We start from the raw sequence: 67,994 nt of genomic DNA, 5'->3' as shown, positions 1-67,994 counted from the left end.
CTGGCCCTCCTGGGATGCCTTTTTGAGGTTGCCAAGCTTGAGTGCCCATCTAAGCAGGGAAGACCAGCAGGAGAAGCAGCCAGAGGAACACGGGAATTCACACTGGTGAGGCTTCTTGGGCAGCAGAGTGGACAGCAGGATGGACAGGGTGGACTGGCCACTCTGGAGAGGGTGGGCACGCCCTGCCTTGCCCCATCTCAACAGGACCATCTCCCAAGCTTACTCACACACACACACACACACCCCAGGCCTGTCTGCTCTGCAGAAGTCTGTTTCCCTGGGGCTCTAGGCCCTCTTTCTTCATTGCCCACCAAGCCTTTCCCATCTGCTTTCCCAGGGGAACCCTCAGTGATGGGTCCCCCCGCAGAGATCTCCAAATTTTCTAGTCTCTTTCAGCCTTCCGGAGGAGATAAGGCATATCAAATCTGCGATCACTGCAGCTGCCCCATTACAATCCAGCCCCTACACTTCCCACCTCGGTGCCTCCCTCCTGCCTAATGAAGCCTTCAAGGCTGGGAGGGAGGTCAGAATGGAGCCCATCCTGGCAAAATGAGAAAAGATTAGAGCAATACATTTACTGTCAATGGCAATAAGGCTGCCTGAACAGGGGAGGAGGAATATTGAATTTCAGGCACTCCGGGGTCTCGATGGAGGAGCCCTGGCAGCCTGCAGCCCCAGGCCTGATGGAATGGGGAGGGCTGGTCCCAGCCCCAGCCAAATGGGGACCCTGGTGCCCCAGCCCTCCTGTCTCTGTATCGACCCCATCCTCCACAGTCACCTGCTGGGTTCCAGTTCCCTCCTCTCCCCTCCCATCATTTCTCCCTTTCCACTGCCAAACTTGTTTCCCCGCAGCAGTTCTTCTACTGGCGCAGGGTGATGGAGCAGAAAGAACACTGCTCTAGGGGCTGGAAAGGAGGCCTGGGCTCTAACCCCCCTACTGCATCCAAGCCGAGAGACTTCCTGCAAGTCACTGAGCATCTCTGAGTCTGGGAACAGAGTGGGCTGGGGGACAACATGGCATTTGACATCCTGAGGTCACTCAGCCATCCATTGCTTCAGTGGTCTTGGGCAACATCACTTAACGTCTCTGAGCTCCCATTCATCTATAAAGTGGGGGTGAAGCAAATAACAAGACCTAACTATTTCCTAGGGCAGCAGTGATATGAAAGCTGTAAACAGTTTTGAGGGTTGCAATGTCTTGTTTACGTGGAATTCGTGGTATGTTCCCTGGCTGAAGAATGGGACTGAGCTTCGACCAGATGCTCCAGATGGCTCCTTCTGGCCCTAGGATCCTGGCTCTGGGCCCTGCCCTCCCCAGTGAGTGGAGGGTGTAACCTCTCTGGGAAGGCACATCAGGCAATTTCTTGGTCAAACAGGTCTGAGCTGAGGGGTCAACTGTCCTGGACCAGTCCTGAAAGACATTCTGGAGGGGAAGATTTTAGAAGCAGCTGGTCAATAGTATCTCTTTCCTAGCTCATCCTAGCCTTGTGTCTACATGTGAATGGCACCCCCTGGAGTTGGGCAGTGTGGCATGTCTGCCTAGATGGGAGTGAGACAACTGCGGCCCAGCCTCCAGGTGATGGACAATGTGCGAGGCAGGGAGGCTAGGGGATGGACTTAACATTTATTTCTAGGCTGCCTGGAAACACATGCAGTGTTTTTCATTTGATATGTGGTCTACACAGTAGCCTGAGAGGCAGGTATAATTGACACGGAGGTTGAATAACTTGCCCATTGTTATCTGCTGGAAGGAACTCTGACTCAGGTCTGCTGGGTCCCATCACTCCACACTGCCTCCCGCTGGAGCAGAAGGCTCGAGGCTTCAGCCTCAGTCCTGGCTAGCCATGACCGAGCTGGGAAACTGGGCAGATTTTTAAGAGAATGGCACTTCTTAACCAACTTAGCACAAAGACTGCCTTGGAAAGTGTAGAGCCCTGCTCAAATGCCTTAGACCTCCATGTGCTTCTTTTCTGGTTCCAACCTCATTTCTCACCCCACCTCCTCTGCGTGGTCCTCCCCTCTGGGCCAGATCTCCTCACTTCATTTTCCACCTGACACATCATGCTGATTCCTCTCTCCCCGTCCCCCTCTACCCATCCAGATCTCACCAATCCTTTGAAGCCTAGATTAGGGGCCTCCTCCTCCTTGAAGCCTTGCCTACCACCAAAAGTGGCAATAAGCATAGACTTCCTCAACTTACTAGTCACTTTTTATGAATGTGTCCTGATTCCCCAAGAGAGTCCCCAACGGATTCTCCGAGGACACAGACTATGTGTCCTACCTCTTTTTAACCTTGGGCTTGCCTAGACTCTGGTACATATTGGGTGTTAAAAAGACTTTTGTAGCTGAAGGTGATGATCGTGGTGATGGTGCTTATGACAGAATTCACATTTGAGTTTAAAGTAGAGGTGGGGGGACTTCCCTGGTAGCGCAGTGGTTAAGAATGCATCTGCCAATGCAGGGGACACAAGTTCAAGCCCTGGTCCGGGAAGATCCCGCATGCTGCAGGGCAACTAAGCCCGTGCACCACAACTACTGATTCTGCACTCCAGAGCCCTCGAGCCACAACTACTGAAGCCCATGCACCTAGAGCCTGTGTTCCACAACAAGAGAAGCCCACACCACAATGAAGAGTAGCCCCCGTTCGCCACAACTAGAGGAGGTCCGCGTGCAGAAACGAAGACCCAATGCAGCCCAAAATTAATTAATTAATTAATTAATTTTAAAAAATACTAATAAAGTAGAGGTGGGGATAATTGTGACAGTGGTGATGACTGTGACGGCAGTCATGGTGGTGAGTTTGAGAGCATGTTGGTGTTGGTAAGTGACGGTGGTGATATTGATGATTTGAAGATGGTGGTAGTGATGATGACAGTGGCTGTACTAATTATCTATCGTTGCATAGCAAATTACTTGCAAAACTTAACAGTTCAAACAACACATTTATTATCTCATAGTTTCTGTGGATCAGGAATCTGGGCATGGCTTAGCCGGGTACCTCTGGCTCCAAGTCTCTCACAAGACTGCAACCAAGTTGTTAGCATGGGTTGCAATCTCATCTATAATCTCCACCGGCGGAGAATCTGCTTCCAAGTTCACTCATGAGTTTTGGCAGGATTCAGTTCCTCTTGGGCTCTTGGATCTTGCCGGGTGTTGGCCTGAGGCCTCCCTCAGTTCCTTGCCATGTGGGCCTCTCCACAGGGCAGCTGGCTTTCCTCAGTGCAAGAGGGAAGCCACATCTTTTTGTAGCCTCATCTTGAAATAACCTTCCGTCACCCCTGCTGAGTCCTATTCACTAGAAGTGAGTCATTAAATACAGCCCACACTTGAGGGGTTAGGATTACACAAGGGCATGAACACTAGGAGGCAGGGGTCACTGGGAGTCACCTTAGAGGCTGCCTACCATGATGGCTATGGTGGTGATGATGACAGTGGAGGAGGAGAGTTGGAGAGTGGTGGTACTGAGGATGGAGAACGCGATTGGATCAGGATGGCAAGGTATCTGAGAGTGAAAGTATTGGTGTCCAGTCCATATCAGAGTTGGAAAGTAGTTCCTCCAAACTAGATCTGAGCAGAGGGGTCCAGCTGACTAGAGCCAGTTATACAAGACCCCTCTCCTCCACCACACTGCAGTCCATTCCAGGTCCAGGTCCAGGTCCATTCCCCTAGAGCCCTCCTTCGCCATTAGTTTCTTTGCCAATCACCCCACCCTAGGCTGATGTCCTTCTTTAGGCAATTAATGAGCTAAGTAATTGCCAAATGGAGAGCAATAACCACTAGCAATCGAAGGGAGGAGGGAAACGAGAGTGGTCAGAGGCCCAAGGGAGACAGAGAGGTGCTGCCAGTTTGGGGACTGGGCTGTGGTTCTTTCAAGTCGGATAAAGCATCCATTCCATCCCATACTGAATCCTCATGTCCTTGGTCTCCAGCTCCACATCCCCATAGGTCACAACCCACCACCACCACCACTCTATCTTCTCTCTCTCAATCCTTCACATAGGCTTTAGGCCACAGCTTCCCTGAGCCCACGGCAGCCCATCCCCCTGCCTCCATCTCCTGCCTCTAATCTCTCCCTACTTCTGACGACCTGCTGTTTCTTAAAATCCCCCCAACATCACTCCTGTTCTTTAATAAGCACAGAAGGAGCTCACCTTTTTTTTTTTTTTTTTTTCTTCTTGACCTTGCCACGTGGTGAGGCTTGAGGGATCTTAGTTCCCCGACCAGGGATCAAACCTGGGGCCCTGGCAGTGAGAGCGCAGAGTCCTAACCATCGGACCACCAGGGAATTCCCAGAGCTCACCTTTCCTGATGCTTCATACCTTCAACGACCACCACCAAGCCCCCTAATCCAATGCCAATGCCAGGGTTTTCAGGTCTGGCAATGCAAAATAAAGCTTACTTCTCTGGAAAAGTCTCTTTAGGCAGCCATGTGATACTGGGTGTCATGGGACCAAGTCCTCCTCCAGTAGGATCGCCAGGTTGAGTGACAGGGATAAAATATATTAGCTTGGGAGTCAGGAGACCGGGACTCTAATCCCAGCTTTGTCACTCACTAATCATTTATGCCACTTGGGCTTTCTGGTCTCAGTGTCCTCATCTGTTTCATGGTGGTAGTTGAAGGTGAGGGGTGGATTAGGTGACCTCTAAAGACCCTGTCGGTTCTAAACTTTAATTCTGCTTCCCATGAGAAGGGCGGAGGGTGAGTGGATGGTGACAGCTATGCTGGAAAGCCTAGGGCCACACGGCTGAAAAGTAATTTCAGTTTACAGAGGCTCATCAAACCTGGTCACAGTGAAGAACCTTCATCCTGTGCATTGTAGGAACCCAAGGCAACCCCAACCTTCCTTTTCTGCCTCTTCCCAGACTCCCCACCCCCAAGTGCACACCCTCTGCATCGCCAGCTTCCCCTCTGGTCCCTCTTCAGTACAACCAGGTAGTAGCCATCTGCCAACCCTTTCTCTAACTCACCTCTTTTGTTTCCTCTCCCGCTCCAGACACACCTGTACTCTCCCCTCCCACCCCCTTGGTCTATGTGACATCTCTCTCTCCTGGTTCTTCCCTTTGACCAATCTTTCTCAGTTCCCTTTGTCTTTCAGCCTCCTTTCCTGCCTCCGGTCCTCCTGTTCACCCCTTAAACTTGTGTGAATTCCCTAAGGCTTTGTCCTTAGCCATCTCATAAAGGTACCACAATAACAAAAGCAAAAACAACTAGGATTTAATGGTGCTTATACTGTTCAAAAGGGCTTTCACATGTATTTTCATTAGATTCTCCGAGGTAAGCCATTCTCTCCCATTTAATAGAAGTCAGTTTTGCCTTCACAGAGTGTCTGAAAACTGTGCTTTCTTTTTTATTCTCTTTGCCACTGCCCTAATTCAAGCCCTTAATGCCTCTTCTTAGACCCTCGCTTCAGCACCTAGCTGACAATAGTGTAGGTCTTAGCAGCCGATGAGAAGGAAAGAATGTAGTTCCAGTTAAACAACTGACCAAGGGCTTTAGACTTAACTGAACCAGACCAGGCCCCACTCAGGACACAGTGGGCTGTACTGTAAAGATAAGGCAGTCAGAACCAGAGTCATTTTGGGGAAGAGATTAGGGTCACACATGAAAATTCAAAATCTATGGTCGGCCCAAGTGTAAAGAGGAAAGTTCCTGATGAAACAAGCAAAGGGCTGCATAATGAAGTCTAGGAGAATCTCCCCGGAAGCCCCACCTCGCCAGGACCTTTGTGCCCGGTCCCAAATCATCTCTAATCAACCCAATCTGTGGCCTCAGCCTGCTGGAGCAGGTAAACCTTGACTCTCTAGTTTAAGTCAGGAAAATCCTACCCCAGGAAGGAAAAAGAATAAGAATAAAGAAAATAATCTCAGAAATATTGAACAAAGAAATTTAAATGCATGATATTGTTTTTATAATGGCTTTTTGGGGCAATTGTTGTAATACTCTTCTTTTTGTCTGCTTTTAAAGATGTTTAAAGCTTTTAGGAAAACCTGATTTATGAAGAGTTTGATTTCATTTGCAATCAAGGTTTAAATATTTGGGGAAAGATAATTTGCCAAATTTATAAGTTTTTGGTATATTGGTTGTATAAGTAGTAGGAGAATATTTAGGGGAATGTTAATAATTGAATAAAGATTAACAAATTGGACATCAAAGTAGAAAAAATAACGAGTATTTCTCTCCACGCCCCAAAGTGCCTAAGATATTAAAGAATTTATCATCTTAAACTTCCCATCTGTGATTTCTGCTGTCTTCAATCAATTCCCATTCTATAGCAAACACCTCTGTGACCCCATTTCCTCATCTATAAAATGGGATGGTATTATTACCTACTAAGACAGTGGTTGTGAGGATTTAATGAGAGAATTCCTTCCATAGACTTAGAACAACACCCAGTACACAAACGCAGTAATGTTGGCTGTCTTTATCTTTCCCCAATACCACTTTGATCTTGCCACCTCCTGCTGAAAACACTTTAGTTGCTCCCCAGTCACCCCAGACAAATGTAACCTCCTCCACATGATGTCAGGAACCTCTATGTCCTTGCCTCTCCCTGCTTTGCTATTCCCCCTCACCTAACAGACAGACAAAGTTATCATCTCTCTGCTTCACCCTGGTCCCTGTCATCATTTCTTCCATACTGTTCCTATTCCTGAAATGCCATGCCTCCCTCCCATGCCATTACAGCCAATTCAGACTCCTACCCATCCTTCAAAACCCATCTCAAATGCTACATCTCTCAAGACACTTTCCTGGTCATCATCAACTCTCTCCCTGCTTGGAGCACTTTATTTATTGTTTCCTGGCAAACATCACATTCAGTGTCATGCATCAGAGTCAATTACCTATGTGTCTGGTCATCCCAGTTGGGCCAGAAGCTCCTGGAAGGCAAAATCCACTTCTAGGTGATCTTGGGGAACACACGGCTGCCCTGCCCAGGTCCTGGCGTGTAATAGGTGCTCAACTAACAGGTGGTGGATTCCTCTAGTTCTGGGTAGTTGTGTCAGCTAAGCAGAAGCGGCAGGGACCTTGGGGGACAGGAAACGGAGACAGCCAGCAGTCTTTGTGGGCCAGGGCCCATGGGGCAGATGGAAAGATGGCAGAGCCAGATTCCAGGAGCATGTGGAGCTGTGTCTGCTTAGTTCATCCACATTTCCCCAGACATTCAGCCCCTCAGTCAGTCAACATTTTTTTTAGACTCCTCTGTGCCAGGCCCTGTGTGAGGTGTGGCACAGCCAAGACTGTTGCCACTTCCTGAAGCGGTACGCCCATGTGCCCGAGCTCCTGTGTGTACACATACATGTGCCCATGTGTGCACCGCACGCGGCCTGAGTCCTTCCTTGCTCCTGACCAACCCAGCGTCTGTGAGCCCAGGCTGAGGGCCGCTTTCCCCCTGTTTCCAAACAACCCCCCTTTCAGCACCAGCGCCTACCTCCTCCCCCTGTTGGGGCTGCCGCTGATGATGAAATCTGGCTTGCAGCACCCTCTTCCCCCCCTTCCTGCAGGCCTGGGAGAGGATTAAGCCGCTGGAGTCTGAAATCGGAAAGATCCCAGCTTCTGCTCCCCAGCACCTCACACGCCCCCTCCCCTCCCTGCCCATGCAAAACCAGAAAATTAATCTCCCCCTCTGCCTGTGATATGGCGGGCTGCATTACAAGCTGGGCGTCGAGATAAAGCGAGGAGCTGCGGGACGGCGGACCAGTGCTGGGGCCCCAGGTGGGGCCGGCCTGGGAGATAAGGGCCTCCCAGCTCCATGAATTATTCACCGGCACTGCCTCCTCCGGCTCGCAGGCTGCCCTGGGCGCTGAGATTGCGCCTTCCAGAGAAGGCTGGTTAAGGTGGGAGGAGGGTGGGGGGCAAGAGGGGAGAGAGGAAGACTGTTGTCAGCTGGGGACAGCTCAGAGACACAAGCGCCCTGCAGGACCAAGTGATTCAGAGAGAGGAAGGTGTCTCCAGCCTAGGGAACCCCCAGACCCAGCCATGACCCCCAGGAGTGCTCCTCATTCATGCAACTCACTAAACACCATTGAACAGCTGCAACGGCCAGGCTCGGGCCAGGTCCTGACATCCCAGAGCTCGAGATGCAGTCGCTGCCCTCAAGGTGCCCAGGATCCAAAGCACCTACTGAGTGTGGGCAGAGCACAGTCCACGGCCGATTGCCTGGTCCACAATCCTTCCCCTTCCCTTCTTCTGGAGGTCAAAATAGCCGCTGCCCACTATGAGGGAGCACCCTGCCTTGGGAAGATGGTGTCAGGGGAGGACAGAGGACAGACCTGCTCCCAGAGTAACTAGAGCCCACAAAACAGAGAGAAGGCAGCTGGTGCAGGAGGGAACTGGAGATCAGGGGTGGGTAAAGAACTAACCCGGGAAGTTTCCTGGAAGAAGAAAACCCCAGGTCCTCTGTGGGTCTTTTGTTTCTCCTTTGTTCACTCTTCTCAAAGGCCCAGAATTTTAAAGCAGTGAGGGATCTTAGCAGTCTCTTCCTTATTTCCAATTCTCTATTTCTCCGTCTCATTACCTTTACTCTCTGTCTTAATCTTTCTCATCCTCCCTCCCCACATCTGCCCTTTTAATCTCTGCCTTGCCTCCAGTTTCTCTCCCTCTTTCTTGCTCTCTGCCTTTCTCTGTCTCCTAATCTATGTGTTCTCTTTAATCATCCCTTCCTTCTGAAGCCATGACTCCCCAAATCACATGATGACACACAATTTGGGACGTGTGATGGGAGAAAGGTGGCCATCTGCCGGACCCCCCAGGGAGGAAAAAGAAGTGTCCATCATAGTCCTGGATGTGCAGATGAACTGCCAAGACCCTGAGAGAGAGGCAACAGTAGCAGTATGGGGAGAGAGCCCCCCAAGGTGTACTTGTACAGGAAAGAGACTAGGCTACCCAGAGAACTGGGAGTGAGAGGTGCTGGGAGTGGGTGAGGATCAGAGGAGACCCCTTCCGGACAGCAGTAGTGGGGCCCAGCATAACAGGCAACCTTGAACCCACTGATTCCTGTAGCAGATATGGTGCCCAGTGAACAAAGCACTACGTTCTGAGACCCACATTATGTTGGAGAGAGAGGGGTGATGTGGGGAGACGGGGAAGGTGTGGAGAGTGAAGAGGGGCCAGAATGAGACGAGAACATGGAGAGGAGAAAAGGGTGAGCCCCCAAAAGATGAAGAAAGCAGTGATTTTGGGGGGGAAGGGAGGAAAAGCTAAGTGGGGCACGGGAGAGATTAGCGAGAGGAATGGGGAAGAAGAGATGACAGGATAGGATAGGCCGGGGGTGGGGAGTAGGGTAAAGGCAAGGGTAGCAGAGAAATGAGGGAGGAGGTGACATGACCACGTGGACCAGGGTGAGAAGATGAGGGTCAAGGGGCAAAGTGGAGTCCGGAGGGGTGGGGGAGAGGTGTGTTGATGGGTCTCATCAGCCTCAGGTCCACAGTCCCTTCCCACTGTCTGCTAATTAACTCCTTAACCGTCTCTGCATTTGCTGAGCTCACAGATGAAGTGGTTGCAGACAGATGGGGGTACGTGTGATTTCAAGCACGGGGAGCAGAGAAGAGCTGACTAGGAGTCCCAGGGGGCCTTGCCCCCCCCTTTGCCCTCCCCCTTATCCCCCTGTCTCTGAGAGGCTGGAGGGTGCTTCTGCACCTAGAGCAGATGGGGCCATCTGCCAGGGAAGTGTCCATGGGGAATTTGCCCCATCAGCCTCTCAGGGATGAAAATAATACTTGCCACTACTGATGAAACACCTACTGTTTACCGGGCAGACATTTTTCATCACTGTGGGCATTAAGCAGATTTTATGGTTTGTGGAGAAAGGGAGGCTCAGACAGGTTAAGGAACTTGCCCAGGATCACACAGTGCTGGTGTGAGAGAGGTGGGATTTGAATCCAGGTCAGCATGATGCCAAAGCCCTGGGTGGGTCCTAGCCAGATGCCTCATGCAGTGGAGGGCGGGATATCTCCAGGCCTATTTCTCTCTCAACCCCAGGAGAGAAAGTGTACTGAGGTCTAGGGACTGCAGTGACCAGAGAGGAGGGAAGTGTGGACAAGAAGCTGGGAGGAGGCTGAAGGAGCTAGATCTGTCAAGGCCTGAATAAGAGGTAGGTGGGCCCAGAGAAGCAGAAAGGAGCAGTGTGACACTAATCACAGCCCTTGGATCCCTCAAGTGTCATCTTACCAAAGCCAACTTCCCCTTTTCCTCATCCCTGTGCTGCAAACCCCTGTCAGTATGACTTGCCCCTCTGCCACTCGATGCTGTCCCATCCCTCAATTTCCCTCGGTTTTTGCTAGACTAGATTCAGGTGGGTGTCAGCATATTCATCTCTCCTCTGAAACTGAGAGACTTTGGCCCATGTCTCCGGGGCCAATCCTGGGGCTGGACACAGGAAAAGCCTCAGTGGAGGTTTGCAGAAATGTACAGGGCAGGGATGGGGGGGATGTGTGCAGGGATCCATCTCACCTCCAATGAAGAGGAAACAATAGCAAAAGGGACTCAGGTTGTACATAAGAAAGAACTTCTAAAGCTGGGGCCTGACACACAAGGAATCATAACCGAAGCCTTGATTGAGACCCGTGGATTCTGAAGGTCAAGGTTTCTCAAGACTGACTGCTATATATTACAGGTCTTGAAAAGTTGGGAAATCTGGGCCCCACCTCCGGAGATTCTGATTTAATTGGTCTAAAGCAGGGCTACAGCAGCAGCAGTTGAAAAAGCTCCACAGGTGATTCAAATGTGCAGCCTGGGCTGAGAACCGCTGTCAGATTCTGCCCTGATTCGGCGGCACTGGTGGCTTTACCACTAGATTCGAACACTAATGCTAATAATGATGGTTATTACTTATTGAGGATTTACTGAGTACAGGTCAATGTACTGAGCAGTTTCTATGCATTAGCTCATGTAATTCTCAGAAACTCCTGTGAAATAAATATTATCCCCATCTTACAGATGAGGAAACTGAGCTCAGAGAGGTCAAGGGACCTGCCCATGCTAATGAATGGCGGGACCAGGTCTGGAATCGGAGATTGCCTGATTCTCTCTTGTCTTCCCCCAGACTCCTCCTGAGACTGCTCCTTGGCCTCAATCAGTCCTTGCCTGCCTCCACCTCATCTCATCGCCTTCCTTCCTCCCCCGCTGCTCCCTCAGTAACATCCCAGGTGACTGAAGCAATTTGCAGCCATTTGAAGAAGCTCCATGTGTCATTCAACCTGCAAGGGTGGGGAGTTAGGGGAATTACAGATGCTCCAAAATGGTCCACCCCTCCTCCCGAGGACAGTTGGAATTCAGGAATCAGACTCTGCCCAGTGCTTCCTCAGGTCCCCCTGCTTGGGGCCCTCCCAGGCTGAAATCCCACTCCCAAATGCCCCTTTGGGTTGATTCGAAGTACCTGGGAGGGTGCTGCCACCCAGTGGCTACCCAGGGACATGGCAGCCCTCCGGAAAGGCCTGGTGCTGCTGGACAGCTCCCCAATTCAAGAGGAGAACCTAAGATCCTCCCTTCCTTTTTTGGTAGCGCCTTGCCCAGGTACCTAGTTAATGGATCCTACTCTCCCTCCTCTGCAGCCCTAAGCCAACCCTCCCTCGAGGGATCTCCAGCTCCCTTCCCTGGCTTCCCATGTGCCCCGTGGCCCCAAGCCCTCACAACTTCTCTTCCAACTTCTTTCTACTGTGCCAGCCCCTTCTCATCACAGGTTCTCATTCTAACTTAAATCCCTGGGAACACACCTCTCACCTTCCTCTCCCTGAGCTACACCAGCCCGCCAGTGGAGTGAAGGAGTGGTTAGAGATAGAATTCTGGTCCCGCCCCCCCCATCATCCGACACCATCAGACCTCAACGGTCTTCGTGCCAAGAGCCCCTAATGAGCATCAGCAAATTAACAACTTCCCTTTGATTGTTCCTTCTCTGTTAATTGGATAGGGAGGGCCCCCCAAGACCTCTTAGAGAGGGAGGAGGAGGAGAGAGGTGCGAGCTAGAGGAGAAGCACCCCTACCCCCAGGCCTGGTCTCAGTGCCTCAGAATTCAGCTCCATCCCTGAGTACAGCTCCCCTTTCCATCCCTTCCTCATCCTGTCCACCTCCCCCCAACCCTACGCCCTCTCCCCGCCCCGCGTTCCCTTCCCTTTCCCTGTTTCTCGACTTCAGTCCAATTTCCCTTCACCTCTGGCTGTTTCTCCCTCCTTCTCTCTGCTCCTTCTTTAGAGGTTTGGCAGTGAGGAGCTGCCAACCCGCCCTCCCCAAGGCAAGGCCAAGGCTACAAGGATGGGGTTTGGGTGGCGGAGGCTGCGTGTTTGTTTATATATGTACATGTGTGTACAGTGTAACATGTAGGTGGGGAGCAGGGATAAGCGCAGGTGAATACTTGTAAGCTCTCGAGCTCCTGCCCTGTGGGCCAGGCTTCTGGGCTGTGTGGGTGTCTGTGGGAGGTGCGTGGGGCTGTGAGTGACGTGGTGTGACTCTGGTCTGTATATGTGTGTGTGTGTCCCCACACGGGCAAGTGCTTGAATCAGTCAAGTGTGACTCGGAGCTTGCCTCTGTGTGTGTGTGTATGTGTGTGTGTGTGTGCGCGCGCGCGCGCGCGCGTGCCACCAGAGGAAGCAGCAGCAAGAGGCAGGAGCATCGATCCGAAGGAGACAGCGCAGGGAGGGGGACGCTGGGGGCAGACACCTTCCCCCCCGCGCGCGCGCGCGCGCGCGCACACACAGACAAACCACACACAGTCACACACAAGCCATAGGGCCTCGCAGGCAGGGGGACGGCTCCGGGACCGAGGGAGGCAGCGCCGCCAAGAGCGGCCGGGAGGAGGGGGCGAGACAGCGGGGGGAGCCCTCGATCCCGTTCCCCGGTCCGGGGGCCCCGCGCGCACACCGGCCCAGAGACAGCCTCGCAGACACTCGTAGGCGCGCACGCGCACCCTCTCCCCTCCCCCTCTGCCTCCCCTCCCGCCGCCTCCCGGCCGGACGATGGATCCCTGCAGATCCCGGGGCTGAGAGCACCGCACACCGCGCACCACGCCAAGCCCGGGCGGACCAAGCCGAGGCGAGCGAGGGAGCGCGCGCGGCGGGCGTACGGAGCCGAGCCGAGCCGGGCCGGGCGGGCCGCTCCCTGCAGGGCTCTGCGCGGCGTGCCGCGGCGGCCGCCGGCTCCCGCTCCGGGCCATGAGCCCCTCCGAGACTAGCCGCTGAGCCCGCGTCCGGCCCTGCGCCCCAGGACCCGCCGCCGGTTGCCGGGTTCCCGAATCCCCCTCAGGTGGGTCTCCGATTCCCCCTCCTCTGGCTGCGGGACTCCCCAGCGCCCCGAAGCCGGGACTTTCCTCCCCTCTAGCTTTCCCCAGCTTCTGGGGTGGCTCAGTGGCTGGGGAGGGGGGCGGGGGCCGAGCAGGGGATCTGGCTGCGTCGAGAAGCTAGAATGGGGTGGGGGGGCGTCCGGGGCGGGGACAGCTCGCTGTCAGAGGGAACCGCGCCCCCATCTCTGTGCAGCCACCTCGGGTTGCCCTCTGCCCCCACCCCACCCCCACCCCAAACATGCACACATACAGCCTGCGCCGTTCAGAGAACCGGAGACACCCGCAGGTGAGGACTCGGGTGGGCTCCTCCCCACCTCCCTGGGCCCCTCCCCACCTGCCTGGGGGGCTTCTGGCCCAGGTCTAGCTCATGGGGGCGAAAGCCCAGTCCTGGGGACACCCTTGACCGGGAACTCTTGACCCCGGGTTCAGCCCATTTGGGGGAGTTTTCCTGTCCAGGATGGGTGGACATTCCCGTCCCAGAGTGACCCCACATCTGGAGGAAACTCCTGTGCCTGCCTGGGGGAGCACTGGGACTTCCCTCTCACCCTCGGGTGACTGCATCTGGGGTCTCCCCTGGCCTGGGAGTCTTCCCTGGGAGAGCATTCTCCTGGCCTAGGCTGACTCCCAAACCCCTGCATTTGGAGGAACCCTCTTCTGAGAGTGTGTCCCCCAGCCAGCCATCTCTGGGCTTGCACACCAGAGACAGTGACCTCTGGAGATGGGGATGGACACATCTGGAGGGATGCTGTGTGTACTCTCATCCCAGGACCATGACAGACTCCCCCACCCCCTTCCCCCAGGATCCCCTCGGCCAGGATGGAACTGAAGGCTGAGGAGGAGGAGGTGGGTGGCGTCCAGCCGGTGAGCATCCAGGCCTTCGCCAGCAGCTCCACGTTGCACGGCCTGGCCCACATCTTCTCCTACGAGCGGCTGTCTCTGAAGCGGGCGCTCTGGGCCCTCTGCTTCCTGGGCTCACTGGCTGTGCTGCTGTGTGTGTGCACCGAGCGTGTGCAGTACTACTTCCACTACCACCACGTCACCAAGCTCGACGAGGTGGCTGCCTCCCAGCTCACCTTCCCTGCTGTCACGCTGTGCAACCTCAACGAGTTCCGCTTTAGCCAAGTCTCCAAGAATGACCTGTACCACGCCGGGGAGCTGCTGGCTCTGCTCAACAACAGGTGGGAGGTTCCTACCCATCCCGGCTGCCAGACCCTCCGTCAGGGTGCTTCCTCTCTAAGCCACCATACAGCCCTCCAGCCCCCCAAACCTGCCACTCACAGCAAAGAGATCGGGGTACTGCCAAGCACTCAATTAAGGGCACCCAATCTCTGACCCCAGCTGTGAGACATGGCCACACTCCCTGGAGTGATCTCTGCCCACCCTCCCGCCACTATGTCTCGATATTCTCCTCCCTTGGGGGATCCGGGCATACCATCTTTAAAGGGTAGAAACTATGCTATAAAAGCCATAGTGCCTGCCCTGATCTCTCTGCCCACCCATGCTCACCCACGTGCTCAGATGCCCAGCCCCTGGGCAGCCACTGCCATCCTCTGCCTTCTCAGACCCCACGGGGCAGATCCTCTAGACACCGCCCAGCTCTCCTTTCATGCCTCTGTCCAGGGCTGGATGCTGCCCTCCCCGCAAGGTTGGGCATGGGACACCGGAGGCCAGATGGAGGCAGGAACTGAAGGTCCTGCCGATCCATGCACTGCTCACACCCCCACCACACCCCACCCTGCTCCAGGTATGAGATACCAGACACACAGATGGCAGATGAAAAGCAGCTGGAGATACTGCAGGACAAGGCCAACTTCCGCAGCTTCAAGCCCAAGCCCTTCAACATGCGCGAGTTCTACGACCGTGCGGGGCACGACATTCGAGACATGCTGCTCTCCTGCCACTTCAGGGGGGAGGTCTGCAGCGCTGAGGACTTCAAGGTGGTGAGTGAGCCCCCTGGCTGGTGTGGGGTGTGAGTCAGCCAGCCCCCAGAGGAGGAGGAGACTAGGAGCGGGCAGACCTCTGGGGAGGAAGTTGTGTGTCCCTAGGGTTCGCTTCTGGCAGGGGGGTACTTTGTTCAGCTCAGGGACGCATTTGCTCTTTGTGAGGTCCTCGGCTTCAGCCTTGTGTCCATGATGGCAGGAAAGAGAGCCTATAGTGTGCACGCGCGTACACACACACACACACACACACACACACACACAGCCTGGCAGGGCCCCTGACCCCATCAAGCTTACCTTCTGGGCCACAGGTGTCAGAGCTGGGGGTGGTGATGGGTAAGCTGCAGCCTTGTTACTCAAAATGAGGTCCAAGGACCATCATCTGGGACTTGAAAGAAATGTAGGACTTTGCCACCCCACTTCCCAGACCTACTGAATCAAAACCTGCAGTTTAACAAAATCCTCAAGTAGTTTGAATTAAAGTCTGAGAAGCACCATGAAACATGGGAAGTAAGGGAAGTTTTCTCTTAAAAAACTGGACAGGTAATTCTCTCTGTGCCACCCGTCCCCTACCCCAGCCATTTTACACACACACACACACACACACACACACACACACACACACTGTCTGATTGGGTTCCCCCCTTGCCAACCCACAGAGTCAGGGTCTGAGGAAGAAGAGATGACTCGGGGTACACAGTCATGGCTGAACTGGAGACTGCTTCTTAAAATGGAAATGCCCCACAGATACTCATACCCTCCACACACAGACGGGGCTGCCTCAAAGCCAGCACCCCAGGGAGGGTTAGGGGAACCGACTGGCATCTCATGTGCCAGGTGATCATGGGCAAGTCATACCGGTTCTTGGTGGGTTAGAAACAGGCAGGGACTGTGGAAAGGGGCCAGAGGACCTGGAGCCATGTATGCAAAAGTATACCAAATGTGAGGGTGATGCTTGGAACTCTTCCAAATGCTTTCTAGACTGTCCTTCAATCCCCTGGATGAATAGTCATATTATCTCTATTTAACAAGCTGAGACACAGAGGTAGAATGAGTTGCCCGAGCTCGCAGAGCTGGTTAGTGACAGACACAGGATTAGAACTCATGTCTCATTCAGTCCCAACGCAGTGTGCTCTTTGCGTTAACACTGCTGACCCTGGAGTCGTCATGTCCACTTCCAGTTCTGGAAATTGCTCTTGAAAACCCAGGCTCCCCTAGGACTCTTTTTCTGTCCATACCTGCCCCCAGTTCTCCACTCTCAGATCCTCCCCTTTTCTCCCACACTCGCTTGCTGCCTCCCTAGCATTATGGGAGCATGAACTGCATTTGTTTGTGTAGAAAGGCTGGAACCACAGTTATGCTTGTTTTTTTCCTGCTGAAGTTACACACGACTTCCCAATCTCTTTAAGCCTTTATCTGAGACCAGTTTCATGGGCCTCTGTCAATACTGCTGGACGAAGTTTACATGACCACGGTCCTTGCTGAGCCAAGCTCATAGGGAGCTTAGCATGCTGCAAGAACCATTTCCTTCCCGCTTTTCCTTCCTCAAAACAGGAGAATGCTGGATTCCCCAGGGCCCAAGACCAAAGGGCTCCCAGGCTCACCAACTATATTCTCAAGGGTAGTAGAACTGTAGTTGATGGTGGAAGTGAAAGCCAGAGCCCTCCTCCTCTGCAGCATACCCCACACGCAAGCAGAAGGAACCATCAAGAAAGATAGAGAAAACCCATTAGATTGAATGGTTTGTAGTGTTTGGATGAGGAAGGGAATTGCTTGGCTCGACCTGGGAAGGTGCTAAGGAACAAAGTGGAGTTCATAGAAAGTATACAGTTGAGGCTCCATCTGTCCCTCACATCCAGACAGATTCCAAGCGGTGATGTTTGGTTCATGGAAATGGAGACCCTGAAATGTGATTGGTCCATGTTGTCTGAGGGGACAACCCTACACAGTCAGATGGAGATATGATTGGTTCACAAAGTTCTGGAGCAGTGTGAGTTCTTTCTCTTGCTGAGGAAGAAATACATGGCTAGGATCCCACAGGCCCAACACGGGCACTTCTTGGTTCTGGGTTGTCAGGGACCAGGTTTTTGCTGTCTCTGAGCCCATGTCAAAGGCCTGACCCTGAATGTAGCTGGACCCAAACCTCTCAGACCTTCCTTCTGCCCTCTCAGGTTGACCTCAACATCCCCTTTCTACTCTGCCCATAAGAGATGTCCCTACACAGATGGGAGTCTCATTGTGAGTCCATGTCTGACATCTCCCTGGTGGAGAAGAAGAGCGCTGGCACTCTGCTCCAGCTCCCTGGTCCTAAGGGGCACAGATATCCCTTCCCTGACACTTCACCTTCTCTCTCCTCTCCCTCGTCCCATAGTTAACATCTGCCTCTCCATCCTTGCTGGTCTGTGCTAGGACACGAGGCGTGTGTCTAGCCCCTGGACAGATGAGGCACTGACAGAAAACATCTCTCTCTCAGGTCAGAGCTTAGGGGAGACCATCTTGGCATCTCCTGCTGCCTTGAGAGCAGAGGTTCTTAACTGGGGTCCGAGTCCAGCTCAAAGTGTTTGCAAAATAGAGTGTGCACAGGCACATGTGGACTCTTTTGTGGGTTCCAAGTGCGACCATCATCCAACAATAGGAATCTTGCTCCTGGAGGACAGTGCAGGGGGCATAGGAAGGGCATCCTCTGGTCCCTTAGACACCTCAGCTCCCATGGTGGGGGTCAGCATCGACACGCATTCCCCGCAGATGTGCTTCTGAATCCAGCTGAACCTCAGGGGATGAACGTGGTCCAAGAGGTGTTTGGCCAGGTCCATCCCCCAGCTGTGGCTGAGTCAGCTTGGGAGAGTGGGGGGAACCTGGGCTAAATCTGGGAGAAACTGGTTTGAAAACACTTTGGGACTGAAGAGGCAGAGGGCAATGGGAAGGGTATCCCCCCAGCAGCCCAAATGGGTAGGCCTCAGTAGCTCTCTCCTGAGCTACCAAAAGAGCTACCAAAGACCCACCCACAGGCCCCCCTTCCCTCCTCTTTTCCTTCTCGGTGGGGTGCTTGGTTGCCAGGGCAACAGGGTCTGAGGCTCCACTCTCCCACCCCGCTTTGAGGCCAGCCAGGCCAAGGCAGGATAGGGGTTCCATGGAGGGGGCCCGGGGGTGCAGCTGTCTGCCGAAGCCTGGGTAGGGGTGGGGTGTCGGGGGGGTGAGCATAGTCGCAGCTGGTGCCAGCCTCCAGCTGCACCTTATCTGTCCCTGGCAGTGGGAGCTCCGATGTGGCTTGAATTCTGAACAGCACCAAGGGGAGGGGGCTGGCAGATGGTGGCCTAGTCTGCCCTGTGCCACCCCCTCTTCCAGCTGAGTCCCAGAGCCTTTGCCTGGGGGAGAGAAGTGGGAATTCATTTCTGAACCCTGGAAGGGATGGAAGGGGAGGGCAGAGAATGGAAATCCTGGGGGTGGGTATGCAGTGGGGATAGGATTCTCTCAGGAGAGGATGGAATTGGGGGACAAGGGATAGGAGGACAAGAGTCCAGGGGACCCTGGAGTGGGGGCAATCTCCCAGAGGAGAGGTGGGCAAAGAAATCCCCCCAGTGTTCTGGAATCTTCTGGAGCACCTGGAGGAGGTGAGATGCTGATAGCAAAGATGCTGATAGCAAAGAAGGGTGATCCTGAGACCCAGAAGTTGGAGGGAGAGGTCATCTTAAACAAGAACAGCCAGGGATGGCAGGTCCCAGGGAGAGCCAGGACTAGCAGTGGGAGCTTCCTTATCCCCAGGGCCGGCTCTGCCCCTTCACCGACACCCCTCATCACACCACCCCACAGCAGCTCAGACCTGGGGAGGGCCCGACCTCACTACCTGGGTCTGTTCCCTCCAGCTAGGCAGGGAGTGGAGGGGCTGCTGAAGGGAAGGGCTGCCCACACTGCTACACACAGAGAAGAAAGGAGGGTTTGGGGCTACCCCACCCAGAAGCCCGGCGCTCTTTGTGTGGGGTTGTCGTGGGGTGTGGACGGGGGAGCATGCAGGGGGTGCAGAGGGATAGGAGAGGCTGGAGTGGAGAGGTTAGCGTGGGAAGAGGGGCACCCTGCCCTAGCCACTCTTGGATACCTCCTCCAGCCTCACCCTTCCCTTCTCTCCCTCCCAAGTGCCTGAGGTTGGAAGGAGACTGGAGTAGAGCCAGTTGCAAGAATCCAGGGGACCCTGCATTGGGGTCTCTCTCTCTCTCTCTCTCTCTCTCTCTCTCACACACACACACACCCCTCCCTCAGGTGACTCAGTTTCCTCTCTCACCTCCTCCCTCTCCTCCCCCATCCCTTGCCGTTTCTGACTCTGCCCCTGTCCCAGGCTGCAGTCAGCTAAGAGGCTACTCTCAGTTAATTGACCTCCGGCTGTTGGCTAAAGTAATAGGGAATTGATGTAAGTAAGCGGCTCTGGGGGCGGAGCCGGAAGTGGAGGGGTGGGCAGAGTAGTGCTTCGAAGCTTCGGGCTTTCTCCGGTCCCAGCTTGCGGAGAGCTCCGTGGTAGGGCCGCCACTGCACGTGGTGTGCATCCAGGAAGCGGAGGGGGCGCCTGCACAGAGGTCAGAACGTTTCTGCTGTGGGTGGAGCCGGATTGGGAGCATGCTTCAACTTTGTGGAAGGCAGTTTCAATTCCTGGGGGATGGTGAGGGAGACTGAATAGTAGGCACGAGGGGCTGGGGGTGGGAGTGTCGAGCTCCACTTGATTCCTTCTTCCCGTCACCGACAGAGGCCCTTGAAAGTGCCAAGCCTCGTGCTGGGCACCAGGGGGCGGCGGTGAACGGGCGGAGCCTGTCCCTGCCCTCAGGAGCTTCGAGCCACGTGCAGTACTCCCGGGAGGCTCAGAGTACGGAGGGTGGTACTAAGGGAAGCCGAAGGGCTTCGGAGCAGAGAATCACGTGCCAGGGATGAGAGGACCCTCCACATCTAGGTGGGGTCCTTCCAGTCTCCCCAGCCCAGCTCAGCTATTCAGAAACGCCAGTTCTGGGAATTCCCTGGCGGTCCAGTGGTTAGGACCCCACGCTCTCACTGCCGAGGACCCGGGTTCAATCCCTGGTTGGGGAACTAAGATCCCACAAGCCGTGCGGCGCAGCCTAAAAGAAAGAAAGAGAGAAACTTCATTTCTACAGAATGTGTGGTGTCTCCCCCAGCCCAGCCTCTCCCAGCTGATGACCAGTCTAGTTCTCTCCAGGAAGGGTCATGGTCTTTAGTCAGGTTCCCGAGGCACAAGCCTTCCCTTACTGTATGTCTGTACCCAGTATGTCTGTACCCTCTGGCTGAGAACCTTCTGGTCAGAACTCTGGTGTGGGGATTCTGGGAGGCAAAGCAGGGAAGGAGACAGCTCGAAGGAGAATGGAGCCTGGTTTGGGTGGAGGATGCGTCTGGGACTCCTGGGTTCTATTTTGGGCATAGTTTCATCTGGCTCCATTTCTCAGCTTCTAGGCTCAACTTCCTGTGAGCAAAGGGGGCTGTAAATGGATTTGTAAATTATTCTTTGCCGAGGGGCAGCCTGTCCTTCAGCCTCTGGGCCACTCTGGCTAAGCTCCCCCGCTGGCCCATGTGTAGAATGGGTGTGCAGTACCGTTTCCTGGACACATGCATCAGACATCTTCCTCGTGGAAAATTTTAAAACAAACGTGAAACTGAGGTGTAGTCACCTTGAGGGAAAGTTCCCTTAAGAAGCTCTAAGGAAAAAAAAAAAAGAAGCTCTAAGGACAGAGACTCTCACTCCAGGCTGTCTAAGGCCACTCCTGAGGGAGAGGGAGGGCAAGTTGTGATTTTTCTGAGCTCCTATGAATTCTTGGAAAGAAAACCCTTTCCCACTCCTCTCATCTGCACCCCCTCGATGTGGCTGACAGTCCTGGAGGCCTGGGAGGTTGGGCTGTGTAGCTGAGTATCGAGTGTCTCTGATCGGTGTGTCGGCTCTTCGTGCCTCCCTGGGAACATCCCTCGGGGAGAGACTGCTGCAGTGGCCTTGACCATGGAGAGCAGCCAACTCAGGCTTCCTCATCACATACTACACGTGTGCCCCAGGTGTGCAAGCACACGTGCACTTCCCTGTGCATGTCTGAGAGTGGGAGAATGCAGATGTGGACTAGGGTGTGACGTGGACACAGGGATGGATGTGCACCGGGGCACACACAGCTCTCTTCATGTGTCTGCAGGAGAGAGCTCGTGTGCCCACGAACCTCTGGCCCCACGCAGAGCACATACCCGCCAAATTAATCTTCTCTTTCTGTCACGCTTTGCAGTTTACAAATTCCCTTTACTTTAGCTCCTGTGATCCTCATAATTCTGGGAGGCAGGAAGATGTTAATATCTTCATTTGAAAGATGAGGAAACTGAGGCTCAGAGGTGTTACATGACTTGCCTGAGGCCACACAGCCAGTAAATGACAGAGTGGGTGCCTTGACCTCAGATCTTCTAAGCCCGGGTTCTTCGTGTGTGACCATAGGAGCAGGGATGTGTGGTGGAGGAGGGTGCCCGGCTCCCCAGCTGCCCATGCTCTGTAAAGAGGTGGTGTGATGAGGCAGGAAGGGAAAAAAAAAGGATGCGAAAGAGAAGAACCCCAGCCTCAGTCTGAGCACACCATCTTGTAACTTCTCTGCCTCTTCATTGCACCATTTGGCCAAGTCCCAACCTTAGATGGACCCACCACTGGCTTCCTCAGCCACTCTCTACCAGAGGAAGTCACATGGTTGGAATCACATTGTGTTCATGATCAACATGCCAGTGCTGCCCTGGCAACCCCACTGTGTTTTCCCGTCAACTCGCTCTCCCCAGTGATTACTGTAAATTTTTCTACGCCTCTCAAACCACCACCCTTCCTAGCCCCCCTCTCACCCTCAGCAGATGACCTCACCTCCCACTTTACAGAGAAGATAGAAGTCTCAGACAAGATCTCCCCCGCTTCTCTGGGTACCTGCCCCCAGAGGGGAACGTCCATCTTCTCTAGGCTGAAATCTCAACCTATTCTTACCATCTAATCTCCTTCTATCTTTATGGGAATTTTACCTTAAAGATTCTGCCTCTCCCTCCTTTGTAGTTGGTCTCTCCCTCTCCAGTGGAACCTTCCGATTGACACTGAAACATGCTTAAGATTCTCCCATCTTAAAATGTATAGCTATAGAGACTTCCCTGGTGGCGCAGCAGTGAAGAACCCACCTGCCCTGCCGGCCTGGACCAACTGCGCGGAGGCAGTTGGCCATGTGGAAATGCCTGATTTTGTTCCCTGCACACAGAGGAGACACAGCTACTGAAATCTTACTGGGTAAATTCCCAGGTACTGTGAAGTTCATAGATAAGAATCAGCCCTAGTCAGCTTTAAGGGATTTACCGTGACATTGAGAAGAAAAGACCGGGCTTCTAAAAAAAGAAAAAAGAACCCTCCTGCCAATGCAGGGGACACGGGTTCCAGCCCTGCTTCAGGAAGATCCCACATGCCACAGAGCAACTAAGCCCGCGCACCACAACTACTGAGCCTGTGCTCTAGAGCCCGCGAGCCACAAATACTGAAGCCCACGCGCCTAGAGCCCGTGCTCCACAACAAGAGAAGCCACTGCAATGAGCAGCCTGCGCACCACAGTGAAGAGTAGCCCCCGCTCGCCGCAACTAGAGAAAGCCCGCGCGCAGCAATGAAGACCCAACGCAGCCAAAGATAAATAAATAAATTTTTTAAAAATGTATATCTATAATGACAGCTAATATTTATTGAGCACTTACTAGGTACCAGGCTTTAGGTTAAGATAAAACCCAATAAACAAACGTCTCTCAACTCCACAGCCCCCTCCAGCTCCCACAGTATCTATTTCTTTTCACAGACAAAATTCTTAAAATTGATGTATAGATTCCACTGTCTCCATTTTTTTCTCATCTCCATCTCACTCTCTAATCCACTCGGGCGGCCTTCCTCCCCCGGCCCCAGCACTCCACCAAAATGGTTCTCGCTAAGGCCGCTAGTGACCTCCATATTTCCAAAACCCGCAACCATTTTTTATCCTTGATGTCTCAAAATCATTCAGAATGTTTGACCACCACCTCTGTTTTGCACTATTCTCTTTCCTAACAACGGTACTCTCCTGATTTTCCTCCTTTGTCTAGCCACTCCTGCCTCTGTGCCAGTTCATGCTCTTCCACTTGGCCATTAAATGTTGGCACTGCTCAAGTCTCAATCCCAAGTTTTCCTCTTCTCTTAAATTGTGCGGCTGTGATTTAATGGAACAGCTTGATGAATTTTTCATTAGTATATTTTTACATTGGTGTATCTTACAATGTACTATTTTACACATTACATCGGTATGTATTTACACTGGTATAAAATTGTAAAACATTTCTAGTGTCCTGGAAAGTTCCTTCAGGCCCTTTTCTAGTCAACACTACCCCATAGGAATTAACCACGTTCAGGCTTCTGTCAGTAGAGATAAGTTTCACCGGTTCTTGAACCTCCTAGACTACATGTATCCTCCGTGCAGTGTATACATGTCTGTGTCTGTCTTTTTTTGCCCATGACTATGTCTGTGAGATTCAGTCTCATTTTATATAGCAGTAGTTAGTGCTTTTTCAATGCTGTGTAGTATTGCCTTATGTAAATAGAGCACAATTTGTTTATGCATTCTACTCCTGCTAGTTTGGGGCTATTACAAATAAATCTACTATGAACACCCCTGTTCATGTCTTTGGGTTGCCATATGCACTCATTTCTCTTGGGTATGTAACTAGGAGCTGTGGTTAAGTCACAGGTTAGGACTCTGTTTAGCTTTAGGCCATTTTTCTTTCTTCTAAAAAAACTTTATATTCTATTCCTGAGCAGTCTCATCTTCACTCGTGATTTCAATTACCATCTACACACCGACAGCCGCCAAATGTCTGTCTCAGCCCGGCTCTCTCCTCTTAGCATCCGTTCAGTGGCGAATTTCCCACTTATCGTCTCCACTTGGATCTCCCCAAGGCTCAAGAAACCAGCATGTACCAAACCAAATTCATCATCTTAGCTCCCAAACGAGTCCTGTACTTGCGTTCCTGATCTAGTGAGCCATTCACCCACGTACGCAAACTAGAAACCATCCCTGACACTCCATCTCCCTCGCCTCCCTTACCAGGTCTGCCAGTGTTGACTCCCAGACATCTCTACTCCATCCCCCTGTTCCAGGCCACCCCACTGCTCCATGTCTCACCTAGACCGCTGCAGTGGCTTCCTAACAGGACTTCTAGAATCCCTCGGGCTCCTCCAGAGTGGTCTCTTCAAAACACTGCTCTGATCACTTGAAATCCTTCCATGGGGAATGGGACCAGAATCCTTACCCAGCCTTCAAGGCCCTAAGGGCCTGCTCTCCGTCTATATCCTCTTCTTCTCAGCTCTCTCCTCTCAGAGCCTTTGCACTGACTCTGTTCTCTGGAATACCGCCCACCCCCCAACACATATACACACACAGACCTTTACCTAATCACTCCTCCTTATTCTTTAGATTGCAATTCAAACATCACTTTCTCAGAGAAACCTTCCTCAGTTTCCAGTCTGGTTCAGATCCCCCCGTCATTCACCTCCATGGAACCATATTATTTTTTTCATAGCACTTATCATAGGTTGCAATTAAATATTTATTTTTGTGATTTTAAAAAACTCTCCATTAGATAATAAGCTCCACAAGGACCCAGTCCCTTATCTGTTCTCCACATGTCCTCAGCACATGGACACTCAGGAAATATTTGATGGGTAAGTGAAAGAATGGAGAAGAAGGAAGGGATTGATTTAGAGAGGGATGACCTACTTCCAGTCTCAAGCCTACTACTTGCTCTCCACGAGACTTGAACAGGTCTTTGTGCCTCAGTTTCCTCATTTGTCAAATGGGGTGAAATTACTCAAACCTGCTTATTTTGCTGGGTTGTATACGAATCCCCTGAGGCATCAGTTGAAAAGCAGGAGACATTCCACAGATGTGAGGGGAGACCGGAGTTCAGAAAGAGATGTGGAGAAAGTCAGAAAGCACTGGGTGGCCACACACAGCTTAAGAGACGTACTGGGTAGGGAGTGATGTGGGGAGGGGTCGCATCTTTGGATAGAGGGTTCAAAATTGAGTGTTGTTCTGCGAGCGTGTCTGCTTGGGTACTTCTCCTCTGTGCATGCTCCGGGGTCTGTGTGTGCTGCTTGATCCTTTCCTCACCTCCTCATTACTGTGAAAAATGTGGATTTGTCTACTAGATCGAGATGAGGAGGAGAGAATGTTAGAGGATGGAGGAGGGAGGAAGTGCAGTTGGTGTGTGTGTGTGTGTGTGTGTGTGTGTGTGTGTGCGTTGCCCACAAGAGGGCTGTGTGTCTGTGTGTAGTGCTGTGTAGGTGTGCAGTGTAGGTCTTTGTGTCCGTGTGGGGAAGAAGTGTCCAGCCACACCAGATTTGCTGTCCTCTGAAGCTGTTCCGTGTGTGCACACCTTACTCTCTGCCGAAGCACCCGGAGCTTCCCAGCCTTAGTTTCTTCCCTCTGGAAGTCCAATCTACTTCCTCTTCCAGAAAGGCTGCAGGAGGGCAACGATGCCCTCTAGTGGGTGTGGGGACGCATGCTGCAGCTTTCCCAGCCCAAGCCTCAACCTAGGCTGGCCCACCTCCAACCCAAGTCTGGAACTCACCTCTGAAACGCATCCTGGGGATGCGCAAAGCCCTCCAAGAGCTGAGGTCCCGTAGGCAAGAAGAAAATGCACACGGGACAGGAAACAGAAGAAGAACCCACGAATTCATACAGGAGAAGCCTGAGGACAACAGCTGAAGGTGGGAGGTCTCTCCTCATCTCTGCAGTGATTTATCTCTGGTTCCTGTTTCTCCACGTGGCCCCTGGGTCCTGCTCTTTCTTTCTTTCTTTTTTAATTTATTTATTTTATTTTTGCTGTGCGCGGGCTTTCTCTAGTTGCGGTGAGCGGGGGCTACTCTTCGTTGAGGTGCGCAGGCTTCACATTGCAGTGGCTTCTCTTGTTGCGGAGCACGGGCTGTAGGTGCACAGGCTTCAGTAGTGGTGGCTCACAGGCTTAATTGCTTCGTGGCATGTGGGATCTTCCCTGACCAGGGCTCGAACCTGTGTCCCCTGCATTGGCAGGCAGATTCTTAACCACTGCACAACCAGGGAAGCCCCGGGTCCTGCTCTTTCATTCTCACAGTCCCTGTCCTTAAGGAGCTACTGATCACTACTCACGCTTGAAGGGACTTGAGCAGAACTGGACCCTTCAGTCTGTTCCCTGAGTGGGCACTAATTATGCCCTGTGGAGTCAGGGAAGACTTTTCGGAGGAGGAGGTAACCTGTGAGTAGGGTCTTGAAAAATGAGTAGAAATTCTCCAGGTGGAGTCCAGGGAAGGCATGTAACTGTGGGTGAGCCTCGTGTGTCTGTGGAATGGGAGAAGGACATGGTGACTGGATGCTGGACCCTGGACTAGGTGGGGTGGAGGGGTGGAGAGGTGAGGCTGGAGGGTGACTTGCCAAGGCTGTGTAGGTCCTGGGTGGTGGGGGTTGAATTTTACCAAGAGGCACTGGGGAGTGAGAGAAGGTCTTTATGCGGAAGGGTGGTCGGAATTACATAGCATGGACTAAAGATGGCGAGAAACTGCAGGGAGGCAGGGAGTTAGGGAGACCAGCTGGGAAGCGGTTGTTTAGGTAAAAGAGTGGGAGACCGGTCTGAGGGCAATGGCATAAGGATGGAGAGGGACCAGATCTCAAAGGCTGCTCTTCTTCCGGGGCCTCTGTGTCCCTGGCAGCAAAGCTGAGGCCAGAGGTCCCACATCAGCCAGTTCTGATAGAACCTGGCACCGTGCCTGCCATCCCCAACACACTCCAGGCTCTCTGTATGCAAACGGAGGAGGGAAGAGATGTGGGAGCAGGGAGGGGGGAGGGAGAGGGGGGCAGGAGCCTGGGGCTGTGGGATGGTTAAGGGATGGAAAGGCCCAAGTAGACTTGTCTGACCCCCACTGGTCCTCCTCTGGCTCTGTGGAGGAAGGGTTAATAGTTTCCCCTCCCTCCCTCCCCTCCTCTCCTCCCCTCAGGTCACCTTCTAGGCCCTGGAGACTTGGCTGCTGGCTCAAGTTCCTCAACCAGTGGCCCTGAGTAATCAGAGTACACAGAGGGGCCAGGGGCCTGGGGGCAGGGACTGATCAACTGGGAGCGAGAGGGGCCTCAGAGACTGAGGGGCTGGGGGGTATCTGCGAGGCTGAGGGTTTGGGGGTACCTCAGGTTATTCCCAACACTCTCCACCTGACCCAGGACCCTGTACCGGTTCTGAGCTCAGTTTCTTCCACCCACCAGAAGAGAATTCCTCCACCTGCTCTCCTGGACTGTTAGGGGATGGGCAAGATGGGAGGGGGAGCGGTGATCTACCAGGAAGCTTTTCAGCTGCAGGAGACAGGGTGCCTCCCCCCAGTGCCAGGAACTGGCCATAAGTGGGTGTGTGGTCAGTGAGAGCCCTCTGCTAATGGAACCTGGGCTGCCCCCCAAGCCACAGAAGGGAGTACAGCTCAGCGTGGTGGGGGGGGGGTGGGACTGAAGTAGAGTGGGGGTGGTGGGGGGGGTGGGGACTGAAGTAGAGTGGGGGGTGGGGGTCAGGGGAGGATCGATGGCCTCAGGGATGGCTGGAGGGAAACCGGAGGTCAAGGGAGAGCGTAGGGGTTCGGGGCAACCAGGGGTTCAGGAAGTAACTGAATGTAAGTTGTGTCAGCCCAGTGATCAGAAGGGAACCGAGGACCAGAGGAATCATTCGAGGGGAGCTGCAGTGTAAGGGTGTATAGGGAGAAGTGGGGGGGGCTCCATAAAATAATTGGGGAGATTCCAAGTCAGGGGGAATTAGAGAAGAATTAGAGGCTAATTAGAGGTGCCGAGAGAGTGTGGGGCTCAGATAACTCAGAAGAATGACTGGACCACGTGGGAATGAGGGCAGAGGACTCAGAATTGGGGTGGGAAGGCGAGGGGCAGGTGGACTGGAGGGTGAGAGGGAGCCTGAGGGTGTGTGTCTTGGGGGATGGGCAGAGACCCTTGCTGGCCCACGTCGTGGCAGTGAGAGCAGAGGACTCTGCTAGGTCCCATCTCCCCTGGAGCCCTCGGGCTTTTCAGGCATTTCCACTCTGTCCTCGACCCTGTCTGTCCTGCTGGAGTTGGTGACAGGGAAAGGGGCTCCGGTCCGCTCCTCTCCATCTCCATCGGCTTCCCTTTCCCACAGCCATCAATTATTCATCGGCTCAGACAGCCGCCTCCCTGACAGGGCAGGCTGGTCCTCCTCTCCTCTCTAAGCCCCTCCCTACCTCAGCCACACTGCCACAGAGGCCCTGGCAAGGGAGGACGGCCATCCAGGCAGAACAGACCTAGCAAGAGGACTGTCGGACCCTGCCTAGGGTCACGCCTCCTCCCCCGTTCTCCTGCCCACCTCCTGGTGCCAGGAAGCCCCTGGAGAAGATGCCCATCCAGATCTTCTGCTCTGTGTCCTTCTCCTCTGGAGAGGAGGCCCCAGGGCCCTTGGGAGATGTTTGGGGTCCCCACCAGCGGCAACAGCGGGACAACTCAGAATCGGAAGAGGAGGGAGAAGAGAAGGAAAAGGAGGCAGAGAGGAAGGGGGCCAGAGAGGGGGACTTACCGATGGACTTGGTGGCCTTTGCCAACAGCTGCACCCTTCATGGAGCCAGCCACATCTTTGTGGAAGGGGGTCCAGGGCCACGGCAGGCCCTGTGGGCAGCGGCCTTTATCCTGGCACTGGGTGCCTTCTTGTGCCAGGTCGGGGATCGAGTTGCCTATTACCTCAGCTACCCACATGTGACTCTGCTAGATGAAGTGGCCACGACGGAGCTGGCCTTCCCAGCGGTCACCCTCTGCAACACCAATGCCGTGCGGCTGTCCCAGCTCAGCTACCCCGACTTGCTCTACCTGGCCCCCATGCTGGGGCTGGATGAAAGCGATGACCCCGGGGTGCCCCTCGCCCCACCGGGGCCCGAGGCCTTCTCTGGGGAGTCCTTTAACCTGCACCGCTTCTACAATCGCTCCTGCCACCGGCTGGAGGACATGCTGCTCTATTGCTCCTACTGCGGGGGGCCCTGTGGCCCTCACAACTTCTCAGTGGTGAGTGGGTGCCCAACAGTGTCTGCCATGGCTCACCCTGACCGTCACCTCCTGGGGCTGGTAACCATCCTGCCTCCCCCCCACCTCACCTGGACCACCCACCCTCTGTGAGAGAGGCCTGGCCAGAGCTTGCCTGGGAGCCCCAGGGTCTGCAGCTGGGCTCTATTTCCAGGGCTGTGCCAGTACTGCCCTCCCTGTTAGACTCTTGAAACACATAGTTGGTAATTAGTTGCTTCCCTGAGGCCCCTGGTGTCTCCCTGAATATCCTCCAGCATGTCCAGCCCTTTCCCAGACCTCTCTGCGATCCAGCAGGGTCAGCACCTTTGATCTGGTGGTGGGTGCCTATGCTTGGCCTTAACAATGTTGACTATCACCCCCGGACTGGAGCTGGGGCAGGTGCCCCCTGGTCTCTGGAGGTGCAAGAGAAGGGTGTGGAAGGGAGGCAGAGGGCTGGCGATATCCCCCCTCCACCCCAGCATGCCTGTTAGCAGCATCCTCAAGTGGTCTTCCTGTGCTCCTCCTAGTGTGTGTGTGTGTGTGTGTGTGTGGTGAGGGAGAATAACAGGCCTCCTCTAAATCCTCCCCACTCCCCCTCCAGCTCTAAGTGGCCAGGGACCCTCTTCCCAGGGGAAGCCCTCACTAGGAGAGTCTAGGGCCTTCCCTGCTGAGGGACCAAGCGGCACCCCATCCTTTCCCCAGTTCAGCTTCCAGTTCCATCTGGCCCAACAGGTCCCCTTCTGTCCCCTACAAGTGCCAAATGCCAGGCCTTCCCTTCCCATACACCCATCTCTCAGTCCCCCACCTTTTCCCTAGTGCAGGGGCAGGTGGGTGTCATCATATCAGTGCATCTTGGACTGACTACAGACAGACAGGAACATGGAGGTTTTGGCCACTGGGCCTCGGACAGGCCAGGAGGTAGAGGAACATGGACCAAGGAAGGGGTCAACCTGGCTTTCTCCGAATCTAAGGCTAGAGCAGGCACTTCTCAGGCAGCACCACCAGGTGGCAGCACAGCCCACCGGCCAGCAGCACAGCCCTCTGAGCCAGCTTAAGGTTGCAGCTCCCAGCTGGCCTCAGCCACCAGGAGCCCCTCACATCCCCAGGAGGCAGGTAGGCAGGGATGCGTGTCTAGCCTGGACCCTGTGGCTGAAAGCCACAAAGCCTGGTAGTGGAGCTGGGGGATTAGGAGTTCTCTCTCTACCTCCTCTCTGGACTTCACCCACAAAATGGGGGATAGCACAGGTTTTCTTTTCCAGAGGGGGAAGGAGGAGGTTGTTCTAGGAAGGGGGAAGGGGGCAAAGACTCTATTGACTAGTAACCCCTACTGCCTCCCTGTTCAGTCTAGCCTGACACTCTGTCTCTCTCTTTCTTTGGGCTGTGTCTGTATTCACCTCATGACTTGCTTGGTGGACTCTGTCACCATCTCTCAGTAGTTGAAGCACACTCACCCCATTTGTGGGAACCTGGAGGCATTCTGGGAAGCTGTGGGGAAAGGGCCATAAAGAATAGGTTCACTTTTCTCTCCATGGCTGTGTACTCAGGGCTGCAATAAGGGCTGCTCTGTGGCATGGAGTCGGGGGCCTGTCCTCAGAGCTGAGATCCCTTCTGCAGCCCTCATAGTTCTGCGCCAGCATTGACGAACATGCCAGGTCCTGGATGTTCAGGTTCTGGTGATAACGGAACAGTGATGGACATAAGGGACTAATGGCAGAGGAAACTATAAAGCATAGCTTGGTCTTGGGGAGAGCAGGATTCCAGATGCCCAGGGTGAAATCCAGGAGAAGAGAAGAGAAGTCTCAGAAGGCCCTGGGCCTGAGGAGAGGGTCCCAAGGAGGGACCAGGCAGTGAGGGGCTCCAGACGATGGAGGTGTGTATGTTAGGGTCCCAGCGGGAAAAAGGTTAACACTTGGATAGTTTAGTCGAAAAGACTAACAGAGGGACTGTTTATAGAGTTGTGGGCAGAGTTAAGGAAACCAATGAGGGGAACTGAGGCACCTAGAAATAGTGGGAAATTGTCATATTCAAGCTAAAGGAACACCAAGAGGCAACAGTGCTATGCAGGGAGCCCTCTTGGCAGAATTTGTGGTCACAAAGGGTCTAAGCCACCTTGAGAACATTTGCAGATAAATACCCTGGTCTCTCCCTCCTTCTGTCCTCTGATCCTTTACTGATACCTCCCATTGGTCAAACCCAACCCGAAGCCCATCCAGGTGGCAAAGGAGCACAGGCAGTGCACCCCACAGGGATCAGCCTTCCAGGGCACACAGCAGGGAAAAGGACAGAATGGGTGAGAAGGAGAACAAATGGAGAGTGGGCTGCTCAGGAGGGGTCATTCCTGAAGGGTTGAAACTCCACCAGTTGGAGGGTCTGGAGACAGTCTCTGATGGGCAGAGGGTACTGGCAGGACTCTCAGGCTCTCCGCTCTGCTCCCACCAGGTCTTCACACGGTACGGAAAGTGCTACACGTTCAACTCTGGCCGAGATGGGCGTCCCAGGCTGAAGACCATGAAGGGTGGGACGGGCAATGGGCTGGAGATCATGCTGGACATTCAGCAGGACGAGTACCTGCCTGTGTGGGGGGAGACCGGTATGTTGCCTCTCACAGGGGGGCCCCCTTCCCTGTGGCTCCGGGCCTCAGCCTCCGTTGGGGGGCTCCTGGGCTCTACTGTGGGCCTGAGGCAGGCCGTGGGCTCTCCTTGCATCCTCCCAGCATCTCGCCCTCTCCACCTCCACTCTACCTGACTGCCACACTCACATTACCCTGGCTCCCACTTCCTGGCTCAGTTACTCTCCAAGGTAACCAGCCATCCCTTTCCATCCGTGGCCACCACTCACTCTATAAATAACTCCCTCTCTTCTTGGGCTGCCTGCCGTCTGTCTGGTCTCAGGGGCCTTGGGACAGAGAGACGTGGGGGAGAAGGGAGAAAAGGAGGGGGAGAGATGGAGAGCCTCTGAGACAGTGAGAAATAATTTGAAACACCGAGATGCGTAACTGAAGCCAGGTAAGAAAAGAAGTATGTAGGATTCAGGGGTCATCAGGGTAGCACGGGGCAGGTGAACCCAGAAGGAGGCTGGGGATGGGCCAGGGGCCCTTGGACTAACTACCCTCCCCCAGTCTCAGTGTATGTTGTGGTTATTTCAGGAGAGGTAGGGTGCCCCCAGCTCTGAAGGAGGTTAGGGAGTAAGAAGCCCTCCCAACACACAGCCCTCTCATTCCCCTAGATGAGACATCCTTCGAAGCGGGCATCAAAGTGCAGATCCACAGTCAGGATGAACCTCCCTTCATCGACCAGCTGGGCTTTGGTGTAGCCCCAGGGTTCCAGACCTTCGTGGCCTGTCAAGAGCAGCGGGTGAGAGGGCCACAGGAGGCCGGTCCCAGGGTGGGTGGTTGGAAGCTCATGACGGAGGTGGAGTGGTGGGCAATCAGTAATGGGAGGGACAGGGGAGCTAGGGCCTGGGTAGCCATCTGACTAGTCAGAGCATGAATGATCTAACGGATGGGATGCTCCGTAAACTCGGAGACCCTCAGAGGCTGCACAGGGAGAGGGGGCAGGACTCCTGAGTTCTGCATCGTGTCAGACAAGTCCACCAAGGTGACTCGGGGAGAAGTCCCCACACCCCCCAGCTCCCCGGCTCTCCCAGCAGCTCATCTACCTGCCCCCGCCCTGGGGCACCTGCAAAGCTGTTACCATGGACTTGGATTTCTTCGACTCCTACAGCATTACCGCCTGCCGCATCGACTGTGAGACCCGCTACCTGGTGGAGAACTGTAACTGCCGCATGGTGCACATGCCAGGTCAGGCCCCAAAGTTCCAAACACAGTCCTGGGCCCCTCAGCCTGCACTGCCCCTCACCAGCACCCCATGCATGTTAACCTCCTGCCAACATGCAAGCAAGACCAGCTGGCTTCTCTCCACCCCAGTTCCAGCCCCAGTCCATACCCATATGGCTCTTGCCTCTCTGACCTCAATTCCTGCCCGGACCCATGGGGATGGGTCAGAGGGGTCCAGCGGGTATGGACTTTGGGGTAGGTCACTTCCAGGACAGACTGGGGGCTGACTATTCCTACCCTCCCACCCTCTCCCAGCTTCCAGCTTTTAGGCCTTTGGTACCACCAGCATCACAAGACCCCTTTAATCTCCATCCTGTACCACTGTCTTTTCTCCTCTCTAGGGGATGCCCCCTACTGCACTCCAGAGCAGTACAAGGAATGTGCAGATCCTGCCCTGGGTGAGCGCCCCTGTCCCAGGGAAGTCTGCGGGAGGGAAGGAGGAGCTGCCAGCCATATGCAGAGGGGTTTCAGAGCAAGCTCCCAGAAGCTTCAAATCACTCCTGGATCAGGCTTCACCTGAACTCTCCTGTGTCTGACTTTAGCAAGGCCAGGAATAGCATCTCTAGAGGCCCCTGTGGAAAATGAACAGGGGTCATCTGGGAGGGGTGGCCTTCATCTGCTCCCATCAGCACCTCAGCTGGTTGACCCTGGAGGGCCCTGAGAGGATGAGATATAGGATTAAGAAATATCCATGGAGAGGCTGGGTGAGGATCAGCACAGGTGGGCACAGGGCTGAAGTGAAGGACAAGTCAGAAAAAGAGGAGGGGGCTCAGGCCTCCTTTGGGCAGGGCCAGGACGTGCGTGTCGGGAAGGTGCTGGCAGAAGGGCATCACTCAACTGGCACCTCTCACCTGGCTGGCACAGACTTCCTGGTGGAGAAGGACCAGGAGTACTGTGTGTGTGAAATGCCCTGCAACTTGACTCGCTATGGCAAGGAGCTGTCCATGGTCAAGATCCCCAGCAAAGCGTCAGCCAAGTACCTGGCCAAGAAGTTCAACAAGTCTGAGCAGTACATAGGGTAAGGGCTCTGACTGTGAAGGGTAATGGGCGGGCTCTGATGGGGGTTGGCAGACAGGAGGAAACTGAGATAACATGGGGGAGGCAACCAAAGAGTCTGAGGTGGGCATGGAGGGAAGATCAAGCCAGAACAAGCAGGAGAAGCACCCCTTCTTCTTTCCTCCTCTCTTCATCCTCATTGCTGTAACTGGGATCACCTCACAATTGCTGGTGCGTGGAGCGTCTTTTCAATTACACCATCGCGTTTAATCCTCACTCTAAAAGGCAGGTATCCACATCAGCATCTTGTTTTATAGATATTGCAGACTGAGATTCAGAGAGGATAACTTGCGAAGGTCACCCAGCTAGTAAGGGACGGAGATGCGACTTGATCCGAGGTCTCCTCTCCCAACCCCTTTGCAGGGAGAACATCCTGGTGCTGGACATTTTCTTTGAAGTCCTCAACTATGAGACCATTGAGCAGAAGAAGGCCTATGAGATCGCAGGACTCCTGGGTGAGCTGCTGATGGCACCTGTCCCCTTCCCATGCCATGGGCATGGTGTGACACCTTACCACCCGGAGCAGGCTGCTCACCTCCGTCCCACAAGGCCTCCTCCCCTGCCAGCCCCAGGGGCCTTCCCCTGCCCCAGTGAGCTCTGCCGCTCCCACTGTGTCCTGACCCCACTGACCTCCCTGTGGGCCCCGCTGCAGGTGACATTGGAGGCCAGATGGGTCTGTTCATCGGGGCCAGCATCCTCACTGTGCTGGAGCTCTTCGACTACGCCTACGAGGTAAGTGGGGGCGGGGCGCCTGCACGGGGCCACGGGAGGGGCGGGGTTAAAGCCCGCCCACCTGCCCACCTCCCCTCTTCCCTCCCAGGTGATAAAACACAAGCTGTGCAGACGAGGGAAGTGCCAGAAGGAGGCAAAACGGAGCAGCGCGGACAAGGGCGTGGCCCTCAGCCTGGATGACGTCAAAAGACACGTGAGGGAGCGAGAGAGGGGCGCCCTCCCGCCCCATCCCTTCCCCGACCACCCCAGGACCACCCCCTTGCCACCTTTTCTCCTTTGCCTCCCCCATGCCCCAGCGGCACCTGTGGCCCTTACGATAACCAGTGCCTGTCCTGTGCCGTTCCCCCAGAACCCGTGTGAGAGCCTCCGGGGCCATCCTGCCGGGATGACGTATGCTGCCAACATCCTACCTCACCATCCGGCCCGAGGCACTTTTGAGGACTTTACCTGCTGAGCCCCGCAGGCCGCTGTACCAAAGGCCTAGATGGGGAGGGCTAGGAGAGCAAGGGGGCCCCCAGCTGCCCCGCCCTGGGGACTCACTCCCCCCTCCAAGGCAGCCCCCCACTCCTGGGCGGTCCTTTCCTCTTGTCTGTGGTGAGGAAGGAGTCTTGACCGTAGAGTCCTCTCCCTGCCTCTATCCCATTGTGGTTTTTTTGTTTGTTTTTTTAACAAAACTAATCTAAAACAGAAACTAGAAAGAGAGAACGGGGCGAGTGACCTCAGGCTGCCCCTCTCTGCTCCATGCTGCCTCCCACAGCTCCCAGCCTGAATTCTGTCTGTCTGGCTGTCTGTCATCTCCGTGTCCACCTACATTTTGCTGCCACCAGTCACCAAAGCCCCCTCCCAGTGGGGGGTGGAGGGGATCCTCGGGGTCTGGAATTTGGCCCCACACCAGAGAATGTACCTTGAAGGGGAGGGCTAGTAGGGGGGGCTTCCCCAGCCTTAAGAGACCCTCTCAGCCCAGTGACCGCCCCCAACCCCAAGTCTCCAGGCAGGATCCCGAGTCGTGTCTGTTCCCTTCCCACCACCTCACACAGTGTGAAGTCTCTAGGGAGGTAGGGGTGGGGAATCCCCTGAAGAAGTGGCACTGGGGACAAGCTGTGGCCCTGGTGCTGTAGGCCACATCCTGATACCTACAAGTTCACCCCCACCCAGAGCTGCTGGAGAGAAATCCCAAGAGGCGGCCCTCCTCTGCCATCCCATAAAAGATTCAGCTGGTTGGCTTCCAGCTCAGGGAGAGGGGCACTGGTGCCTAACCTCACTGGTCCCTCTCCCAGGGGCCCCTGCAGAGGGCCACATCCATAAATTTTCTTATGGAACTCTCCCAAGTCCTCTCCCGAAACGTCATTTGCTTCTCTCAACAACTTCATCTGCATTTTCTATTTCTATATGATACAGACTCTATATTGCTATATCTCTGTATATACTTTCCCCTGACTCTGTCTCTACTTCATCCCCTCTTGTCTCTAAGAAGCACCCTCCCACCCCAAGTTCCCCTTCTGTGTTTCCACCCCCTCCCTGGTCTCTGAATGCCTTCGCCTGTATAAAGAGTTGGATTCTCCCCTGGTGTCTGTACTGTGTACACACATCCCTCTAAGAAGCACAAGGAGACGACACGCGCATTGTAACCTTCGCACTGTCTTGGTGGCGACATAAAGGAAGCTGTGAATTACAAGCTCTGCCTCTTTCTGGCCTCACCTCTCCCCAACCTGGGTACCCTTTGCCCTCCCTGCAGCCTTAACATTCCCACCCCTGCTTCACCCACCCCAATGTCCTTTGCCTAGCTGACTGTGGCCTCCCCATGGAAGGGGGTTGCTACAGAGAGAGCCCCTACCCATGGGATTGAGATCTGCAGAGACAGAGGGAGCTGTGGGTTGATGACTTCAGCAGCTGAAGCAGCAGGGTGCTGACAGGCAGAGGCTGAGGTCTTCAGTCAGTGGCCTTTGCCTCCTTCTGGATGCCCAGGCCTCTTTGCTCACCTAATACCCAAGCCCACCACTTACATTTTCTGGTAAGGTACAGTTTGGTAGTGGGAAGAAAGAGACAGGCCTAGAGGGGAAGTTGAAAGCTCTGCCGTTCTGTCCCTCCCTTCCTACCTTAAAGAGAAACCAGCGAGGTAGAGTACCTGCCATGCCCCCTCCACCAGGCATTCCTCCCAGGCCAGAGCCCTGCCCCTTCACAGGCCTTCTCTGCCCAGCTGTCTCAGTCTCCAACCCCAGAACAAGACCTGTGGCAGGTCACCTGTGCATTGGCCTGCAGTTGGAGAGTGAGGATATAGGATCCTTGGGAACTCTTGGCTCCTAGGAGTTCCTTAGAGATCAGACTTCTCCAGAGGGAAGCAGGAGCAAGGCCAAAGGGTGTGTTCCGGATGGAGAACAGCAGGCAGGGCTATGGGTGACGCATGCCTCTGGTCTAATAAACTGGGTTTTAACTATCTCCTCTTCAGTGTCATTCTTCTCTTTTTTTTTGCGGTACGCGGGCCTCTCAGTGTTGTGCCCTCTCCCGTTGCGGAGCACAGGCTCCGGACGCGCAGGCTCAGCAGCCATGGCTCACGGGCCCAGCCTCTCCGCGGCATGTGGGATTTTCCCGGACCGGGGCACGAACCCGTGTCTCCTGTATCAGCAGGCGTTCTCTCAACCACTGCGCCACCAGGGAAGCCTTCATTCTTCTCTTATTTGAATAGTATTTAGGCCTTCCCACTAAGTGCTTAGAGCTGAGCTTGGCTTGGGGCCAAACAATCAGGGCAGGAGTAAGGAAGCGGGAGCAGGGATACTCTGGTCTTCCTGGGATAGGACAGGCTGACCATCACACCAGGAATGGTTTAACCACTGCGCAGGGGAAGAGAAAGAGGTCAAAGGCAACAAAGATCCCAAAGAGAAGTCTTAGCACAAAGGATTCTTTGGAGAGGGGTCAGGGTCAAACTTCAAAATAAATTTAAAATCTAGAAGCAGGTTAGGTTAAAGGTCACGGGGAAAGTTGGGTTTAAGTTCGAACGTGAGGTAGTTATTGAGGCACTTTATCTATGGAATGAGCCCCGGACTATCAACCAGAAGATCTGGATTCTATGTTTCGACTTCTACTGCTAACTTGTTGGTTGACTTTGCCAAGTTATTTACTCTGAGTTCATCTCTCCTGTTTGTAAAATGGAGTAAACAGTGCGTACTCCTCTTCAGCGCGCTGGGCTTAGAGCAGGAAGAGAAGGAAAGGAAAATCAGCGCTTTGTAAAGTTAAACGCATTGCGCTAAGATGAAGCAGTTACTCCATCACCCTGAGCTGTGGTCCCCCTTTCCAGTTCGTCGTCTGCCTCCGTCGGCCTGGGGGCGCCCGCTCGCAGGGCCTCTCTATCCCAGAGCTCCTCTCTATGGTTTCCCCTCCCGGACCGAGAAGGCTGGAGGGAGTGGTCACACGCCTTTTCCGCTTGTCCCCCCCTCCCCCTAGCCCACAGTCTCGCTGCCCCGAGCCTCCCGTGCCGGCGGGCCGGCCGGGCGGACGGGCGGGCGCGCGGGGGGCGCGCGGGGGGCGGGGGGAGTTCCGGTTCCGGTTCTTTGTGCAGCTGCAGCAGCGGCTCCGGGAAAGATGGCGGCCCGGGCGGGTTTCCAGTCTGTGGCTCCGAGCGGCGGCGCCGGAGCCTCAGGAGGGGCGGGCGCGGCGGCTGCCCTGGGTCCGGGCGGGACTCCGGGGCCTCCGGTGCGAATGGGCCCGGCGCCGGGTCAAGGGCTGTACCGCTCCCCGATGCCCGGAGCGGCCTATCCGGTGAGTGCGGCAGGAGGAGGGGCGCGCTGGCCGGGGGCGGGGCCGTGCGGGGGCCTGGGAGTGACAGGGGTGGGGGGAGGAGTAGGAGGGACTCGCCTGGGAGGGATTCGGGCCGTGAGTTGGGGTGCAGGGAGGCCGTGCGGGGAAGGGAAGGGAGGCAATTAGCATCCTCACCTGCTCCCAGGGGCATTGTTTTCTTGGGGAGTCAGGGTGTACAATCAGGGTGGACGAAGAAGTGGGGCGAAGCATGGGCCTGTGAGAGCTTGTGTGCAAAAGGGCCTAGGCAGCTCCAGCGCCCAGAGGAACACAGAAGGTGTAGCTGGCAAATTGAGGTCAGCTTCTGAGGAGACAGTAGCTGGCAGTACTCTCTGAGCAAATGTGGAATTAGAGATGTCCAATGCGCCAGATACAAAATAGACTGGGGAGAATTTGAGTGTAATCTAGCTGTCTTAGCTTTGGGGCTATATTTGAGGAAGCTCCAGTTATCTAGATTTCACAGAGATAGAGGGCTCTCCTCCCAGCCCACCACTGTGCTCCACCCCACCCCCTCAGCCTTGTTTCATTCAAAGAACTCAGGCCTCCCCCACTTTGCCTTTCTTGGTGGGGTTTGCAGGGGAAGCGATGACATCTCTGGGTCCTCTCCCCTGTGTAGAGACCAGGTATGCTACCAGGCAGCCGAATGACACCTCAGGGACCTTCCATGGGACCCCCTGGCTATGGGGGGAACCCTTCAGTCCGACCTGGCCTGGCCCAGTCAGGGATGGACCAGTCCCGCAAGAGACCTGCGCCTCAGCAGATCCAGCAGGTCCAGCAGCAGGCGGTCCAAAATCGGAACCACAAGTAAGATGACCCCAGGGTGGAGGGAGGGAGGGAGGAGGAGGCCTGTGAGGATGCAGGTGGTGGGAGCCCCTCAACCAAGAAGTGGTGGTGCTGTGTCAGCAGACGGTGCTCATTCTTGAAAATTCTTTGCGTTTTGGGGGGATGGGGGTGTCTGACTTGAGACAGGCTTTGCAGTTCCTTCACTTCACTATAAACGGAGGTGTGGACAGCCTGTCTTCATGTTCTGGCTAGTTCCATCCCATCCTGATAAGAGTGTTTATTCCAAACAGTGCAAAGAAAAAGAAGATGGCTGACAAAATTCTACCTCAAAGGGTGAGTCCAGGCTATTATAGGTCTTCTTGAAGGTGTGGTGAGCTTGAGAATAGAGGTGGTCAGCTCTAGATCCCAATGATATCTTTCTGCTCCTAAGATTCGTGAACTGGTACCAGAATCCCAGGCCTATATGGATCTCTTGGCTTTTGAAAGGAAACTGGACCAGACTATCATGAGGAAACGGCTAGATATCCAGGAGGCCTTGAAACGTCCCATCAAGGTAACAACGCAGGAGAGTGCGAGGCAGAGAGCCAAAGGAGAGGCCGCGGGAACCTTCAGCAGGCTTGGGATGGGAAACCAAAGGCGTAGCACAGCTCTCCTTGGCATTTAAATTACATCTCTCCCTTCTGCCTACGAACTGAGAATTACATTAGAAGCATAAGAACAGAACAGCGAAGGGGGAGGGGCTTTTGATATTTCTTGCACCAGAAGATACCCTGTTGGTGTTTTTGCTACAACTGCTCTGCCACCTTGGGAACCTGGCACCTTGCATGACTCTGTCCATCTGACATCCTGGTGAATGCACTTGCACTCAGGCCAGTGGCCTGTACTCTTCTTCTAGGTGGAATCTCCATCCACCCACCCCAAGGACTGGGTAGACAGTAAGCCAGTCTGTTAGGAGTCATTTTCAGGTTTGGGGAGACCCTTGTCTTCAACATCAAACCACTGAAGCCCCACTATCAATCCTCTTTCTGCCTTCCTCAGCAAAAACGGAAGCTGCGAATTTTCATTTCTAACACTTTCAATCCGGCTAAGTCAGATGCCGAGGATGGGGAAGGGACGGTGGCTTCCTGGGAGCTTCGGGTAGAAGGACGGCTCCTGGAGGATGTGAGTTCAAGGTCCACTGTGGTCGGCATTTAGGGTGGGAGCTGCTGGGAACAAGCAGTATTGTCTGGTTGGCAGGAAGCCTGACTGGTGCTTACAGCTCCTGTTGGGAACAGAAGGGAGAGGGTCACTGTGTTCCCTGTACTAAAATACAATGGTTCTTTGTTTCTGGCTCCCACAGCTTGGCCCCTCTGTGGTATCATATCGAGAACCTTATTGTCGTGGGATTTGATTTGTTGTTTACCTCCTTCCTGATGCTGCTAGCCATTGGACTTGGCAGTATCTGCAGATTTTTCAGTTAGTTTTTTTTTTTTAAACCAAGTGAGTTTGCACTTAGCATTTGGGCCATGCTTTCCTCTCTGAGTCCTTGAGGTCCTCGATCTCCACTGTGGCATCTCCATCTTCCCAGCTTCCATTGGAGACATTTCACAGTTTACGTGGGGTAGATTTCTCTGACAGGCTCTTCGTTGCTTTATGGGAACATCAGCTGACTGGTGATAGCCCCCAAACTTCCCACCCCAGAAGCTCCTTGGAGAAGCTCACCTGCCATTTCCTTATACTCTCTGGCTCTCTATTTATAGCTGTTCACAGGCGAGCCAGCATGAATGCATTTTTCAGGAGAACCAGGGCTCAGTGTCAGAGCCTCCTTTTTCTCTGTATAGGTCCGGTCCATCTACCGGTGGTGGCATGTGATCCAAATAAAGCTGTTTTTGTTCTGGCTTTTTATTACCAGTGATTCATTTCCCCTGTAGAGTCAGACTTTTCTCTGTTTAGACTCGCTTTATTATGTGCAGAGGTTTGGCTTAACTTGCCCCATTTCCCTTGGGGAAATGAGGTGGGTACGTCAGTCACCCTATATGTGTTATAGGCTGCTTCTTCAGGGTTCATTGCTACTGTGACTTGTTCAGTATCCACAGACACATACCTTGCCATCTCCTAAGAGGTTCTCAGAAGACATTTTTGAGTTTTTTTCCCATTGCTTTTGTGGGTTCCTTTATTATGGGACTTTGTTTTGGGGAATTTCTTCTGGCCTTTTCTAACGTGACCTCTCCTCTCTCTCTAGTCAGCCTTGTCCAAATATGATGCCACCAAACAAAAGAGGAAGTTCTCTTCTTTTTTTAAGTCCTTGGTGATCGAACTGGACAAAGACCTGTATGGGCCAGATAACCATCTGGTGGAAGTGAGTAGTTCTGTCCTCTAGGCTTTGCTTTGACTTTATGACTGGAGGATGATGGACTTGGGAGCCAAACATTAATGTCTAGGGAAAGGGGAAGGTATGAATAAAGGGTTACCCCAGGTGTACAATTCCTCCAACACAGTTTGCACGTTGGCCTCCAGGTGGCACTAGCTGTTCAGTTCTGGTACTGTTTGGACCCAAGAGCTTTTCCAGTCTGACTTGTCCCACCTTTTAAATTTTACTGTCTTGGTTGCTGCCCCTACTTTCAAGGGAAATTCTGATGGAGGCCTCTTACACATGCCAAGCCATCTCTGCATCTTGCTTATTAAAAATGGTGAGATGGGGCTTCCCTGGTGGCGCAGTGGTTGAGAGTCCGCCTGCCGATGCAGGGGACACGGGTTCGTGCCCCGGTCTGGGAAGATCCCACATGCCGCGGAGCGGCTGGGCCCGTGAGCCATGGCCGCTGAGCCTGCGCGTCCGGAGCCTGTCCTCCGCAACGGGAGAGGCCACAACAGTGAGAGGCCCGCGTAACGCATAAAAAAAAAAAAAAAAAAAAAAAAAAAAAAAAAAAAAATGGTGAGATGTAGTTATCCACACACCATTCAACCTTTTTCCTGGTAACAAGTGCTGTGATTAAGGGGGTTAACTAAGGGTTCTAGTCCTTGCCAAGGCTACTTTTACAGATCTGGGACTTGCTTTTGGTTCCTGCTCTGTTTAGATTCACATTCCAAATCATCAAAAATTTTTTATTGTAATGCCTGGTTACATAGTGTTCTGAAGACTATGTCAGCAACAGTGTTCTTTGGGATATAGTCAAAACCAGAATAAGACAGTCCAGGGCTCCAGGTGAACTTAACCTGCTCCTTTCTTTGCCAGTGTAGCTGCAGCCCCTTAACCTCAACCACTAAGAGACATGGGAAGGTCTTTACCATCTAATAAGGGAAGTAAGTCATAGAATCAATAGAAATCTGTAAATGTATTGAACTTAACTTTACAGCAGTAGAGCATAGTGGCTAAGAGCGTGGACTGTAGAATCTGACACACCAGAGCTCTGATAGCAGCTCCACCACTTATTGGCTGTTGACGTTAGGCAGCTTACTTCACTCTTCTAAACATTAGTTTTCTCATCTGTAGAATAGGTTTAATGGTGCCTATCTCGTATGGATGTTGTGGGGATTAAATGTGATAATCCAAGTAAATGTCTTAGAATACCCGTGCACATAGTAAGTACCCAACAGATGATAGCTATGTTATTTTACTATACACATGTATATTATCCATTTTTGTGGATAAAATTATCACTGAAAGATCAGGCTAATTTAAATGTGACCCTGAGCAGTCATAATGGAAAGGTCAGTTGACTTACAGACAGGAATCCCAAAGTCATGTGCAGTTTTTTAAAATGTCTCATGCCGTTGCTCTTCTCCAGTAGCTTCAGTAATCAAAGTTGAATATTCAGTCATTACAGAAGCTCTTCCCTCCCACCCCAGCTCTTCCTCTGGGAGAGCACCCCCTGACATCTTCCTCTCTGTAGTGGCACAGGACCGCCACTACCCAGGAGACAGATGGCTTCCAGGTGAAGCGGCCAGGAGACGTGAATGTACGGTGTACTGTCCTGCTGATGCTGGATTACCAGGTATTCTGTGTGATGTGAGGGGGTCCAGCTTTCACAGCCACATCCCATCAGCAGTCTGACATTTAAAGGTTTAAGTCTAGTTGTGGGTAATTTGCCGCCAGACTGTTACCTCCCTAAATATAGGGATAGGGTCTTGGTCATTTCTGAGTTCCTGTTAGTGTTTTTCTGCCCCAGGGAAAGCACCGCATTAATGCCTGTTGACTGACTTGAACGTATGGCCATGCCAGGCACCTCATAATGCACATAGACTCAGCTCATTAGCTTCATCCCAAACTCTTTGGTTCTCTGTAGCCTCCTCAGTTTAAATTAGACCCTCGTCTGGCTCGGCTGCTGGGCATCCACACCCAGACCCGTCCAGTGATCATTCAAGCACTGTGGCAATATATTAAGACGCATAAGCTCCAGGACCCACATGAGCGGGAGTTTGTCATCTGTGACAAGTACCTCCAGCAGGTAAGAAAAGGACCCATTCTTTTGCTCAAGTCCACTGGAGCACTAATTGTGCTCTTAGCTGCTTCTCCTTTTTCCCGCAGATCTTTGAGTCTCAGCGTATGAAGTTTTCAGAGATCCCCCAACGGCTCCACGCCTTGCTTATGCCACCAGAGCCCATCATCATTAATCATGTCATCAGGTAAGCATGTGTGTGCAAGGCAGTGGTGTGCTGGAGCTGGCTTGCACCAGCTGCACAAGTCAGTTCTCAAAATCTTCAGGGATTTTGCAAGCAGGTTGTTAAACACAGTCGTTATTTAAGGTTAAATTATACAAGCTTGCAATTAAATACATTATATTAAAAATAAGGGTAATATATACTCAAAAATTCATCATCTCTGAATTATTATATTAGTTTACTGGTGTTTGTGTTTTCGAGGTTACTTCTGTCTGTTGTGTCTGTATGGTGGAAATACCATCTAATGATGTGCTACTGCACATCCCTTCCCAGCTCCTTGATCAGTGATGTAATGTTGGCATCTTGAAATCAATCACGTCTTCTGTGTTATTAAAACACAGAAATCAGCAAATGCTACAAGTCAGGGCTTCTTGTTCTTCTTCTTCTTCTTCTTCTCTTTTGGAGAATCAGTTATTAGACATTTACCAGCTCATCACTGATGAGCTACGGTCTTTTCTCTGGGTGGTAGGACATTCCAAGCTGAGACTCCAACTCCATTACCTCCATCTGCTTTTCTGCTCAGAAGATGGATGAGCAAGGCATCTCTAGGCAGATATGGAGTGAAGGAAGGCACCTTCTCCTCAAAGCAGCATGTCTTCTGGCTGGATGTAGTCTTTGCCTTCTTTCCTTTATTCCATATTAATTAGCCTTCCTTTCATTAGACCCTGAACCATCATCACTCAGCCAATAGTAACTCCTACAACCTATACACTGGGTCAGTAGAAGCTAGTTTGTCCCATATTCATGGGCTTAAAGTTAGGCCACTTTTTATTTTGCGTGGTATGTGTTTTATTTGAATTAATTTTCAGGGTCAATTTTAGTTTAATAGGGGGAAGATACAGAAGATACTGTAGCGATGGTCTCCTTGTGGGGAGGGAGAAACTTACTTTTCATTGGATATCTTTTGTAACATTTGAATTTTTACCATTGAGTTTTTAAAAAAAATTAACTCTGTTGAGGTTTATATGCAATATATCACACCCACTTAAAATAAAATTTGATGATTTTTGGCAAATGTATACATCCTGTAGCCGTCACCACAAGGAACGTACAGAACAGTTCCGTCACACCGAAGAGGTCTCTTGTGCCCTTTTGCAGTCGGCTCCTTGCCCTTCAGTCTTGGACCATCTTTTTGACCCTGTGTAATTAGGTCTTAGGGGACAAGCCCTTTACCAGGCCCCTTTGGTTTCCTCCCCAGTGTTGACCCGAATGATCAGAAAAAGACAGCTTGTTACGACATTGATGTGGAAGTGGATGATACCTTGAAGACCCAGATGAATTCTTTTCTGCTGTCTACTGCCAGCCAGCAGGAGATTGCCACTCTAGACAACAAGGTAGGGACCATGCCCTGGATAGTTGGGTGCCACCAGCCCTCTATCGCAGCTTCTTGGCTTCTTTTGATTCTTGATATTCATTCAAAACGTACTGCCACCCAGTAAATGCTAGGCACTCTGTTTGGTGCTGGTTGGAGCCAGACACACATGAGTTCTGATCCTTGGCTATCCCTCTTAATAGCTTTGAGCCTCAGTTTCTGATCTGCGAAATAGAGACCATAGTACGTATTTTTATAAGTCTGTTATGAGGATTGAATGAGACAGTGTATGCAAAGACATGACATTGTATCTGGCACATAAAAACAAATGGCCGCTGCTGCTCCTGTTGTTATTAGCGATACCATTATCAGACATAGTCCATGCAAGTAAAGCCAGAAAGGCTCTGGGAACACAAAGGAGAACAGGGAGGCCTTCCTGGAAGAGCTGATGCCCCAACTAAATCTTGAAGGACGACATGGGAGTCAACGAAAGGGGAGAAAGGAGGATGGTGCTTAGGGGCTTGGGGGGCAGAGGCCATTCGAGAAAGAGGGAGCAGGGTATATGAAGGCCCAAAGATGAGCAGAGAGCCTGGCATGTTCAAGAAGTACAAGCTGCTTACTGTGTTAGATAAAGCTCGGGGTGCTGGGGAAAAGAAACTGGATAGGGAAGCAGGATCCTCGTCATGAAGCAGCTTTGCGGGGAAAACTGGCTTATACTTTGTCCTGAAAACTGGAGGGCCTGGTGCTCTTTGCATTTAGAATGATCACTGGCAGGATGGTGGGGAGTGAATTGTAATGGGGGCGGATGTGGAGGAAGGAAGCCCAGTTAAGTGGCTGGTGCAGTGATGCATGTGAGATGTGTCGAGGGCCTAAACTTACGGTCCTGACAGTGAGGATGGAAATGAGTAGGTAGATTTGGAAGGTGTTAAGGTGAATTTGCAGGGATTTGGACACTGGATGGAGACGGTGGGGTGAGGTGTGAGGGAGAAGAGGCATTACGACGACCCTCAGGTTTTCAGCTGGGGTGTACAGTTGTAGTTACTCAGATTGGGAACAGGAGGAGAAGCAGGTATTGGGGAAAGGTAGTGAATTTAGTTTTGGAGAGTTTAAGGTGTCTTGAGATGTCAAGCAGGTGGATTGGTTGGAGTTTGGGAAATGGATTCTGGTCTGCAGACTGGGGACTCATTACCTTGTCAGTGGTACTGGAAGACATACAAGTAGATGAAATCACCAGGAAGAGTATAGAGAATGAGAAGAGGACGAAGAACAAAACCCATGGACCACAGCTTTTGAGACAGCTCTCTGTACCACTTCTTTTCTACCTGAGAGTGTTTCAGGACCCATTTATGCTGTGGATTAAATATTTAGCATGTAGCGTCATCCACAGTGGACATTGTGGAGACTAAAAGGAAAACTTCCCTCACGTGGGGTGTATAGAGACACGGTGCATATCACCTGCTAAGCGAATGCCGAGCGCCTGAGCGGTGGGGCAGCAGTGCCATTTGTGGGCTGCACTCTGTTCTTAGGTTGACAGCGGCACAAGAAGTCACACACTGCCTGCCATTTAACTTTGCATTTCCCCAGTGTGAAAATGTTATGAGCTTCCTTCTTCCTTTCAGATCCATGAGACAATAGAAACTATCAATCAGCTGAAGACCCAGCGAGAGTTCATGCTGAGCTTTGCCAGAGACCCTCAGGGTTTCATCAATGACTGGCTTCAGTCCCAGTGCCGGGACCTCAAGGTAAAGAACCTGGGACAGGTGCAAAGAGACTTAGATCCGTGCGGCATACATTTGCTCTGTTTCCGTAGCATGAGAAAGAGAGCCGGGGGGAAGTGAGGGACCAGACTTTCTTTAGTGTGTTCCAGGGCCCATTTTATAATTAAGTAGGGAAATGGAGGTGGAACCATCAAGTGTTTATCTAGTACTTAACTATGTGCTGTCACTGTGCCCCGTATTGGAGGCGATACAGAGTGGAAAACCTGATCTCTTTCAAAGTAGCACACATTCTGTTCGGAGAAACCATGTTACTGTGATTTAAAAAGTAGTAAATCATGTAAGACATCATTGGAACTCACCAGTACCAAAAAGGTAATACAAAGGAGAAGGGAGATTGATGAGGCTAGAATAGCTAGGGAAGGCTTCATGGAGAATTTGGGATTTGAGTTATATCCCAGAGAGGGGAGCGCCAGAAGCTCAGGCAGGAAGGTAGGAATGAGCGCAGAATGTGTGAGATGTGTCCTCAGTGCTTGCCTGTTCTGTGGTGATTGACTGCAGGTAGCCCAAGAAGAGGAGCAAGGGACGGGGGGTGCCTGAAAGGATCCCTGAACAAGGCAATGACTTGTTGACAGCAGAGGCGACTTTGGGTGTTGTTTTAGTGGTTTGCTAGGGCCGCCGTAGTAAAGTACCACAAACTGAGTGGCTTAAACAAGGGAAACGGTATTGTCTCATGGTTCTGGAGGCTAGAGTCTGAAATCAAGGTGTCAGCAGGGTTTGGTTCCTTCTGAGGGCTGGGAGGGAGAGTCTGTTCCAGGCCTCTCTCCTAGCTTGTGGTAGCTTCAGGCATTCCTTGGTTTGCAGATGGTGTTCTCCATGTGTCTTCATATCATCTTTCCTCTCTGCATGTCTGTCTCTGTGTCTAAGTTTCTTCTTTTATAAGGATCATACTGGATTAGGCCCACCCTAATCACCTTATCTTAGCTTGATCATCTGCAGAGACCCCATTCCCAGATAAGGTCACATTCACAGGTACTGGGAGGGCTAGGATTTCAACATCTTTTAGGGGATACAATTCAGTCCATAACAGATGACAAGGAAGGAAACAAGTCTCTTCTGTGTCTTCCCCCTCCCATCTCCCTCAGACCATGACTGATGTGGTGGGTAACCCAGAGGAGGAGCGCCGAGCTGAGTTCTACTTCCAGCCTTGGGCACAGGAGGCCGTGTGCCGATACTTCTACTCCAAGGTAGGCACCTGGGGTGCACAGGAGAAACTGACAAAAGGCAGGGGTCTGCACCCTTGATGGCGGTCAGTGGTGTTAGGTACCAACTTCTGGTTTGTCTCATCTTGCGCTCCCTCCACTATTCTCCCCGTAGGTACAGCAGAGACGACAAGAATTAGAGCAAGCCCTGGGAATCCGAAACACATAGGGCTTCTGCCACAGCCCTGGTTCGCCTGCGCCGATTTCTTCATTTGGGCCCTGTGCTGCCTGCCTCATAGCACCTGCCTTGGTCTTGCTTGGGGCCTTCCAGGGGATGCTGTTGGTTCTAGGACAACACCAGAATTGAAGAGGGTCTCACATGATACCTGTTACCCTCTTCTTCTCCCACCCCATCCCTTCCTACCCCCAGCTTCCCTTTGCCCCACAAAGTTCCCATGTGCCTGTACCCTCCCCTGGTCTGCATAGGACCTCTAGATAGTATTAGAGAGAGAACCCGTAGTGGTAATCAGTGCATTGAATGGATTGGGCCTAAGGCCAAGTGGTCTTCAAGGGGACCAGCTACACTGATCCTGCCCTTCAGAGACCCAGGAGTTGGGAGCTTTAGCCCCTTCCCCGAGACTCAGGCCTGGGGGCACTCTATAAGCTAGTTGATCTCGGCTTTCCTGATAACAGAATCCAGTTTCCTTCCTTCCCTCCACAGGTTTGGAGCAAACTGTCCCTTCACTTGTTGCCCTCTAGCACTAGAGGAATCCTGGTTCTTGGGCTCCACTGAGCCCCAGGTCAGTCCGCAGCCCTCTGGATTGGCCTGCTGGCCCAATGCTTCTCTTACTCCCTCGTAGGGGGTCCACATCAGTATTGGAGTTTGTTCTCTTAGTATTGCTCCCTCTCACCACATTCCCTGTAGCTGCTTTTTAGGATTCCCTCCTATCTGTCCTAACCCAGGGCATTTGAGTGGGGGAATCTTGCCTTTCCCTGTCAGAGCCCCAAGGGCCCTCACCTAGGGTACTGTCATTGCCGGCAGAGGCTGTTCCTTCCTGCCGTTGCTTGGAGGTGTGACTCATTCATTCATTCCACCCTGCCTCCCCCATCCTTTCATGGAGAAACAGGCCTAAAATCAAACGGGTAAAAGCCCTGGGCCATCCCTGTCTTCCTGTCCCTTGTCTGCCCAGTTGACACCCACTGGTGACTTCTAGGGCACTGAGGAGTGAAAGCGCCTAGGGCTGGAGAATAGCTCTGAGCTGGGTTTGTGACTCTTCCCTCTCCCTGCCTCACAGGATTGTGACTCCCCAGCCCCTGCCCTCAAAAGCTTCAGACCCCTCAGGTAGCAGCAGGACCTTGTGATCTTGGCCCCTTGCAACTGAGATGGTTTTGCATCTTTCCAGGAGAGCCTCAAATTCTTCTTCCAGGTTGTATCACCCCTGAGTTAGCATATCCCAGGCTCGCAGACTCAACACAGCAGGGTGGGAGACAGCTGGGCACAGAGGGGGAATTCCGTTCAGCATGGGCTCTAAACCCGCAGAACTGACAAAGCCCCTGCTTCCCCACCCCCTCCTCAGGCTTCTGCGAGCTCATGCCCCAGCCCTGTATCCCTGACTGTCCCACACTGGGGACAGCAGAACTTCCTCCCTGTCTTCCCCTTCCTGTCATTATCCCACCCCTCCCTTGAAAGGTTCTCCCCAGAGTGACACTGGACAGACAGCCTCTGTCCCTGGGGCTGGAACCATGAGAAGGAAGCTCAGCACTCCTACACAGTGTCCCTGAAGATAACTTTTTATTAATTGAATTACTATGTTTTTTTCATGGACCAAAATTTTTTTTGTACTGTCTCCTTATCGATGTCACCCAGTTTTAATAAAAGAATCTTCTGAAGGATGGGTCCCCCTACCTACTGACGGAGAGCTCTTCCCTGAGCTTTCTTCTTCGATACCATTAGCCATGCTCATGGTATTTGTTCATTTTATTTGGCAGATATTTATTGAGCACCTGCTGCATGCCAGCTGTGGTTCTAGGCACTGGGGGTATGGTGAAAAACAAGATTTCTACCCTGGGGACCTCAGGTTCTCACCTTAGAGCTTGTTCTGTCAGCGCCAGTGCTCCAAGCAGGCCAGGTGCTGGTTGGGAGTAGTGGGCTTCATCACTGGATCTGAGAGTCCTGTCCTCAGTTCCCGTTAAGGAAGATTCTAACAAGACAGTGGCACTGCCATTCCCTCCCTTGTCCTTCTGAACTCCCCAGGGCACCTGCTGGCTCGAGGGTGCTATCCTCGGGTACCTGTGGTCCCTTACACTTGATGAACTTGAGCCTCCTCTAGAATTCTCAGGGCTCCTGTCTTCCTGCGGGCCGGCGCTGTATGAGGACTGAAGACGTTTGTGGTCTGTGTGCCTGCCATTCTTTAAGGTTCCACTTTCTCAACCCTGAGTAAGATTTTAGTTCCTGAGACTGGCGTGGAAGTGCTGCTGTCATCCTCATACTATGGACAACCAAGCCTTCACTGGTAGAGTTGAGAAGACTCGGGATCGGGTCCCATTAGCAGAAGCATGAAATTCTGCTGCAGTTTCCATCATGCCTGCTTCCCACCTGGTGGTTCTTTACTTTCCTCCTTTGTGCCATTACCTAGCTTGGTTCTACTCAAGAAGGGGGTTTAGAACACAGGGTGAAGGCAACTACATTCCAAAGTTGTAGTTAAAAAATTAACTGTTGCCTCCATGCACGTGAACACTCAAGTATTGCGTATGTGCAGTCAAACCCACCGAGGATACAAGCACTGCTCCCAGTCTGGAATGTGGGAGTTGATCAGACTTGAGTGGGGAAAGCAGAAGAGTGTGTGTGTGTGGGTGATGATAACTTGGGAGTGGAGACGATTGATGTCAAGGACATTGAAATGGCATCTGTTTTCACCCAGGCTAATTACATGTGTAATGAATGGCTGATGAACCATTATTAATTTCAAGCAAATCTGCAGTTTGCTCTTGGGGAAAGAGCCCTCGTGGTACAGATAATTGGCCTGTGACAGGCCAATTCTGAATCTCTGCACACTCTTTATTCCTATATAAATGAACAGATTGTCTCCATACTACTTAAAATGATCGTAGGGACAAAAAGATGGAAGCATTTAGGCAAACACAAGAGGTCATTTTATGCATAAACATCCGTTCTTTGGGGTTCTCATCCTGTGTGCCAGGGACAGAAGCATTCTTTCTCTTCCATCACCCATAATCAGTGGTCCCAGCCGGCAGCCTGGCACTGGTGCGTTTGTCGCAGTGCCAGTGCAATAACAGTGATCGTTGGGGGGCTGGCTCTGTAGTAGGCATAATTTTGTTCCTAAGAGAAACAGTCAACTGCTGATTTCACGTATGTCCCCCTAAGGGAACTCCCTGGCCATGGGAGTAGAGTATGGTGGGCTTTTTCCCAGGCAGTCCTTAGAAGTTAGGAAACCATTTCTCCCCAGTCTTGACCTCAGGGCCACTTACCCTTACCCAGTGATTGCACACAGACTCCCCTCTGGCCCAGTGCTTATCACTGTTTGCAGCCAGCAGCAGCCCAGGGGGATGGAAACACCCACTCAGCAGTTGGCCGGGCCAGGAGGTCAGCACGTGAGCACACAGTGCTATCTGCTTTCTAGGCCAAGGTGCACAGACAGCTGGAGGGAGTGTAGGGAGCCTTTGCCCCACTCTCCACATCAGCCTAGAAACTAGAGCTCCCCCTCGTAGTTAAACAGGTTGCTGTGGGCGATGCAGAGCCCTGAACTGCGCTGTGCGTCCCTTCCATCCTCCCTCCCCCCAGAAGCACACACCCCACTTGCTCTTGATTACAGCATCTGAGACCACAAAGCTCTACAGAGGTCACAACTGCCCCAGGTCCTGCCTCCCTTCCCTTCTGGCTTCTGCAAACTAGCCACTAACTTGAAGGCGCCCCTAGTGTGGGGTTAGCCTGGAAACCCAAGAAAGAAGTGAAGGAAGCTCAGTACCTCTCAAGGACAGTGAACACTTGGGCTGCCTTCTTTTCTCTCCTATCCTCCTCCTCAAGCCCAGAGTCTGCAAAACACCTGTGGGCCACTTGGCATCAGAGCCTCCAACTTTGGGCTTTCCTGCCCCCCTTCCTGGGAAACATTCAGGTGAGGAGAGGCCCACTGGTGTGCTTTGTTTCTTGGGCCCATGGGGTCTTATCCTTGGGCTGGGTTGCCCCCAGAGCAGGCCCTTACCTCTTATGTGCTCTTATTTAAAGGGGCCACACCCACCCACCTGACTCACCCACAGCCCTGCAGTGGGGCTAGCGTGGGGCAACACGTGACCCGTCATCGCCAGAGGATGAACCCCTAGAAAAGCTTTCCGGGTCCTGGGGGGGACAAGTGGGGGCCGGTTCCTACCTTGGAAAAGAAGGCATGCCTGTATCTGCTGCTGGGACTGAATACAATTTATTCCAGTGCTAGGGGATGGGAGTAGGGGGGACCGGGCACTCGCTCCTTATCTGGGCCCGGTCTTGGCAGACCTTAAAATGAAACCGTTGCGGGGAGGGAGGGGGTGAGGGAAGCAGCGTGCCAGCACCGTCAGCGGGCAAACCTAAGAGGAAAAGCAGGCCTGGTCTCGGCCCCATTCCTGTTCCCCACCTGTCTCTACCCTTTTCTTCCCTTTCCCTGGCCCTGCCAGACTCTGTCTGCCTGGGTGCCCGCCTCCCCTCCCCTGGAGGGGCGGGGCTTGGCTGCACCCACGTGTGTTGGAGTTATATGCTCCCAGCCGGCAGAGGAGCTGGGGAGAGTGGCACCCAGCTGGTGGCTCAGGCAGCGAAGCGGCACCATGGCCGGCAAGAAAGTCTGCATTGTAGGCTCTGGTAACTGGTAAGCGGCTCTGTCAAGGAGTATTGGGGGGGGGGTGGGCAGTGGAAGGGGAGGCTCCCTCAAGTATACAGGAGGTTAGGGAGGGAGGTTTGGTGGGCAGGAGGCAGTCCAGTGGGGAGGAAATGCCTCCAGCTCCTGGCCCACCCCTGTTGCTGTCTTCTGTGCCTACCCCGGCAGGACAGACAATGCCCAGACCGCTCCTGGCCCTTGCGTCTCGGGCAGCAGCACCTGTTCGCCACGGGAAGGGAGCCTCCAGAGTGCTCCCTGCCTGAAAGGCTGCCTGGGTTAGGGGGTGGGGGGGGAGATCAGGAGGCTGGCCCCCTTCTCCAGCAGCAAAGTGTGAGGGAAAGGAAACTGAGTCTCCTTTCTACTGCTAGGTCAGGAGAGACGCAGCGTCATGGGGAGGGGGTGACAAGGAAGGTGGCAGGTAAATAATCCAGTGGCTTCTGTGACATCCTGAGGGGGAGCACTGTCCCCTCCCCGCCACCGTTCCTCTCTCACGCCCCCGCTCCTCCACTTTCTGTGCTCCCCCTCCTGCCAGGGGCTCAGCCATCGCCAAGATTGTGGGTGGCAATGCAGCCCAGCTGGCACGCTTTGACCCACGGGTGACCATGTGGGTGTTTGAGGAAGACGTCGGGGGCAGAAAGCTGACAGAGGTCATCAACACACAGCATGAGAATGTCAAATACCTGCCAGGGCACAAGTTGCCCCCCAATGTGGTGAGCCCCAACGCCCCGTAAGAAGGGAGAGGGAAGTGGAGGGGGTGCTTCCTGCTGGGAGGGGGCCACTTCACGTGCCACCTGTACTTGAGAAGCATCTCAGGAGGGCTACTCCAGGCACAGGGCGTCCCTGGGCACAGCCCCCAAACTGCTCCCCTGAGCACTTCCTGGGACTGGGGAGAACCTGAATGCATCCCCCTGCATTTCCACCCCACCCCGTGGGCTCCCAGGCAGGAAAGGGACGGGGAGAGGATGAGGGAGTTGGTCTCTGTGGCAACCAAAGACAGGTTCTCTGGCCCCCAGACTTGGGGTCTGGGTAGTGCCTGCCTCGGGCTCTAACCCTGTTACTCATTCACTGGGTTATTAGTAGATGTGGAGACAGCTCCTTGGACTTAAGGTCTTTGGTCAGATCCATGTGGCTGACTCCCCACCTGGAAAGGGGGAGCAGGAAAGACAGCAGGAAGACTGGGGCTCTCCCTTCCCAGTTGGGAGCCCTAAGGAGCAGGGTGATGAAATCTTACTTGGCCTCTTCCTCTTGCCAAGCCCAGACCTCCTTTGGCCTCCCTCACTGTCCCACAGCCAAGGGCTAGGAGAGTGCTGAGAGGAGGTTTCCAGGAGTCCTCAAGAACCCAGGACAGCTGGAACCTAGAGAGAATGATGGCTAGGCGGAAGGAATAGAAGTGTCTTGTTCCTCCAGGTTCAGCCCTTCCAGATTCAACCCCCAAACTGCCCTCCTTCTTCCCCACCAGCCTCACCCTGTCTCCTAGATCTCCTGCATGGGGCTCCACAGGGGCTAGAAGCAGTCCATCAGGCCCGTGAACACTGGTCACCCCCACAGGTGGCTGTCCCAGATGTGGTCCAGGCTGCAGTGGATGCTGACATCCTGATCTTTGTGGTACCCCATCAGTTCATCGGCAAGATCTGTGATCAGCTCAAGGGCCACCTGAAGGCAGACACCATTGGCATATCTCTTATTAAGGTGCCAGGGACACCCTCCTGTGGATGGGGATGCAGCTAACTGCTGTGGGGCTCAGGGTGGGTGAAGTGCGACAAACAGAAAAGAGCAGAAGTAGGCCAGGAGTTTTCTGAAGAGAGGAGCTGGCTTTGGGGAAGCTTGAGAAACAGATGCGGGGGGCCACTGGGAAGGGGAGGTTGGTTGGGGAGTAGATAAGAGATGGATTTGGAGGCAGATGTCTTGGGGAGTTTAGGAGGTGTACAAGGGATGCCTAGGGGATACAAGAAGTGGGCTGGTTTGAGGAGTTGAGAAGGGAAGCTGGTTTGGAGCAGTGGCTGGGATGGAAGTTGGTTGGGGGTACTCAGGAGTGGGCTGTTTAGGGATGTGGCGGGGATACATTACCTTGGAGAAGCAGGTTGTGGAAGGAGAGTTTTCAGATGGATTCGTTTTCACATGTTATCTGCTCTCCTCACAGCTAGCTTTGGCTGCATTGGAATAGGGGAGGACCTTTGGGGAGGGACATTGATGAACAGTGAATTTGCAATGGGCAGGATTTCTAGGTGGGAAGCCCTCAGTTGGGGATAAAAGGCACCTGGCCTGAGCTCCATCCTGTGCCCAGGGGGTAGACGAGGGCCCCAACGGGCTGAAGCTCATCTCTGAAGTGATTGGGGAGCGCCTTGGCATCCCCATGAGCGTGCTGATGGGGGCCAACATTGCCAGCGAGGTGGCTGATGAGAAGTTCTGTGAGACAACCATTGGTGAGACCCCACCACCCACATAGATAATGCAACTCCAGTTACATCGCCTCCCCAGGCTATATTCCCCACCCACTTAGCCATCTTCTCCCCATAAGGCAGGTGAAGGAAGAAGATCCCAGCATCAAAGGTGAGGGGAGTTGGGGCACCCCTATGGAAAGAGCTATAGGTCCTGCTTAGGGCAGTTGTGGGAAGAAGAGTCAAGAGTCCCTTCTTAAAGCCTTATCCCCTCCCTACTTTAGGCTGCAAGGACCTGGCCCAGGGACAGCTTCTGAAAGAGCTGATGCAGACACCCAATTTCCGCATCACAGTGGTGCAAGAGGTGGACACAGTAGAGATCTGTGGGGCCTTAAAGGTGAGAGGGCTTCAGAGGCAGCTATGGGGTGGGGAGAAGGCCCTGAAAGAGGGCCTGGCTTAGCTGTACAAGGTTGCTGGGACTCCAGGCACTCACTCCCCTTCCCCACCAAGTCTCATACACATGGGAAGACGGGCGGAAGCAAGGCCAGGCTCGCTCAGGTCTGCCGATTACTTACCATCAGACATTGGGCTTCCTTCTTCCTTTCCCTTATAGCCCCTTGTGGGACATCCCTGTCCCTGGCTCCAAAGGTTGGTCCAGGGGGAAGAGGAGATGCCCTGGGGGAGCACTCAGGCTAATGGGAGATAAGATGTCCAGGACACCCAGACGGATTGATGGCCAGAACTCTGGATCCTGGACAGAACTATGGATGGATATCGGGGGCATAGAACAAAATAGCCGTGGTTGGGAGGGCGAGGTAGAAGACTGGTTTTCAGGAAAAGTCCTCAAGGATGGCGTATAGGGCAGGGTTGGGGAGCCGGAAAGCACAAGCCCAGGCTAAAAGAAGGGAGTGCAGCAAGTGGGAAAACCAAGAGGTGAAAATAGTTGAGGAGCCCACCCACCTTCCTTCACTTATTCAGTGAGCGTGTCATGGCTGATGGGAGGAGCATGAGGCAGGTGCTGAAGGCCCCAAGTGGGGCCTGCGGGAGGGGATCCTTTCTCACCCGTGACTTCACTCTTCAAAGAATATAGTGGCCGTGGGGGCCGGCTTCTGTGATGGGCTGGGCTTTGGCGACAACACCAAGGCGGCTGTGATCCGACTGGGGCTCATGGAGATGATCGCCTTCACCAAGCTCTTCTGCGGTGGCCCTGTGTCCCCTGCCACCTTCTTGGAGAGCTGCGGTGTTGCTGATCTCATCACTACCTGCTACGGAGGGCGGAACCGCAAGGTGGCCGAGGCCTTCGCCCGCACAGGAAAGGTGGGCCCTGGGGAGAATGAAGAATGGAGGGTGGGCCCTGTAGGTGTTCAGGGAGAGGAACGTGGCTTGAGGCATCTCTTGAACACAGACATTAAGATTGCTGGGAACATTCCCAGCCTTTCTTTCCTCTTAAGACCCACCTCCTCCCAGAGTCCCAGACTCTCTGTCTCACACTGACAACCCTCCTCTCCCATTTCCATTTGCCTGTCCTGTTTTCTTCACAGTCCATCGAGCAGCTGGAGAAAGAGATGCTGAATGGGCAGAAGCTGCAGGGGCCCCAGACAGCCCGGGAGCTACACAGCATCCTCCAGCACAAGGGCCTGCTGGACAAGTAAGCGTCTGCCCCAGCCCCACTGATGGAGGGAACCACCGACAGAAGTGCTCTCCCCATTCATCTTCCTGAGCCCTCCTCAGTCTGTGAAGTGGGCAGAGAGGGAAATGTTATCTTACGTTTATAGACAGAGCCTAGAGCTTGGCCAGGGTCTGCTATGCCCGCTGTCCCCCAGCTTGTTCATTGTCTTTGAATTCTTTCCAGTCTAGTGCTCTTTATACCACATTGCTTGGACCCCTCTGCGTGGCCGCTCTCTGTCCTTTCCTCCTTGTCCTCTGCTACGGGGGTGGACAGGAATAAGCTCCTCTGACTGTTCTGCCTCTTTGTCCGTCACCCTCAGTCTAAGCTGCTCCCCCAAGGCCAACCCTTTTGTTCCGTGAATCCTGTCCTGGGTGCTGAGGTGTGAGGAAAAGGAAAGCCTCTGCTTCAAGGTGCTCCTTTTCAGGGAGCACAAGACAGCGGGGGTGATGGGCTGATCAGAGCAGAACTCGGTTGATCTGAGAAAGAATCCTAGAGCAAGAGAGTGTGAAACAGGCTCAGAAGATCTGCTCGCGGCTGGTCAGGGTAAAGCCTGCTGGTAAAGGGAGCAGCCTGAGCAACAGGTGGGGAAGAAGGAGACTGGCATTTATTGAGCACCTTCACATAATTCATAATCACTTCTTCACTACTTTGTTATACTGACCCTGTTTTACAGCTGCTGATACTGAGGCTTGCCTAATTGGAACAAAAAGTTCACGCCAGGGAATCACGGAGGCGAGTTCAATACGATAGGGAGCAGGGGAATAAAAACCTGACCCTCAACCCCAGGGCTAGGAAATACACATTCTCAGCGATGGGAAATTGAGAGCCAGAGTCCGCCTGAGCTCGAAGGCGGGAGAGTAGGGAGTGGAGGGTTAGGGGGTTTGCCTGGAGGCCAAGCTGGTTCTGTCCTTCCCCATTCTAGGTTCCCTCTGTTCATGGCTGTGTACAAGGTATGCTACGAGAATCAGCCAGTAGGTGAATTCATCCGCTGCCTGCAGAATCATCCAGAACATATGTGAGCAGGGCTGGGGCCCAGGCCAGGCAGCCTCTTTACCCCAGCGGAGACAGGCAGAAGCTTGGGGTGCCTGGCCACCACGATCTCTGGGACTCCCCACACAGCAGCGTCTTCTCAGCTTTTCACTGGAGGACAGGTGCCTGTGGGCCCGGCCACCTGCCTGGAGATCTTGAAGCACAAGCAGCCCGCAGCCTCCTGCCACCTCATCGCACCAGAAATGGAGTTGCCTAGTCCCTCTCCATATGTGGGGCTTTCTCCCTGTCCTCTGGGAGGGGTAGAATCAGCCCCAGTGCTGCCTGCTTTGGGTATGTGGGGGGAGGAGGGGAGGGGAGGGAGGCAAGGCAGAGGCCTCACACAGACCAGGACTCCTGTCCCCATGCCCAGTTAATGGCTAAAGAAGTACCTCAGCTGCAAGAGGGATGAGGCGAGGGCTGCAGGGAGGGGTCTGGGCTTTTGGGCTGACGTAGACCTCTGCCAGGCCCCACATGGCATCAATGGATCTCTGTTTGTTCGCAAAATACAGCCCCCTTCTAGCTTCTCCTAGAAACCTCAGCTTCTTCTGAGGTTTCCTCAGAAACCTCTGGTCATCCCCTTCCCCCTCCCCCAGGCTGCCTGGCACCAGAGTTGCTGCCACGCTGGCATCTCTGGCCATGGGGCTTGTCATTCTCTCTTGGGACTTCCCAGTTCCTAGTTCTTTGCCAGCTCCTCCCCACCATGTGTGACCTTTCCAAGGCTCTCTCACCCTCCCTGCCAGCACCCTCTCTGGGGAGCAGAACTTAATCTGCTGACAGAGCTACACCTCTTCACAGCAGGCTCAGATCACTCCACTCCCTGTGACCTTTGTAATTGCCCTGCCTCCCTTCTCAGGAGCTCTAGTGGGGGGAGGTGTCAGCTGGGTCCCTCCTGCTGCTATCTCCCCAGGACATCTTGGATCCACCCCTTACCTCCTAAACCCTGTCCCTAGTTCTCAGCTACCCCCAGAGCAGCCAGGGCAGCTAACCAGTTCCTGTATCTGCAGGCCAGGGGGCCAGAGAGTGGGTAAGGGAGGATGAGCAGGTCCCCATCTCTGTGGTCTGAATTCCAAGGCCGGCTCTCCTTTGTCACCTGAAGGCCTTCTCACGAGGTATTGACTACTTCAGCACCTCAGGAGCTGGGAAACTCGTGGAGGAGGAAAAAAATTCAAGCCTCTGTACCAGCTGGGGTGAGGGAAGAACAGGAAGGGGAGGAGGGAGAGGAGTGTGCTTTGCAGTGGCCTTGCTCCTGGATGGAATGGCAGCCGGAGAATGTCACTGGTCAGCAGCTTGGACCCCTGGCTATAAATAGAGGCCGAGGGCTCCTGTCACATCCAGCAGAGGGTCTCAGCTTCCTGTGTGGCAGCATCTGGCACGCTGTGGCTCTGGCCAGCATTATGTTAACCCTCCCTTACTCCTGGACAAACCAGTGAGGCAGGCTCCTCTCAGCCCCTAGCCCCTGAGAAGTCAGTCTTACCAGTGAAGGGCGGAGCTGCCTGGATCAGGCAGCGAGAGTGAGGGGCACAGTCACCCCAGATCTGGCTGGGCTCAGGAGCTGCTTCCCCAGGAGGTCAAAGTCGGGGCAGAAAGACAGCTCCCTTCCCTAGGCTGCAGCTGCGACCCTCTTAGTCAAAAACCTTTGCCTACTTTTTTTTTTTTTTTTTTTTTCCCTGCTGTACGCGGGCCTCTCACTGTTGTGGCCTCTCCCGTTGCGGAGCACAGGCTCGGGACGCGCAGGCTCAGCGGCCATGGCCCACGGGCCCAGCCACTCCGCGGCATGTGGGAGCCTCCCGGACCGGGGCACGAACCCGTGTCCCCTGCATCGGCAGGCGGACTCTCAACCACTGCGCCACCAGGGAAGCCCCCCTTTGCCTACTTTTGCTCACTCCACAATTAACTGAACCTGAGGCTTTCGAACCAGGCCTGTCTACCTAATAAAGCGCGGTTTTTGCAGAAACAAATTAGGGAAGGGCGCTTAAGTGCATGTGGTAGGGCGTATGCAGTGGGGTGTATCACTGCATGTACATGTTTTCACTCATGCCGGAGGAAAAACGAAAAAAGGAAAAGAAATCCTTCCTCGATCATCCCAGCCACTCTCGGCCCCTTGCAGGGGTGCCCACGCAGTCCCCCTTCCCCCAATGGCTCCCCCTCCCAACCCCTTCCCGGCGTTTCTTTGGGGCTTTATCAAGCCGCCTGCAAGCGGGGAGGTCACATACGGGACAGAAACATTACGGAGATTCGACCCTCGCGCCTACTCCGCGGCCATGGCCAAACCTGCCGCAATCCTCGGCGGTCCAGGCCTCGCAGGGCGGGTCGGGTTCCTGAGCTCGGCTGAAGGCCTGCCCAGGGTAAGAGGGCAGCTCCAGGCTGTAGGGGCCGCGCAGCCCCCTCCAGAGGGCGGACTCCGAGAGAAGCTACCCAGCTACCGGAGACGTCACCGCGCCGCAGGCTGGGGATTGGCCGGCTCTCTTCTGTGGTGACTGAGTATCCTAAAAGTTCCCGTTCCAGAGTTTGGGTCGCCAAAGACCCTTTCTCAACGGAGAATGACTACAACCCCCAGAAACCAACGGGCCTCTCCGAGAGGAAGGCTCGTCTGAGGATGCGTAGTAAGGGTGGCTGACCCGGAAGCCGGAAGTTCAAAGGCAGCAACCAGTCGGAGCTGCAGCCGGCGCGGGCTCTCGTCTCGGTGGGCGGGGTTATGCTGCGTCTGGCGCGAGGGGCCGCACGTCGCGTCGGGAGCGGAATCCTAGAGCTTTAGCGGAGCGAGGGGGTGAGAGGAAGGGTGGCGTTCCGCACCGATAGCGCCTCAGCGTTCAGGGTTGTCCCTGGGCGGTACCCTCACTCTTCTGGACCCGGGTGCTGCTTCCGGCTGAGCTAGGAGGTCGCGCAGGCAGGAGGCCTCGGTCGGAAGGGAGGGAGCGGCAGCATCCAGGTACGCCGTCTGCCAGGCCCGAGCCTGGGCCGCCTGTCCGCAGAGGCGCGCCCGCTCGGGCCGGCCTTTGCTTTCCGCATCCTCCCACGACCAGTCTTCGGCGCCCTTGAGGTTACCGCGTACCCTGTGCCGCGATCTGCGCCGCTTCCAGCCCAGCAAGCTCCTTGCGGCCGTAGGTTCCTGTCACACCGTGACTGCCACCGCGCGTCTCGGCCCTCCACGCTCTGACTCCAGTAGCTCTGACCCTTCCTTATCTTGCAGTCCGCTGACTGCAAGCGCCATGAAATGCAGCTTTCCCAGGCGCCCTTCCTGCTTATCGATTAACTGGATCCGCTCCTTTGCTGCTTTCAATTCCTGGAATGCTCTCCCCCTCCCTCTTCTATACCGGTGTAAATCCTGCCCACCCTTCTAAAACGACAGCTGCCCACCCCCACCCCCCCCCCCCCGTCCCCACCTTTCTGCTAACTTTCCTTGAGCCTCCACCTTGTCTCTGAACTCTCAAAACGCCTCTTCTCTTCTGGTCACCGGCGTCTTCCACTTCGTCTAACAGAATTTTGGGTGCATAGCTTATCCCCATCAGACCATAAGCTCCTTTGAGACACAAGCCATATTCTCTGCAGCCTTTATAGCACGAGTAAAAGGTAGACAGATAAGTGAGTAAATCTAAGCTGAGGTGGATGGATCCATTTGAGGGAGAGACCTGAGCCTTGAGGTCCTCCCATGTTTAGGGGGCAGAAAAAGAGAAAAGAGCCACAATCTGAAAAGGTTTTTGCAGATTGCACCCCCCTATGTCATTTCCATTATGGTTCTTGTTGTCTTTTTCCTGTTTTTCTGAAACCTTCAGTCTAACCCCATAAAAGACCCAGCTTTGAGCTTTATTGAGAAAATGGATGTCCCTCAGATGAGAATGTTCTGCTAACCTCAAAAGTTTTCTTCATTTCCAAGGTTAATTCTTCTACCTGGGCTTCTAATTTCATCTTTTCCTGGGCCATCCTAGATTTTGTTCCATCCCATCCACCTCACTTTTATCCTCAGTTTAGCCACGTTTCTTCTCCTCTAAAACATATTCAAATCTCCTTATCAATAAGCAAAACAAAACTAGAATTTACTTGACCTTGTTACCTTTTCAGGCTGCTGCCCTATCACTCTTGTTCGCTTAACCAGCAAATCACAAGAATATCAATTCTTATCTTTGGGGTGAGAGGGAGTTATGATCCTTCTAATAATCTGTTTTCCTGTGTCCTAGGAAAAATGCATAGACACGTGAACCTCGCGGGACGGGGTTCATGGGGCCTGCTGGGGCTCTGGCTAAGAATCCATGCTTTTTACTTAATGCCTGTTCCAATTTAGTGCATTAAATTGACTTCTTTCCTAGGTTTACCTGTGCCCTGGTCACCTGTTCCCATCCAGTGATCCCATCTGACCAGTTTTCATGGCACTTAACTTTACAGTAGTGTTTCCCAATTTTTATTCTGGCCCAGTACACCCAAAGATACAGCATACTTCTGTCAGTGGTAGTGCCTTGATACAGCAGTGATTTTCAACCACTGTTGTAGTTAAATGAAAATGCATCCCAGATGTTTCTGGAATTTCCTGTTTTCTTTCCGTAATTGTTTTCTTTCTTCAAACTGGCGTTCCCTTGGCCTCTTTCTCTTGGGTTTTATCGTCTGTTTCAGTGACACTTGTTACTTCCATATGTATCCGCAGCCTAGCCTCTCTCCTAGGATTTGTTCCAAATTTGCATATCCATGTGCCTGACAGACATCATCACATGAATATTGTATTGAGCATCTTTTCTTTCTTGTTTTTTTTTTGGTGGGGGGGGGCTGCGTTCGGTCTTCGTTGCTGCGCGTGGGCTTTCTCTTGTTGCAGAGAGCGGGGGCTACTCTTCGTTGCAGTATGCGGGCTTCTCATTGCGGTGGCTTCTCTTGTTGCGGAGCACGGGCTCTAGGCGCGTGGGGCTCAGTGGTTGCGGCTCGCGGGCTCTAGAGCGCAGGCTCAGTAGTTGTGGCGCATGGGCTTAGCTGCTCCGTGGCATGTGGGGTCTTCCCGGAGCAGGGATGGAACCCGTGTCCCCTGCATTGGCAGGCGGATTCTTAACCACTGCGCCACCAGGGAAGTCCCTTTATTGAGCATCTTAACTTTAACATGTCCAGTTCATGATCTTCTTGACTGATGCTTATTGACACCACCATCCCCATACACAGATAGTGACACACACCTGTTTCTTCTTTCTTCTATTAGCAGTATCCCACTCCATAAAGTTTCCTCAGTTGTTAACTTGGAGATATTTTCAGCTTTGCCCTAGCCCATTCAGTTAATAAGCCTTGTTCTACTTCTAGAATAACGTCTTCATCTGTCTTCTCTTTTTCCACTGCCCTGCCTTAGCTCAGGATCTGTGAAAAGTTTTTGTTAATTTGAAAATAGGAGAAATCTCAGGTTGGATTAGACAAGTGAGGAAAATGAGGTTCTAGAAAAATTTCATCTGTCAGTAGATCTGTCACTTTTCTAGGCAAGATGTACTATCCTGTCCTTCTTCTTCCAGCCCTGAGAAGAGGTGGTCCTATAACTGGTTAGCATCTGGCCAGGGTAATGGGGGATAGGAGGAGAAAGAATAAGTGAGGGGGAGGTTGAAGGCTGCAGGTCTCTTTGCTGGGAGCTTGTTTATTACCTTAGTGTCCTGCTCTGTATGTACATGTGTTCTTTTTGTTTTTTTAAAATAAATTTATTTATTTCATTTATTTTTGGCTGCGTTGGGGTTCTTCGTTGCTGCACCCGGGCTTTCTCTAGTTGCTGTGAGCAGGGGCTACTCTTCGTTGCGGTGCGAGGGCTTCTTGTTGCGGAGCACGGGCTCTAGGCACGCGGGCTCTAGAGTGCAGGCTCAGTAGTTGTGGCACACGGGCTTAGTTGCTCCGTGGCACGTGTGTGTTTTCTTACTGTCTCACAGCTTGGGGTCCTTTCAAACCCCAGATAACCTGAATACAACCCTTTCTCATCTTGTCCCTGTGCCATTTGGTTTTCTTTCTCTGACCTTATGTAATGTCACTTTCAATAGTCACTTGGAATTATGCTTTAAGGAAGCTGTACCTCAGTTCAGTGTGGGATCTACCCTCAGGGACTGGCTCAGAGGCAGTGCTCAGCCCATGGGACTTACTCTGAGAAGCACTTAGATGTCACACCCTACCCCTGACCCCCTCAACCAGCTAACCTGAACTTTTCTCCTTTCATATTCTTGACTTTTAAGAAAACTATTCTCACTAACTTCAGTCAGTCTTTTAATTTTAATTCCCTCAACAGAGAGGAGGCTGAGAATATACATTCATAGTCCCAAATTGAGGAACGTTTCGTTCAAGATGAGAGACTCCCATTCTAAACTTTCTCTTGTTCCCTGGCTCAGAATGTCCAGGGAACAGTTAAATTGGAAGTAATTTATCTCATGTAAATGTGAGTTAATTTGCTGGGGACACAGTAAGTTTTGTTTTAGCCCTTGGGATAGGTTCTTGGTTTTATGTTTGGAATTCAAGATTAATGCTGTAGAAGGTTATGTCTAATTGAAATAACATAAACATACTGTTGGCACTATTTCAAGTATATTATGGCTTAAACAGATGCTTGAAGACTAACCTGGGAACCTGAGCACCATAACTAAGATGGTTTTATGGGAAAACAAATTGGATATTGCCCAGAAGGCTCCCATTCGATCCTCCTACAGAGAATAATTCACTGCTAATGTTTAATCTCTGGCTACTTCAATAAATTCCCTACTAGCCAGAAAAACTGATATATGCCTAAAGTAATATACCAATTAAGAACATTTCTGGGTGGTCCATACCAGTCATGTCTTTCCATAAACATGGAGGGTCAGGTGTTAGCTGTAATGTCATTCAGATACACCTGGTTCCAGCTGTGTATGCAGACTTTATTTGCCCTTTTGAATCTTAAGAGTTCCCAAACAATATCTTCCAGTATAAGACTGCATATGTCTAGGGGCCATTCAGAATAGAGTGCAGACAAACTGAGAAGTTATAGAGTGGCCTTCAACAGGTAAGTGGGCTGGGCAGATGAGGCCTTATCCTTGGGTCTAAATCTAGTCTGTCTTTGTAGGGGACAACATGCCAACTGCCAAGCAACTAGCCGACATTGGCTACAAGACCTTCTCCACCTCCATGATGCTCCTCACTGTTTACGGGGGCTACCTCTGCAGTGCCCGAGTCTACCGCTATTTCCAGCGGCGCAGCTCCCAGCGCCAGGCTGCAGAAGAACAGAAGACCTCAGGAGTCCCGTAGAACTGGGGGGCTTTTTTCCTTGAGCAGAGAGACCTGAGGCATGTTGTGGAAAGACCTCACCTGCAATCATTTCTGAGTCAAGAGGATCAGGGCCTTAATGGTTTTCGAACTCTGCTGGGAAAAAGTGCCCATGTTTTCTCTGGTACAGTCAGTTTGGAGAGGCTATTGAATCATAACAGGAATGGGAGGGTGAGGCACACCTACAGACATTAAATATTTTGCCATGTCTGTGTCTTGGTGTTTTTGTTTACTTGAACAGGGTATGGACTACAGAGGTGGGGTCTTGACTACCAGTTTTCTAGTCACAGACTGGATTTCCATATCTTGAGCTCTTAGTACCCATGAAGTAGGGGATATACAGTTCTAGGAGTAGTAATCTCTCCTGATCTCAGAGAAGAGACTGTCCCAGCATTTGTATAAATCTGAGAAGACTCTGTAAAGACCAAAGCTCTTTTGTGGTCAGTGACCATTCCTGGACCAATTAAACGGTGTCCAGGTAATGGAGTTCTCTGGCCAGCTTGGCCACATGTGCACTTCTTTTTTTTTTTTTTTTTTTTTTAAATTAATTCATTTATTTATTTATATTTTTGGCTGTGTAGGGTCTTCGTTTCTGTGCGAGGGCTTTCTCTAGTTGCGGCGAGCGGGGGCCACTCTTCATCGCCGTGCACGGGCCTCTCACTGTCGTGGCCTCTCTTGTTGCGGAGCACAGGCTCCAGACACACAGGCTCAGCGGCCATGGCTCACGGGCCCAGTCGCTCCGTGGCATGTGGGATCTTCCCAGACCAGGGCTCGAACCCGTGTCCCCTGCATTGGCAGGCAGATTCTCAACCACTGCGCCACCAGGGAAGCCCCACATGTGCACTTCTGAGCCAGGGAGGCAGAGGCCCTTGTTTAACAGCTGTTAAAATTGCACAAAGTGGAGGCGGATAGTTCTTAAAATGTGAAGGGCTTTTGGGCAGCCTACAGTAATGCAGTCCATCTCCTAAGCATAGTGGGTATAGTATTAGCATCAGGGTTGATTTCTCACTGTGCCACTGCACAAGAATCTACCTGCAGGTCTGATTGCAGAGTTGTGAAGAGGATTTGAAAGAAAACGATGCATTCAAGGTAAAATCCAACTATGAAGAGATATTCTTGCCATCATTTTTTTTTTTGGCCAAGTGGCATGTGGAATCTTAGTTTGAACCCATGCCCCCTGCAGCGGAAGCCCAGAGTCTTAACCACTAGACCGCCAGGGCAGTCCCACCACCATTTCGTTTTGAGCTTTGAGGCTTGCTTGTTCACGTCATTCTTGGTGATCGCCCCAAATATCAACCCCTTTGGACACCTGTCCTCTCTCATGTACATACTGCTCTGACCTTTGTCCCCCATTCCTTAACCTTTCACCTGAAGGCCCTCTTCCATGATTTAAAAACTCAGCATTTCTATATCCTCAATTCATTTACTCCCATCCTCTCTTGATGTGTTAACCAAGGACTCCACTGCCTTCTCTGCTTTCTCATTTGCCTGTACAGACAGTAAAGTGACCATTCTCTCAGCTCGCCAGTGCCACTTTCAAACAGTGTAAAATCAGTCCTTTTTGAGGAGCTTTCTTATATTCTCATTTTCACTGTATTCGAGAACTTGAATACTTCAAAATCTTTGGATTCCTTTTTTTCCTTCCAATCTTTCACCCCCTTTTTGATCTAAACTGCTTCCCTGTCCAGCCTGTGCCCACAGCTGAGCACCCGAACTGCTGCCCTGCCTCCAGCCTTACCCTTCTCAACCCCAGGCCTTGCTCCATTAGTTATCTAACTCACCCTCTTCCTTCTTCACAGTACATAAACTTGCTTAAGTGGTAGTTTCTAAGTTAGAAGATTGGTCTGGGATTAAATGAGACAATTCATATTAATACTCCGGTACCTGACAAGCAATAAATGTCAGCTATTAATACCTGCTGCTGACCTCCACATTTGTATCTTCCAGGTTGACCTTTGGAGCTTCAGATATATCCAGTTGCTTGCTATATCCACTCAAATCCTATAGTCCTCTCTAACCTGTCCACGACTAATAGCATTCCTTCATATCTCCCGGACCTACTTGTTTTTTTTCCCTTATTTTCACTATCATTTAAGTCAGGATTATGGGAGTCTCATTACACTATTCTCTGTACCCTACTCCCAACCAAGTAACTGTCTTATTAATTTCTACCATTTAAACATCCATTCAGTCAGTTCTACCCTTGTCATTTCTTGCTTATACTTTTGCAGGAGCCTTTTAGGGGTCTTAGTTCCAATCTTGACCTCATATTTGCCACATTGCTGTCAGAGACATCTATTTGGAACAGATTCGATTATGGCATTCTGCTTTGGATCCCCTCTGAAGCTCAACCATAGACAATAGGTTAAGAATCCCTGACCTGTAAGGTCCAGTCCAGACTCCTTGGTGTGGTGCATGAGGTCCTTAAGACTTGACCCACCTTATGTTCCTACCTCACCCTTTGTGTTCTGTAAAATC

At 52.9% G+C, this 67,994-nt stretch overlaps 4 protein-coding genes across 9 annotated transcripts; all 4 read left to right on the top strand.

Annotated features, from left to right (window-relative positions):
* The first annotated feature begins 14,087 nt into the window (after positions 1-14,087).
* ASIC1 (acid sensing ion channel subunit 1) lies at positions 14,088-35,809 on the top strand. Of its 4 annotated transcripts, XM_065886734.1 has the most exons (12): positions 14,943-14,961; positions 16,845-16,850; positions 28,796-29,286; positions 31,723-31,873; positions 32,509-32,636; positions 32,932-33,082; positions 33,460-33,516; positions 33,983-34,136; positions 34,538-34,629; positions 34,827-34,906; positions 34,995-35,099; positions 35,256-35,360. In XM_065886734.1, the coding sequence occupies exons 1-12, from the start codon at positions 14,943-14,945 to the stop codon at positions 35,358-35,360; spliced, it is 1,539 nt and encodes a 512-aa protein (XP_065742806.1). The 4 variants fall into 4 exon arrangements, with proteins under 4 accessions (XP_065742804.1, XP_065742806.1, XP_065742803.1 ...); XM_065886732.1 differs by lacking the exons at positions 14,943-14,961; positions 16,845-16,850; positions 28,796-29,286 and adding exons at positions 14,088-14,449; positions 15,016-15,211 and having other exon boundaries at positions 35,256-35,809; XM_065886731.1 differs by lacking the exons at positions 14,943-14,961; positions 16,845-16,850 and having other exon boundaries at positions 28,630-29,286.
* Positions 35,810-38,459: 2,650 nt separating this feature from the next.
* SMARCD1 (SWI/SNF related, matrix associated, actin dependent regulator of chromatin, subfamily d, member 1) lies at positions 38,460-50,300 on the top strand. Of its 2 annotated transcripts, XM_065887635.1 has the most exons (13): positions 38,460-38,659; positions 39,312-39,499; positions 39,769-39,811; positions 39,909-40,031; positions 40,517-40,639; positions 41,700-41,816; positions 43,348-43,449; positions 43,741-43,902; positions 43,983-44,080; positions 45,315-45,450; positions 47,048-47,170; positions 48,289-48,390; positions 48,521-50,300. In XM_065887635.1, the coding sequence occupies exons 1-13, from the start codon at positions 38,483-38,485 to the stop codon at positions 48,572-48,574; spliced, it is 1,548 nt and encodes a 515-aa protein (XP_065743707.1). In that variant the 5' UTR covers positions 38,460-38,482; the 3' UTR covers positions 48,575-50,300. The 2 variants fall into 2 exon arrangements, with proteins under 2 accessions (XP_065743707.1, XP_065743709.1); XM_065887637.1 differs by lacking the exon at positions 47,048-47,170 and having other exon boundaries at positions 38,483-38,659; positions 48,521-48,574.
* A 2,619-nt stretch (positions 50,301-52,919) lies between these two features.
* On the top strand, positions 52,920-58,791 carry GPD1 (glycerol-3-phosphate dehydrogenase 1). 2 transcript variants are annotated; one of them, XM_065887638.1, is made up of 8 exons: positions 52,920-53,198; positions 53,740-53,917; positions 54,756-54,896; positions 55,492-55,630; positions 55,870-55,982; positions 56,669-56,902; positions 57,127-57,233; positions 58,177-58,791. In XM_065887638.1, exons 1-8 carry the CDS (start codon positions 53,158-53,160, stop codon positions 58,271-58,273), a joined length of 1,050 nt encoding a protein of 349 aa, XP_065743710.1. In that variant the 5' UTR covers positions 52,920-53,157; the 3' UTR covers positions 58,274-58,791. The 2 variants fall into 2 exon arrangements, with proteins under 2 accessions (XP_065743710.1, XP_065743711.1); XM_065887639.1 differs by having other exon boundaries at positions 53,158-53,198; positions 54,825-54,896; positions 58,177-58,273.
* A 2,373-nt stretch (positions 58,792-61,164) lies between these two features.
* Positions 61,165-65,723, top strand: COX14 (cytochrome c oxidase assembly factor COX14). The gene is made up of 2 exons (XM_065888261.1): positions 61,165-61,212; positions 65,317-65,723. The coding sequence occupies exon 2, from the start codon at positions 65,325-65,327 to the stop codon at positions 65,496-65,498; it is 174 nt and encodes a 57-aa protein (XP_065744333.1). The 5' UTR covers positions 61,165-61,212; positions 65,317-65,324; the 3' UTR covers positions 65,499-65,723.
* The last annotated feature ends 2,271 nt before the right edge of the window (positions 65,724-67,994 follow it).

The sequence above is a fragment of the Phocoena phocoena genome, chromosome 11, assembly GCF_963924675.1.
Source record: "Phocoena phocoena chromosome 11, mPhoPho1.1, whole genome shotgun sequence".
In the NCBI taxonomy this organism is placed as follows: Eukaryota; Metazoa; Chordata; class Mammalia; order Artiodactyla; family Phocoenidae; genus Phocoena; species Phocoena phocoena.
The sequence above is the reverse complement of the archived record's forward strand: the minus strand, read 5'-3'. Positions and strand labels throughout refer to the sequence as shown.

Coding starts and splice junctions, on each gene's coding strand:
- ASIC1 (XM_065886731.1), top strand. CDS start 28,630: ATGCCCATCCAGATCTTCTGCTCTGTGTCCTTCTCCTCTGGAGAGGAG. Junction 34,630..34,826: donor TGAGATCGCAGGACTCCTGG/GTGAGCTGCTGA, acceptor GCCCCGCTGCAG/GTGACATTGGAGGCCAGATG. Junction 34,907..34,994: donor TCTTCGACTACGCCTACGAG/GTAAGTGGGGGC, acceptor CTTCCCTCCCAG/GTGATAAAACACAAGCTGTG.
- SMARCD1 (XM_065887635.1), top strand. CDS start 38,483: ATGGCGGCCCGGGCGGGTTTCCAGTCTGTGGCTCCGAGCGGCGGCGCC. Junction 39,500..39,768: donor GTCCAAAATCGGAACCACAA/GTAAGATGACCC, acceptor TATTCCAAACAG/TGCAAAGAAAAAGAAGATGG. Junction 43,903..43,982: donor GTGACAAGTACCTCCAGCAG/GTAAGAAAAGGA, acceptor TTTTTCCCGCAG/ATCTTTGAGTCTCAGCGTAT.
- GPD1 (XM_065887638.1), top strand. CDS start 53,158: ATGGCCGGCAAGAAAGTCTGCATTGTAGGCTCTGGTAACTG. Junction 54,897..55,491: donor TTGGCATATCTCTTATTAAG/GTGCCAGGGACA, acceptor TCCTGTGCCCAG/GGGGTAGACGAGGGCCCCAA. Junction 55,983..56,668: donor AGATCTGTGGGGCCTTAAAG/GTGAGAGGGCTT, acceptor CACTCTTCAAAG/AATATAGTGGCCGTGGGGGC.
- COX14 (XM_065888261.1), top strand. CDS start 65,325: ATGCCAACTGCCAAGCAACTAGCCGACATTGGCTACAAGACCTTCTCC.